General features: G+C 36.5%; 1 protein-coding gene across 2 annotated transcripts; it reads left to right on the top strand.

Moving 5' to 3' along the window:
* The first annotated feature begins 31,472 nt into the window (after positions 1 to 31,472).
* Positions 31,473 to 63,722, top strand: lsr (lipolysis stimulated lipoprotein receptor). Of its 2 annotated transcripts, XM_030159196.1 has the most exons (11): positions 31,473 to 31,694; positions 33,617 to 33,946; positions 38,620 to 38,739; positions 40,072 to 40,128; positions 44,997 to 45,143; positions 46,488 to 46,691; positions 46,875 to 46,931; positions 48,464 to 48,580; positions 54,010 to 54,304; positions 56,737 to 57,202; positions 61,063 to 63,722. In XM_030159196.1, exons 1-11 carry the CDS (start codon positions 31,643 to 31,645, stop codon positions 61,096 to 61,098), a joined length of 1,881 nt encoding a protein of 626 aa, XP_030015056.1. In that variant the 5' UTR covers positions 31,473 to 31,642; the 3' UTR covers positions 61,099 to 63,722. The 2 variants fall into 2 exon arrangements, with proteins under 2 accessions (XP_030015056.1, XP_030015057.1); XM_030159197.1 differs by lacking the exon at positions 40,072 to 40,128 and having other exon boundaries at positions 31,474 to 31,694.
* The last annotated feature ends 6,190 nt before the right edge of the window (positions 63,723 to 69,912 follow it).

Here is a 69,912-nt window from a genome sequence, read left to right as displayed (position 1 = left end):
CCAATGCAAAACGCTGAATTAAGCCTCCCAGCATCCACGTGTCTATCAGACTTATGACTAATTAATGTGTTTTTATGATTTTTACTGATGTTTACATATTTTACAATTTCCCCCAGTTGTTGCAAATATTTATATATATATATATATATATATATATATATATATATATATATACACACACACACACATACAGGGTGGGGAAGCAAAATTTATAATGAACATTTAGTTGTTTTTTCTCAGCAGGCACTACGTCAGTTGTTTTGAAACCAAACATATATTGATGTCATAATCATACCTAACACTATTATCCATATCCATATATGAGTAATCAGGAAAGCAAACGTCAAAGAGTGTGTGATTTGCTGAATGCACTCGTCACACCAAAGGAGATTTCAAAAATAGTTGGAGTGTCCATAAAGACTGTTTATAATGTAAAGAAGAGAATGACTATGAGCAAAACTATTACGAGAATGTCTGGAAGATACTATTAAAGAAGAATGGGAGAAGTTGTCACCCGAATATTTGAGGAACACTTGCGCAAGTGTCAGGAAGCGTGTGAAGGTAGTTATTGAGAAAGAAGGAGGACACATAGAATAAAAACATTTTCTATTATGTAAATTTTCGTGTGGCAAATAAATTCTCATGACTTTCAATAAACTAACTGGTCATACACTGTCTTTCAATCCCTGCCTCAAAATACTGTAAATTTTGCTTCCCCACCCTGTATATATATATATATATATATATATATATATATATATATATATATATATATATATATTTACACACAAGCCAAGATCCTGTGGGACTTACAAGATGGTGATGGCCAATCAGCCTGACATAGTGGTGGTGGATAAACATCGAAAGACAGTGGTAGTGATAGATGTAGCAATCCCAAGTGATAGCAACATCATAAAGAAAGAGCACGAGAAGCTTGAGAAATACCAAGGGCATAAAGAGGAGACAGAGAGAATGTGGGGTGTGAAGGAAACAGTGGTACCAGTAGTGATCGGGGCATCAGGGGCAGTGACCCCCAAGCTAAGAGAATGGCTCCAGCAGATACCAGGAACAACATCAGAGATCTCTGTCCAAAAGAGCACAGTCCTAGGAACAGCTAAGATCCTGTGCAGAACCCTCAGGCTCCCAGGCCTCTGGTAGAGGACCTGAGTCTGAAGGAAACACCACCCAGGTGGGCGAGAAGAAGATTTATATTATTTATTTTTATATATATGGTTACCCATTAAATGTGGTTAGATAATGAGGGATGTGTGTATAATCCTCAATGAAAGTGCAGGTATTAGACTGGTCCAGGAGAACGGAGGACCTACTGCAAATGAGGACAGAACGACAAAGGTCACTGTAACTCATTAATGTAACTGATTAACACTAAGAATGTGAAATATTTTACCCGTTCATAAGATTACATTCAGTAGGTCTTTTATTCTACAAATATTGTACTCAGGATAAACACAGTTTTGAGGCACATATACTTTATTTGCACATTTCCATTTAATCTCATTTATAGTGCTACACTGAAAAAGTGTGGTTCCTAGTGATTTTTCTTTGTATTTTTTAATTTTGATTTCTTTGGTTGGTTTGTTGCCTTTGATATGATGGAGTGTTCTGTTTGGATTTGTGGTTTCTCTTTGCCTTTTGTTCACCTTTGCAAGTTATCCCTGTTTATGTTCGAAATAGAGTTACCATTATTATTTAAAAGAAATATCTAATGCTATTTAAAGATTGAAATTGTGACAAAAAATCTGCTTTTGTGTGGTAATCACATGCTGTTTGAAAAATTATTAGATTTACAGAATATTTTTGTGTATTTGTTTGTTTTTTCAATGTATGAAAAAAAATCTGAATTCTTTCAATGAAAAGAGAATTTTAAAAAAATGATTTACAGAATATTTCACACAAAAAAAAAACACTTTGATGTCGTTGGTTGAAGTAACACTTTTTTCATTGAATCAAGATGCTTCCACTAGCTAATTACTGCAATGATTAGTACGTTTCACTTCTTTAACCCCTAATTGAGGAATGAGTAGCTTCTCATTTCTTGAACAACCATCAGTTTGATAGAAAGCATGTAGATTGGGCTGTGTTTCCATGGAAAAAGTTTATGTGGTTTGATGAGTTCAGACTGACCCGTTCAAGAGTGATGAAGGGAGGTGGATGAAATGATTACCCATCATTCCTTGTGCCTCCAGTACCAGCCAGAGGGGGCTGTGCTACTTCTGCCACCCTGGACAGACTAAATGACTCATGGGACATTTTCCAGTGCAGGACATTTTAAAGTTGTAGTTGTAGATGTTTTTCATGGTGATATTTAAACTAAACATTTAATGACATAATGACCAACTGGAAACACTTATCTTTGTAATTTGGTTTGGTGTAATGACCATCACTCACTACTGTAAAATGAAACATAATGTCTCAGTGCGGATCTCAGATTGTCTCTCTGACATATCTGCATGGATGAAAGCCCATCACCTTCAGCTGAACCTGTCCAAAACTGAACTGCTGGTCTTCCCAGCTAAGCCAACCATACAGCTGGACATCTCCATCACTATTGACTCCATACCTCTGGCTCCTACCAGTGTAGTACGTAACTTGGGAGTCATGATTGATAATCAGTTGACCTTCACGGATCACGTTGCCTCTGTCACCCGATCATGCCGTTTCACTCTGTTCAACCTAATAAAGATCAGGCCATACCTAACCGAACAGGCCACCCAGCTCCTGGTGCAGACTATGGTTATCTCCCGTCTTGACTACTGCAATGCTCTTCTAACGGGCCTCCCAGCTTGTGTTGTCAAACCACTACAGATGGTCCAGAATGCAGCAGCGCGTCTGGTCTTCAATCAGCCTAAAAGGGCACATGTCACCCCCTTACTCATTGAGTTACACTGGCTACCCATAGCTGCCCGCATCAAATTCAAATCTTTAATCCTAGCCTACAAAATTCTCCGTGGGTCTGCTCCTGTCTACTTAGGTGCACTAATAAAAGCTTATGTCGCCCCACGACCACTCCGCTCGTCTGGGGAACGTAGTGTGGTGGTCCCCAGACCTTGTACAAGACAATCCAGGCTCTTTACATGGGTCGTTCCACGTTGGTGGAACGCTCTACCAAGTGCTACAAGAACAGAGTCATCCCTGCCTATCTTCAAGAAGCTCCTGAAGACCCAGCTCTTCCGAGAGCACCTCCTGTCCTAGCACTTTCAAACATTCCATTTTAAATATTCTAATAAGGTTTTTCCCAGGACAACCACAGATTCTTTCACGATTATCTCTGGACCTGCTGCGGTGGTCCGGCCTCTTCCCTGCCCTCATCATCACCACTCACTTATCCTCAACCGCCTCCATGTGTCTCCCCCTACTCCCCCCTTCTCCCCCTCTCCCCCAGTCCCTATCTCTATCGCTCTCTCTTTTTCCCCTTCTCTACTCTCTCTCTTTAACCCCAACTGGTCAAGGCAGACGGCCATCCTCCAGGAGTCTGGGTCTGCTCGAGGTTTCTGCCTGTTAAAGGGAAGTTTTTCCTCGCCACTGTCACCAGTCACAAGTGTTTGCTCCTGGAGGATTCTGTTGGGTGTCTGTAGAATTGACTTAGAGTCTGGTTTTGACCAACTCTATATATAAAATGTCAAGAGATAACTTTCTTGTGATCTGGCGCTATATAAATAAAATTTGATTGATTGAGTGATTTAATTGGTTTTCCCCTGTAAGTCGCTTTGGAAAAAAGCGTCTGCCAAATGCGTAAACATAAACATAAACATAATGTGCTGCACACTTTTAATCCCCCTCAGCCAAATGTAGTGTAAGATTCTGTTGGAAGTTCATGCCCTGTAATTTAGATTAGATTGTCTTTGTGTAAAACTTATTACATACATATTTATATTTGAAAGTACTCAGATATTATAACTGCACAAGGACATTTGACCTTGAAAAAGTAGTTCAAGGTCACATATTTTCAATAGTCTTCTGCTTCATGCCAAGATGCATCCACAGTATAAATCTGATTCAGATATGTCAATGCATTCTTCAGATAATACAATTAAGTTGTTGAATGGACAGACAGACGGATGACAAAATGATTATTACAATAGCCCTCGGCCAAGGAGTAAAAACCTGGTTCTGTTTAATTTCATCTAGAGGACGACATATAAAGCATACGAGAGGATTAATGTGTGTTTGTATTTGCTGTCACTTCTAGTCATACAGTATATTACAGTTCTACTGTAACGCCCTAAAGCAGTGTTTTTCAACCTTGGGGTCAGGACTCCATGTGGGGTCGCCTGGAATTCAAATGGGGTCGCCTGAAATTTCTAGTAATTGATAAAAATAAAATAAAAAAACTATTTAATAAAAAATATAATGTGAGTTGAGAGAGACAATCACAATATATAAAAGACATGACAAACTGTGAAGCTGAAACTGAAGCACTGTGGTTCTGTTTATCTGTCAAATGTTCATTGTGGTCAGTTTCAGATGCTGCAGCTCTTTCATAATTCATAGTTTGAGTTATTGTTTGTTCAGTATTAATTGTCAGCCTTGTAAATAGAAGCTGGACTGACTGTACATATCCTGACCAAGGAAAATCAAATTCTCATTTTGTGCAGTAATCTACACCTGGCTTTTCTGCCTCTGTCCATAATAATATACATTATACAGACTAAATGTCATCTAAAATTAACATTTATTTGCAACATAGTATAGCAAACTATTACATGATCAAAAACAAATTAATTTTAGCAAAAAAAAAAAAGAAAAAGTCTCTGTTTTGAATGTCTGGGGTCACCAGAAATTTGTAATGTTAAAATGGGGTCAGGAGCCAAAAAAGGTTGGGAACCACTGCCCTAAAGGTTTTTAGGCAAAGCTCCTTTAAATTCCCCTGTATTTAATACATTGAATGTTTGCCATCTTTTTATATACTTCAGTCAAATCTGTATCATACTGATGTTTTACAAAAGTCAGGGTAAATTGGGTTTATATCTCCAGGACTTAGACTTAGACTTTATTTGTCCCTGAAGGGATATGTGTTTCCACATGACTGTACGTAGGATTTGTCACAAAAACACACACATCGACATCAGATAGAAAAGAAAAACACACAAGAAAGACCGACATATCACAAAAACACTTAGTTGTGGCGGACATGGCAACAGATATGGGAGGAGGAGAATGTCAGTGGGGTCTGTTTAAACTTCTAACTATGTATGTTTCTCAAATTGAAAGCGGGATCCTTAAAGGGTTCATTAACATGAAACTGCATCATGAAAATCTACTAGAAGAAAGCTCCATGGACTATACCTCCCTGAAGAAGAATTCAAAGATGGTTTTGCAGATCCTCTTTCTTTTCTATCCTCTTTTGTTTGCTGACGACACGTTTGGTTGTATCGCATGAAAATTTCAATACACTGATTAGAGAAGCAAATGAAGAACTATCGTTTATTTCGAGATAGTTTCAGATGAATATACTCTCTCTCAATACCCAAAAATCTAATTTTATCATATTTTGTAACAAAAATGAGAAGTATAACAAAGAAAACATCAAAATATCCATAGACAACTTTGAAATAACCCAGGTTTCTTACATTAAAATTTTTTAGGTGTTATTGTAGATGAAAAATTGAGTTGGAAATCCCATATCGATTTTGTCTGTAAAAAAAATCATGAAGTCAGTTGGCATTTTGAGCAGAGTCCGTTCATTGATAAATCATTCCTGTTTCTTGACTTTTTATTATTGCTTAATTTATCCTTACATTATTTATTTCAATACTGTTTGGGCAGCAACCTGTCCCAGTTATCTCAATAAGATTCTCCTAATTCAATAGAAATTTTTAAGAATGATCAGCTTTTCTAAGAGACTCGACTCATCTGCTCCTCTTTTCCAAAAATTCAAACTTCTCTCAGTTTTTGATGTGAACGTTTACCAGACCTGTGTCTTCATGTACAAATATGTTCACTTAACTCATTCTTCCCAAAGTTTTTCAGAATGTTTTATGTTGTCTTCTGTTATTCATAATTATCCTGCACGATATTCAAGCAAATTTTATGTTCCGTACTGCCGAACTTCTGTCTGTCAGTATTCTCTGAAATATTGTGGACCAAATCTGTGGAGTAATCTACAACCTGAACTTCGATCAACATCTACTTTATCATTGTTTAAAAAGCATCTGAAAAGGACTTTACTTCATGAAAAAATGTAAGGCTGTATATCATTTGGTTGGTATTTGATGATTTGTAATGTGGATTACATTTTTATTCTTTTTACTTTAGTTTATTAATACAGTTATATTGTATTTTTAATTCTTTTTTTTTGTGTGTTGTTCATTTCGGGGGAGGTATTCATATAACCCTTTTTTTTTGGCTTCTAACCTCTCCTGCTCAATCTTGTTACTTGCTTGAACGTTTTTTGTTTTTCTTTTGCTGTTTTTATTATGTGCAAATAAATAAATCAAATAAACCTATCACAATGAGCGGAAATACAGCTAAATGAAACAGGGCTGTCAATGCTGCATTCAGGTAAACATGAGTTACCACTCCAGTCAAGGTTAAGTTCTAGTTTGGATCCATTATTCACTACAGAACTGTTACTGTATTGCACTACCACTGCCATCGTAAATAGACTGATGTATACATTTTATATATAATGTCTTCTTTATACCTCTTATTTATTCTTGTCGTACTTTTTTTTTTACCTCTTTTTTTTTATAAAGTGAGAGAGAAACGACATCTCAACTCTCTGTATGTCCTGTGCATCTAGTGAATTGACAATAAAATATCTTAGAATCTTATTACCTCCGCCAAGGAGGTTATGTTTTTGCCAGGGTTTGTTTGTTTGTCTGTCCGTTAGTGTGCAACATAACTCAAAAAGTTATGGACAGATTTTGATGAAATTTTCAGGGTTTGTTGGAAATGGGATAAGGAAGAAATGATTAACTTTTGGGGGTGATCCGGAAGAAATCCTGGATTCTGGATCACTTTGAAATTTTCGTTAACATTGTGGTAAATGGGGCCAAAATTTTCGTTTCCCAATATCTCGCTTAATTATTGACCAAAACTCATGAAATTTAACTCAGGAATTGACAATGGGGTCCTCTATCACATTTCAAAGGCTGATCCGGATCTGATCCAGAAGGCGGATTTTATCTCAATTTATATAAAAAATGGGGGTGCCCTTACTTTTTGGCCCACTATGCCTTTAATATTAAAGGTAGAAATTTCTGACAAGCGCCATCGTGTAGCTCAGTCAGTTCCGCATCTGGAGTATGCCACCGGATTTCATGTAGCTTTAATACTTAAGGAGCTAGATCCAGAAGAAAACCGCCATTACGAGAAATGTGATTTTCATGAATAACTACTGAACTAATAAGGATATAATTATGAATCCAGTTGCTAATGGTATGTTTTCATGGTCAAGGAATCTTAAAATATAGGTAAAATAAATATGGGACTAATATTTATGGTGGAAATCACAATATGGGGGAATTGTGCAAATCTCATGCAATTTAACTCAGGGATTTACAATGGGGTGTTCTATCAAATGGCAAAGACTGATCCGGATCTTTCAAAAAGTTATGGACAGATTTGGATGAAAATTTCAGGAAATATTGATACTGGCAGAAGGAACAAATTATTAAATTTTCGTGGTGATCGGGGGGGGGGGGGGGGGGGGGGCACTGATCTGCCTTGGCGGAGGTCTGCGCTCTCAGAGTGCTTTTCTAGTCTTATTTATAGTATAGAGCTCATTTTGTACACAAACACAATTTAATGTACTTATACTTAAATAAATGGAACATCCACAGGGAAAAAAAAACAAGGAAAGAAAAGGAGAGACTACTTAAAATCCGAATAAAAGAGAATAATATGGTTAAAGAGTTATTAAAAATATTAAAGGGTATAGTACAAGAAATGAGTCATATAATGCAAAAAGAATGACGTTTAAGACACATAGCAAGAGAGGTATGTTCAACTGAATTTATTTGGGCTAAATCTAAGATAAGTTTATTCATAATTCTGTGCAATAATCAGTGCAATAAACCATATCCTATCCAACCTGTGGCATGATCAGCATGTGCACAGCTGTAAATTATAAATAGCCTTTTTAATTTTTGATTTGTCTTTATTTTTGATTTTGCACTTGTTTTGTTCTTGTGTGCTTTTGTACTTTGCTGCTGTAAAACCTGGAATTTCCCCTTGTGAGACTAATACAGGCATTTCTTATCTTATCTTATCTTATCTGATCTTATTCTTATTCTTATTTCTTATTCTTGGCTGTTAGTTGATATCTAAATACTACAGTCATCCTGATATATGAGCCTTAGTCAGTGAGATACGCTGTCTGAATGTGTATACCTCTTTGTTGTCACCACCTTCATTCACATTTTCACTACAATCTGTGTCAAGTACATGTTTTACTAAACCACTGAACTGGGGATGGGGTCTTTTCAGGGAGACAACCAGCTCCATTCATGGAAGGACTCATCAGTGCCAGTGAGTCTTACTATGCATACGTAGGACCCAAGTCAGAAATAAGTGACTAGAAGATCATTTTTTAAGAATTACTTCATATATGATGAGGAAGTAAGTTGGTTACATCTACAGGAAGTTGTTCTGGGGGGCACAGGTGGAAAACAAGCAATCCACAAACTCATTTACATAGACTAAATGGGGTGAATGTGCAGAGGAAGGGGAAGTTCAGGTTTTGTCGAGTATCACAAGGTTCTCACATGGTTAACTCACATATAATTTCAAACACCATACACTGTAAGACTGGATAAGTTGATATTACTTTTAAAAAAAATGAGGAAACTGGTTGCCTTAAAAAATGGAAGTAATGAGTAATGAAAACTTGAGTGTATTAAACTTAAATGCTCGATTTGAATGGAATTGCTGCTTTAAGTATAACACACTAAATGAAAAGTCAATTTAACTTAGAATTTGTTACAATGTCAATGGCTTTGTGTAATCATTAGACTTAATATCATCAGTTCATTGTACAAAACTCCAAGGAGATTTAAATTAAAATCTTTTGCAATATAAATTGCTTTGTATAATTATTAAACTTAATATACTGAGTTTATGACACTTAATTCCAAGTTCATTTAATTGAAAATCATAAGCAGTATTAATTTCAGTAAATAAAAAACAACTACCAAAATGACCTTCTTTTTCTTTTTTCTTTTGTTGTAGCGGTCTTAACTTCAAACTACAACATGGAAGTCATGGAACATAATGTCTTGGCTCTATAACCAGATGTTTTCAACCTTTCTCTCTCTGAGATAGCATTTTTCTGTCTAGTGAATGAATGCTGAGCCCTACTCAAAACTCAGGTTGGAAGATCCATGCTTTAACAAACAATCTTATTTCACTAGCTCCTGAGAACATATTTCACATAAAACATGAAAAGTTCTTGCACCAACATTTTCTCAGCTCTTTCACAATAGCACTTCTGCCGCTTAAACAACAGAATTACAACAAATGACATCAAAATATCAACGATATGGATTAATATGCTGGTTATTCCTTTGTTTTAATTAAACTGACCTGGTTGACAAAATAACATATTTTGAACAATAAAATGACAGCAACTGGATCAACAACCCATGATATCAGTACCAATGTCATAAGAAATGAAGGGCAAACAGTGCACAAACAGCAACATGCTTTTTGAAAAGTGCAACATGAAAAACTAATCACCTGATACCTGGAGCAGTAGAATAAACATCTGAAATCCCATTTTAGACTTAATGCTGGTTTTTCACCTGGTTCAATTAATGATCAGCTCATCATCAACCTCTACAGAAGCCTGATAACGATGGATTGGCTTCCAGGTGTGATGGAAGAGGGAAATATCTAAAACATGCAGGATACCGGCTTTTAAGGACCGGAGTTGGACACCCCTGCGTTAGAAGTACACTCTCAAAAATAGAGGTACCAGCTTGTACTTAAAAGGGTACAAATGCTTGTCGCTGGGGGTGTACTTTTTTGAGAGACATTTCTGTACCCTTTCGAAATGGTCCATTTTTGTACCTTAAGTACTTTACATAGAAAGAAAACTCTCGTATAGTTGATAATGCCATAATGTTTAAAGTTTGAACTGGTGGCCTAATTGAGAAAAAAAAAAAAAAAAATGGCATAGGCAAGCTACGACATCAAGACAGGGAGGTGTGAATGAAAACTTGATAAAACAGAGATTATGGCAATAATCAGAGGTTCTAATAAGATAAATAAATTATTAGGCTATCATCATTGAGCTAATTGGGCTATTAAATTAAAACACAAATTATTATTAAATATAATATAGAGTAATTACAGTATGATATATAATAAATAATGCGCTAAGTCTAATGTTTTAACTATAATTAGGCCTACTGTTCAGTTGTCCTAGCCTATAGCCTATTCTCATGGTCTACACACATTTTTTTAATGCTGCAGGGTACCTTATAGTACAAATTTGTACTTTACATAACTTTGCACCCTTTTTCATAGTCTAAAGGTGCAATTCTGACCTCCTGAAGACCAATATTGTGCTTTTGAGAGAATATTCTTAAAAAATGTACTTATAAGTACATAAATGTTCTTATCTCATACCTCTGTTTTTGAGAGTATAGCCCCTCCTCCCCCACTAAAACATAAAATCAACCATTGAAATGGTAAATTGTAAAATGCGCAAAATCAACTTTCCCACAAACAGCTAGATCTACAAAGTCCCAGACACATCAAGCCGACTTCAGACATTAAATCTCAACTGCAGCTCAGTTTGTGATTTGGAGCAGAAGATGCAACTGCTCATATGTACAAGCTAAAATGGTGGCCCTTCACAACTTAATGGAGACAAAAAGGTTTGGTCATGACTAAATTTAAATCCATTCAACTTAAACTTTTTCATTCTTTCAACTATGTCTACAAATTAGTAGAATATACTTAACATTTTATAGTAATGTAATAAAACTTAAATCATTTAAGTACATTGTAATTAAAGCATTTTAGTAAATACAAAGTCCGGGCTTACAGTGTATATTTCTTTCACTTTCCTTTTGTGTGTTGCTTATTATACATGTTTGCCCACAGCTCTGCTATAAGTAGGTCAAGAACAGTGTGGTGTGAGCTTTATAAAATATCAGTAATCTGTAACATTCGAGCCCATCTGGGTGGAGTCATTGAGTGGTGACAGTGTTCAGATTCTTCCAGCAGGTGGGGGAGTGGTGAGTTTATTTAATCTGGAATGTCCTTTCAGTGCAGCTGTACTTCCTTGTTTAATCATTTGGTGTTAAACCATCTACCAAGCAGCATCTTAACTCCTCCTCTCTTTGGACAACCTAATGGATGTACTGGAAAGTGAGTAAACATGTCTGAATTCCACCATTTAAGACAAACAGCATAAAAGTAACATTCTATCCTTCTTTAATTGTTTAGCACTTGTTTCATTCATTCGTGGTCTATAAACCGGATCCGAAATTTTCTGCCTCTGGGCTAATTTTCGATACAACTAATAAAACTTAGAGAACTGATATTAATTTTGACAATGAAATAAGTCGTTTTGTTCTGATTTTTGAAGCAAAAACAAGAGGCAGCATCTTCAGAAGTCTGAACTGTACCAGTGTCATTATTTCATGTCATTGTCTGAGCACATGGATTAACCTCCTGAGACCCTGGAAATGTCAGCAAAGTACAAGCTTTTTTTTTTTTTTTTTTTTTTTTTTTTTTTTTATTAAATAAGTGCCTATATTGGAAACATCATGATGCAACAGTTTTTTCAGATGCAGTTTTTCAATTTCTTATGGCATGTCCTTTGTAGTAGACGGTTTTCTTTACTTTTTTTTTTGTATAAAGTTGTGAAACTCTTCTCCTCAAATGTGGGCAGAAAACCCATAGCTGGGTGTTAGGAGGTTAACACTGTTAACACCATATTATTACATAACCACATGTAATTTTATTGTGAAGGTCCTTTAAAGGGTGAACACTTAAATGTTGAATTTTTAATACTGTAGAGATTTTCAAAAGAGGTTAATAAAGGCCTGCATTTTTTTTTTCTTTCAAGTCACTGAATCTAATTGACTCTCAGTAATTTGGTTGTATCATATTTTACAGTTGAAGGACTCCAAGGCCTGCATAGTCAAGAGAGTGGGTATGTTTTTTTCTCTTTTTTCCATATTAACCCATAAAGACCCAGTCCTACTTTTCTGGCAGTTCCTAAATGCATATTTCTTTGTCTTTAACATTTTGTTAAGTGATTTAGCACCATTTATTTTGATATTATTATGTGTATTTTGTATTTTTCACTGTAAATCATGTATTTTCCTATATTTACTTTCCTATATTTAAGTTAGATAGATAGATACTTTGTTGAAAGAAGAAGCAGAACAAATATACAAGGTACAGAAATAAATTAACAGACATAATAAGAACTAGCAAAAAGCTATATTATAACAGATTATTATAAGAACAATATAAAAGGAACGTGGAATATACTGACCAACTTAATTAAACAAGGATCTTCTAAGGCAACATATCATGACCACTTCATTGACAAGAATGGTGTAAATCATAATATGAATAATATAGTTAACAGTTTTAATGTTTTTTTCGTAAATATTGGCCCCAAATTGGCCACAGGATTTCCAGACCAAGGTACTGATCAATATGATAAAACTATTAAAAGAAATCAATACTCAATTTTCCTCTCTGCGACAAGTGAGCAAGAGGTGATAAACACTGTTCTGAAGTGTAAAAGTAAGTTATCCACTGACTGTCATGACATTGACATGATGATCGTTAAAAAAGTCATAAATAGCATTGCCACACCTCTAACCCATATTTGTAATTTATCATTCCAATCTGGTTGTTTCCCAAATAAAATGAAAATACCAAAGGTCATTCCATTACACAAAAATGAGAGTAAACACAGCTACACAAATTACTGACCAACATCCCTACTACCACAATTTTCCAAAATCTTAGAAAAACTATTTAATTCTTGGCTAGAAAAGTTTCTTGACAAACATCTAATGATAAATCTGGGTCAATATGGTTTTAGAACAAAAACTACCACCGCAATGGCAATAACTGATGCAATAGAAGAAATCACTACCGCACTGGACAAAAAAAACAAAACAAAACATACAATTGGAATTTTTATCGATCTCAAAAAAGCATTTGACACAATCAATCATTCAATCCTACCCCATAAACTTCAACTATATGGTATCAGGGGGGTTGCTGGGAAGTGTCTTAGAGGCTACCTAACAAGAAAGGGTGCAGTATGTAAAAATGGGACAATACTCATCAGGATATCTTGGCATTTCTTGTGGTGTCCCCCAAGGGTCTGTTCTGGGACCCAAACTATCCAATGTTTATATTAATGACATATTTAATGTATCTGAATTGCTTAAACTCATAGTCTTTGCAGATGATACTAACATATTCTTCAGTGGTGATAATCATAATGAACTTGTAACCACAGAAAATGAGGAATTAAGTAAACTGAAAAAGTGGATGGATAATAATAAATTGTCATTAAATTTAAATAAGACTAAGGCAATGATGTTTGGAAACTCTAAAACCAGCTCAGAACTACAGATAATGATTGACGGAATTCAAATTGAAAATGTAAACAAAAACAAATTTCTAGGAGTTATAATAGACAGTAAATTATCACGGAAAGCCACGTCAGACCCATAAAAACAAAAATCTCCAAAAGCCTTTCAATCATAAATAAAGTGAAAACATACCTTGATGAAAATGCACTCTGTACTTTATACTGCTCCTTGTTCCTCCCATACTTCACATATTGTATTAAAGTGTGGGGAAACGGTTACCAATGCACCATTAATCCATTAGTCATATTACAGAAACGAGCAGTACGGATCATACATAAGGTTGAATTTCTAGAACACACTCATAATCTCTTTATTCAGTCAAAACTATTAAAAATCCATGATCTTGTAAAATATTATACAGCAATAATCTTATTTAAACTATTCAACAAATTACTACCAATTAATATACAAAAAAACTTCACAATTTGGGAGAGTACTCATAATTTGAGAGGCTTTAGAGATTTTGCATTACCCAAATTTCGAACCACTCGTAAATGTTTTTGTGTGTCTGTATATGGAGTGAAACTTTGGAACAGTCTGGACATCCATACGGTGGCCCAGAGGTGCAACAGGCCAAAAAATTATCCACTAGACGAAAAAAATGATCTACTACAAGAAAAAAAAAGAGAACAGCCTAAAAAAATTATCCACTAGATGAAAAAAATTATCTACTACAAGAAAATAAAGAGAACAGCCCAAAAAAATTATCCAGTATAAGAAAAAAAGAGAACAGCCTAAAAAAATTATCCACTAGATGAAAAAAATTATCTACTACAAGAAAAAAAAAAGAGAACAGCCTAAAAAAATTATCCACTAGATGAAAAAAATTATCTACTACAAGAAAAAAAAGAGAACAGCCCAAAAAAATTATCCACTATAAGAAAAAAAAAGAGAACAGCCTAAAAAAATTATCCACTAGATGAAAAAAATTATCTACTACAAGAAAAAAAAAAAGAGAACAGCCTAAAAAAATTATCCACTAGATGAAAAAAATTATCTACTTCAAGAAAAAAAGAGAACAGCCTAAAAAAATTATCGACTATAAGAAAAAAAGAGAACAGCCTAAAAAAATTATCCACTACATGAAAAAAATTATCTACTACAAGAAAAAAAAGAGAACAGCCTAAAAAAATTATCCACTAGATGAAAAAAATTATCTACTACAAGAAAATAAAGAGAACAGCCCAAAAAAATTATCCAGTATAAGAAAAAAAAAGAGAACAGCCTAAAAAAATTATCCACTAGATGAAAAAAATTATCTACTACAAGAAAAAAAAAAGAGAACAGCCTAAAAAAATTATCCACTAGATGAAAAAAATTATCTACTACAAGAAAAAAAGAGAACAGCCCAAAAAAATTATCCACTATAAGAAAAAAAAGAGAACAGCCTAAAAAATTATCCACTAGACGAAAAAATTATCTACTACAAGAAAAAAAAAAGAGAACAGCCTAAAAAAATTATCCACTAGATGAAAAAAATTATCTACTTCAAGAAAAAAAAGAGAACAGCCTAAAAAAATTATCGACTATAAGAAAAAAACAGAGAACAGCCTAAAAAAAATTATCCACTACATGAAAAAAATTATCTACTACAAGAAAAAAAAGAGAACAGCCTAAAAAAATTATCCACTAGATGAAAAAAATTATCTACTACAAGAAAAAAAAGAGAACAGCCCAAAAAAAATTATCCACTGTAAGAAAAAAAAGAGAACAGCCTAAAATAAATTATCCACTAGATGAAAAAAAAAAATCCCCTATAAGAAAAAAAAGAGACCAGCCAAAAAAATTATCCACTAAAAGAAAAAAAAAGAGAACAGGCAAAAAAAATTATCTACTAGCCCAAAAAATTATTCACTATAAGAAAAAAAAAAGAACAGGTGAAAAAATTTATCTACTATGAGAAAAAAAAGAGAGCAGCCCAAAAAAATATCCACTATAAGAAAAAAAAAACCATCATCCACCTTTTCAATTACGGGGGCGCTGTTTACCCGAAAGGTGTCTTGCTTTAAAATTAAGACCACCACAAAAATAAAAGGATAGGCTGAAAAATTTAAGGCTTTCGGCTAATGTGGCTAATGCTAAGGAAGTACCCCACCGGAAGTGGAGGTCGTGCGCTAAAAAATAAAGTTATTTTAAAATATAGATATTTCCATTAATATAGTTTGCAAAGCAGTTAAATGATTAAATAAGGTTCCAGTGTCTGCTCAAGGTTAGGCATGGGCGTTAAATGGTTAAGGTTAGGGTTAGGGTATGGTTGGGGTTAGTTTTCAGTGGTAAATGGCCCTTGTGTGCACTGTGTGAAGGTTCGTTGCTAAGCTAATGCTAACGCGAAAAGTTGACGGCAACTTTGTGTTATTTTATTTTGAGAGGAGAAGAGGAGCTTCCTGTGGAGCTCCACTATCACGGCATTGCCCATTTGTTTGCAGGTAGACCTCTCCTCCTCAACTCAAACGGAGTGTCTTCACTAACACTAGATCAAGAAGGACATTTTGTGGAGATAAAGATGTGTGCCGTGGTACCGCAGTGCCTCGGCACCTGGCAACGAGCTGAGCTGTGGTACCGAGCCATGGTACGCGGTGCCGTGCTGGGGTACCTGGCACCGAGCCGTGGTACCGCGGTACGTCGCAGCACCAGCCGAGGTGCCACGGCACCTCGCGGCATCAACCGTGGTGCCGCACCAGCCGAGGTGCCACGGCACCAGGTGTCGGTGCCGCAATATGCACTTGCTGTCTCTCAACAAATGGGCGATGCCATGATAGTGGAGCTCCACAGGAAGCTCCTCTTCTCCTCCTCTCAAAATAAAATAATTTTAGAACTTCTTGTAGCGAATATTCATCAAAAATGATATTGAATGTCAGGCAGTTGAACAATTCAACACCGTAATCACACAATTGTTTACTCGCACTGGTAGTTCACAAAGTTGCCGTCAACTTTTCGCGTTAGCATTAGCTTAGCAACGAACCTTCACACAGTGCACACAAGGGCCATTTACCACTGAAAACTAACCCCAACCATACCCTAACCCTAACCTTAACCATTTAACGCCCATGCCTAACCTTGAGCAGACACTGGAACCGTATTTAATCATTTAACTGCTTTGCAAACTATATTAATGGAAATATCTATATTTTAAAATAACTTTATTTTTTAGCGCACGACCTCCACTTCCGGTGGGGTACTTCCTTAGCATTAGCCACATTAGCCGAAAGCCTTAAAATTTTTCAGCCTATCCTTTTATTTTTTGTGGTGGCCTTAATTTTAAAGCAAGGCACCTTTCGGGTAAACAGCGCCCCCGTAATTGAAAAGGTGGATGATGTTTTTTTTTCTTATAGTGGATATTTTTTTGGGCTGCTCTCTTTTTTTTCTCATAGTAGATAATTTTTTTCACCTGTTCTTTTTTTTTTTTTTTTCTTATAGTGAATAATTTTTTGGGCTAGTAGATAATTTTTTTTTGCCTGTTCTCTTTTTTTTTCTTTTAGTGGATATTTTTTTTGGCTGGTCTCTTTTCTTTCTTATAGGGGATTTTTTTTTTTTTTTTCATCTAGTGGATAATTTTTTTTGGGCTGTTCTCTTTTTTTTCTTATACTGTAGTGGATAATTTTTTTAGGCTGTTCTCTTTTTTTCTTGCAGTAGATAATTTTTTGTCTAGTGGATAATTTTTTTAGGCTGTTCTCTTTTTTTTTTCCTTATAGTGGATAATTTTTTTGGGCTGTTTTTCTCCCCTTTTTTTTTTTTCTTGTAGTAGATAATTTTTTTCATCTCGTGGATAATTTTTTTAGGCTGTTCTCTTTTTTTTTTTTCTTGTAGTAGATAATTTTTTTCGTCTAGTGGATAATTTTTTGGCCTGTTGCACCTCTGGGCCACCGTACATCCAACACAAGCAATGCCAAAATATCCACCGATTTCAACTGCTATACAAAAATATGGTCTGGTCCCAGTATAAAGATGGAGGGTCTTAATACTGATGTTACATCAATATTCTGTCTTATATGTTAATGTGTGCTTGTTGTTCCCCATCTAGTTGGTCTGTGTTGTCCATTACCATCTGGTATTATTCTTACCACTGCTGGTATGTGCTGCCCTTTACCATTAGTGCTATTGTAGTTTTTTGTTCTTACCATTGTTGGTACGTAATTATTATCATGTAAGTTGACGGTTAATTTTTACCTGTGGTAACACCACCAGGAATGTACTTTGTTTCTTTTTTTTTTTTTTTTTTTTTTTTTTTTAACACATATTTTGGTTATGCAACGTAAATACTATGGGGCCATTATTGCAGCCATCTTTCCTTGCCCAGGAGAATCTTCTTCTTTTTCTTCTTCTTCGATTTTTAGTGGCAGTTGGTGAACCTTGCAAGCACAACTCACGTAAACTCACGTCAGGTACAAGAGCGAGCAAAGCCGAACGCAGCCGGAAATGAGGGAGCCCGTGGCAGCTGAGCCCCGGGCAGGCTGAGCCCGGGGCAGGCTGAGCCCCGGGGCAGGCTGAGCCCCGGGGCAGGCTGAGCCCCGGGGCAGGCTGAGCCCCGGGGCAGGCTGAGCCCCGGGGCAGGCTGAGCCCCGGGGCAGGCTGAGCCCCGGGGCAGGCTGAGCCCTGGTTTTACAGACAAATCCCGCTACGCGTTGTGGATCTGTCACGGCAGAAGTGTTGCAAATTTCACGTGTGTAAAGAGAGCCAGTCGAGAAGCCGCTTGACTTGTAACCAATGATTTGTATGTATTTCTGGGTCTTGTAGTGAAAATACTTTGACTTTTTCAAATCTGATTACACACACACAAGTTGTTTTACACATTTGCAGATTGTTGTACAGACACTCAAACCTCATCACGCATTTACAGATTCATTTACACATTTGCAAATCCGACTGCGCACAGATTGAAATACGGACACTCAACTCTCCACACGCATTTGCAAATAATATTGCTACAATAATGGCCCCATACCAAGGTTATAATAGTTTTGGATTTTTAATTATAGTTTAGTTTTAATTAGTTTTGACTTTTTTTTTTTGTCTTATTCAGTTAGTTTTAATTAGTTTTTAGAGCAGGTTTGTTAGTTTTTATTAGTTATCGTTTTTTTCTGAATGCTTAGTTTTAGTTTAGTTTAGTTTAGTTTAGTTTTAGTATTAGTTTTAGTTATTTCATATATTTTATCTTCCTCATCATCCTATTCAAAGAAATTAGTGAGGCGTGGATATGGGTTACCCTGGACACTTTATTTGGGGGTCGGGTTAGGGCGGCTCATGGACTGAGCAGAGACACAATGTACCGTACAATGTCTAAATTCCCGTAGCAGGTTGAGGTGGGGTGCAATCCATACACAACGTCACTTACGTGAAACAATGCGAAGATGTGCAAAGCATGAGAGGAGATGCACAAAGCAGCCAGCAGTTAAAGCAGATAGAAACATATATAAACCAGCTAACCAGCAGTTAAAGCAGATAGGAACATATATAAACCAGCTAACCAGCAGTTAAAGCAGACAGAAACATATATAAACCAGCTAACCAGGAGTTAAAGCAGATAGGAACATATTATAAACCAGCTAACCAGCAGTTAAAGCAGACAGAACATATATAAACAGCTAACCAGCAGTTAAAGCAGATAGAAACATATATAAACCAGCTAACCAGCAGTTAAACCAGATAGGAACCTATTATAAACCAGCTAACCAGCAGTTAAAGCAGACAGAAACATATACAAACCACTTATAAACATATATAACCCAGTTCCTCATCAGTCAACCACACCTTAGCAGATTTCTCATCTCTTAATCATCTGCAGTTCCATTATTAGCCAACTTTGCTTCAGTTCAGTTCAGCTAGCTGTTGCTAGTAACATCAAACGTTTTTGAACATTCTAACAGGTTCCATACCTCTGTAATTGGATTAGTTTTCCTCCTCCTCTTCTCTCCTCTTCTAAACTGTGCAGTTCAGGGCTTGGAAGGCCTTTTCATGGTGATAAACTCTCCAGTTTTAACCTGGATGCTAGTTCAACACTGACTGTCCTTTAGCTCAGCTCTGTCTGTCACTCACGCGCGCACACACGGTACGCCAAAAAAAAAAAAAAAAAAAAAAAAAAAAAAAAAAAAACCCGACCCATGTATCACTAAAGTAAACCCCAGACAGGACTGTGCTGCTGTGTCCCAGCTTTAGTCTGTATGTTCCAGGTAGAGTGGGGACCAGAAGACGACTGGAAACCACAAATGACCAGACATGACAGACTGTGAAGTGTCGTATGGAGTCACCAGCTCAAACTGCTGAAGTGAAATAAATTAATTTCATATCAATCCGACATTGACAGAGACGAAAACGAAGGGAATTGTATCCATAATTTTTATACGTTTTAGTTAGTTTTGTAAGCTCACAATACAGTTTCAGTTAGTTATCGTTTTTTTCTTTTAATTAGAGTTTTTATTTATTTCAGTTAACGAAAATGTTTTTTCAATTTTAGTTTTCGTCATTTCGTTCGTTTTCGTTAACGATAATAACCTTGCCCCATACCAGAACGCCAAGACAGCACGGACCCAGGTAAGTGATTGAAACTGTTGTAGATATGTATGCGATTACCTGAAAAATGCTGCCGAGTGTGCACCCTCGGTTGCGCTATAGTTTGGACGGGAGGAGAGTGTGAGTGGCGAACTGATGAATGATTGCAAACACGGACGGGGAGAAACTGTCTGGTGTGAGTGTGTGTGTGCGCGTGCCGGGTCGCATGTGCTTCGCACGTAGCAGGAGACAGCGGAGACAGTGACGGGGTCCCTCAGTTACACAAACAAACGAACACACAAAGCAAAGCGATCACATTACCTCCTGGCGGAGGTAATATAACAAAACACCTATAGTACGCACAGCATACAATAATTTATCGTATAGCAATATTAAAAAGTTTAACAGCTGCCGGCAGGAAGGACCTCCTACTCCGTTCAGTCCTGGGGTTCGGTCAGGGTTCTTACAGCAGTAAGCTCAAAACACTAACAGTGATGGATTAGTCAGCAGTGTGATGGCGGTCTGGCTGGTACACCCAAAGCCACAACACACTGAGTTGCCTATCATGCAAGCTGTTGACTGTCATAAACTTGTCTTCTGATTCTGTTGTGGCTTTGGCTCTGCCAGACCTCTTCCTGTCAGTATTTCCCCCAGTTTCTGTGTGTCTTTTGATGGTTGATGGTGAAGGAAACTGTACTTACTGACACCTTGACTTTCTTGGCAATTTCTCTGTAGGAAAGACCTACATTTTTAAGTGTAGTGATGGTCTGTCTGTCTTCTATCGTTAATTGCCTTTTCCTCACTATTTGTATAGTAACACACTACTTTCTGCAGTACAATACTGTTCAAATAATGCTCACAATGGTATGGTACCAAAGTGTGTTCCAACACTACTTATATGCAGACAGAGGGGGTTGGAAGTAACTCAGAAACATTGGGACACCTGTAGGAACTGGTAACATCAACTTTCGAGGCTTGATCAACCTCCATTGCTGCAGAACTGCTTTAAGTTGTTAACCAATTTCTTGTTCGCCTTTTGTATAATTTTGAAATGTACATTATTTTTCAGTTTTGTTTAACCATATCTTTTTTTTTGTTTGTTTGTTTGTTTGTTTTTTTTACCTCTGGCAGTTCACCGCTTTCCTTTGTACCATTTCAAGCTGTTCATTGGACTTGAACTGCTTGAATTTCAATACAAAACTGGAAAAATTTGGGTGTTCTAAAACTTTTGACCAGTAGCAAGTATGCATGTATGTATGTATATATGTATGCATGTATATATATGTGTGTGTGTGTGTGTGTGTGTGTGTGTGTGTATGTATATATATATATATATATATATATATATATATATATATATATATATATATATATATATATATATATACTGTATATGAACCCCTGCTAGGTTATCTTAGGTCTAATCAAATAACATAATCTATTTTTTTTTTTTACCTTTATTTATTCAGAAAAGACTCATTAAGATTAAAATCTTGCATATTATATAAGAGCGTCCTAAACAAGATAATCAGTAACAAAATTTACTAAGTTACACACAGGGTAGTTAATGTGATTGAGGTTTTGCTTTCTGCAAATCGTAAAAAAATAAGCTTATATCATAAAATTTAAGATTATTCCTCAGGAGAACTTTATGGCTCAACAAAAACTCCAAATGCAATCTTGTAATAATAATATTTTAATTGTGCTTCTTGTGAAATATGTTGTGTAATATACAAACATATTTTGTGTAATATACACAAACTAGAAAAGCACTCGGAGAGCGCAGACCTCCACCAAGGCAGATCGGTCCCCCCGATCACCACGAAAATTTAATCATTTCTTCCTTGTGCCAGTATCAACATTTCCTGAAATTTTCATGAAAATCCATCCATGACTTTTTGAGTTATCTTGCTAACAAACAAACAAGCAAACACACAAAGCAAAGCAGTCACATTACCTCCTGGCGGAGGTACTAAAACAGAACACCTATAGTATGCACAGCATACAATAATTTATCGCACAGCAATATTAAAACGTTTAATAGCTGCCGGCAGGAAGGACCTCCTACTCTGTTCAGTCCTGGACCGAGGGGGAATCAGTCTGTGGCTGAAGGTGCTCTTCCTGAACACCTTAAGGTGGTGAAGTGGGTGAGATGCATTAGTCCAGCTAGAGTCCAGCTTCTAGAGCATTCTCACCCCAGCCACCTGCTGAACTGTGTCCAGTCCCATTCCAATGATGGAGCTCGCTTTCTTAATGAGCTTGTTCAGTCTGTTTCTGTCTGAAATGCGAGCTCCCTCCCCCCAACATGCCACACCAAGAAACAGGACACCAGCCACCACAGTTTGGTAGAAGCTGCACAGAAGAAGCTTGGAGATGTTGAAGGACCTTAATCTCCATAGGAAATAAAGTCTACTTTGCCCCTTCTAGTGCAGAGTCTCCATATGACAGGACCAGTCCAACTTATTGTCCAGCTGGACTCCCAGATATCTGTAACTGGAGACAACTTCTACCCCTGTGTTGTGGATGGTGACTGGCACCAGTTTGGACCTCTTCCTCCTAAAATCCAAAACCATTTCCTTGGTCTTTGAAATATTGAGTTGAAGGTGGTTGAGGTCACACCAGTCCACAAAGTCCTTGACCAGCCCCCTGTACTCCCCCTCCTCCTCTCCTCCAATACAACTGGCAACCGCTGAGTCACCAGAAAATTTCTGAAGAAAGCAGCCGTCTGAGTTGTACTGGAAGTCTGATGTAAACAGTGTGAAGAAGAAAGGGGACAGAACAGTTCCTTGTGGTGCTGCAGTGCTGCACAGGACCTTTCCTGAGACACAGTTCTGCAGTCGCACATACTGGGGTCTGCAGATCAGGTAGTCCATGACCCAGGAGACCATCCTTGACTCAACCTGCATCTCTCTAATCTTCACACTAAGCAGCCCCGGGTGGATCATGTTGAAGGCACTTGAAAAGTCAAAAAACATGATCCTCACAGCTGCATCAGAGGTGTCCAGGTGTACATGGGCCCTCTGTAACATGTGGATGAGAGCATCATCCACACCGATGTTAGGCTGGTAGGCAAACTGTAGAGCAGGGGTCAGCAACCCTGGTCCAAGAGAGCCACTATTCTGCATGTTTCCCTCTTCCAGCATACCTGATGGTCATTATCAGGCTTCTGCAGAGCTTGACGATGGGCTTATCATTTGAATCAGGTGTGTTGGAAGAGGGATACATCTAAAACATACAGGATAGTCGCTCTCTAGGACCAGGGTTGCTGACCCCTGCTGTAGAGGATCCATGTACGAGGGCCGTTCAATAAGTTCATGGCCTCACCCAGAACAGAGCAACACAGACTGATAATTTATATTTTATTTTTCAACATAATCTCCATTTACAGCAATGCACTTGGTCCATCGATGTTCAAGCATCACTATCCCATCACGAAAGAATGTAACATCCTGTTTTATAACAACCAGTATTTCTGGGTGAGGCCATGAACTTATTGAATGGCCCTCATACATCCTCACACTGGGTCTTAAACGGGAGAGGACCAGCCTTTCAAGTGTCTTCATTATGTGTGAGGTGAGGGCTACAGGCCTGTAGTCATTAAAGTCAGCTTTAAGTTAGTAGTTAAGTTAGTAAGTTAGATGTTCATGAAAACTCACAGTAAACTCAAAGGTTCTATCAAAACTGAAGAAAACTGGGAAAAAATGTGACTTTTTCAGCAAAAATATCATTAACTGAACATAAACCAAGTGTCTCCAGCCACTGTCATTGATCAAACTCCATAGGTTTTACTGGTAAATCATTGTTGTAGAAGATGTGTTTCCGGAGTAACTACGGAGCCTCTGTTGGTCCAAATGGGTCATATAATCTTGAAAAGATGAAAAACCGTATTTTACTAAAATTATTTACATGTATTGATAGTATTAGTGGATCAACAGGTATTAAACATTTTACATCAGTAGATTATTTTGGTAACCAGTGGACGTTTGGGTCTTTATGGGTCAGAAAAATAACAATTTATGGATGAAGTGAATCTGAACACTGTGATAAGCAGTTAAACACATGCGAAATCTTGTCATATTTCTTGAAAAATGCCAGTTTTTTTTTTATTGTTTTCAGAGCCTTTTCATGTCTTTTTTTCCTATTACAGTGATGCTGGCCTCTCCTCCAACATGAGGCATCAGTTCAGTGATCTCTACACTGGATGTTCTCCGCCTGTGGAGGACAGAGGCAGCTCTGTGATGCCTATTCCTAAGGAGGAGTTAAACATCTTCGAGGGTCCTGCTATGAATGGAATAAGACCTGCTGACCTGTGGGCAGATTTATCATCTTTGAGACGCTTGGAGTCCTTCTGTGGTGGACAGAGGGTCCTCAAACCAGCCACTCCCACGCTTCCACAGCGAGGCGCCAAGACCTCGGTCAACCCAGAAGAAGAAGTGGTCTCGGAGGCTTTATCCAGAAGAGAAGTCATTACAGATGACCAGGATGATGCAAAGGAGTTAGAGGAGGACAGCGGCATCATGGGAACTGACATGGACGGCGAGGGAAAACAGCAAACCAGCAGAGTGGAGATACGAGAAGGCCATCTTTGAGGTCATGAAGAAATGTAAATAACTTATTCTAATTTGCATTTTCTGTATTGTGACAGAAATAATGGTTGATCATTGTGTATTTAAAACAAAATATTTGAATAAAAAATAATATTATTTGTCTTACAAATATTATACAATTAATACACTCTGACTCTTATTCATCCATGATATTTGCTGTTAATGTCATCTCAGAGTTAAACCTTCTGCTAATATAACAGTAATACAACAATGACTACATGGATTATCTGATTAATTCATAATTTAGTCTTTGGTACATGATCAGATTAGAATTGCAGTTATAATATGAATGCTGTTCAACTAAACGCACCCACATGGACTTGAAATCCACAAAACTGATGGATGACATCCACTACACTGAGCTGTATATATTCAGCTGAGATGACATGTTTTCTTCAATAGTATACTGCAGGGGTGTCAAACTCACATCAGTTCAGGGGTTACATAAAGCCCAGTATGACCTGCAGTGGGCCGGATCATTAAAATAATAACAAAATAATACATTAATAATATTAATTCCAAAATTTGTATGTCTAATTTCTATGTTTTAGAGTGAAAAAAGTAAGATTATATTTTCAAAATTTCTACATCTACAAACTATTTTTTTTTTTTAAATATGGAAAAACATGAACCATGACCAAAATGAAATTTAATAAGAAAAAAAGTGCAATTTTAACAATTTATGCCATTATTTGGCCTCAGCTTCTCATTTTTACATGTTCATTACAACGTACAGATCACAGTGGATCTACAAATACACAAAATATTTAATAACAGACAGAATATTGGTAAAATTACTCTTAAATCTCTTAAGACATTTCAGGTTGTTCATATTTGTTCAGGTTTTTCACATTTTTTGTAAAAGGCTAATCTGTGAATGTTAACATTTTTGTGTAATTTTACTTTTTTTTTTTTTTTTTTACACTAAAACAAAGAGCAAAATATGTGGTTTTGGTCATTTATACTTTATTATGATTGTATTTTACTGGTCTGGCCTACTTTTGATGGAATTGGACTAAATTTATTTTGACATCCTTGATTGTTAATATCTTCAGTGTAATTTTTGTATTTCACTAATTCATCCCGCGGGCTGGATTGGACCCTTTGGCGGGCCAGTTTTGGCCCCTTGGCCGTATGTTTGACACCCCTGGTATACTGCCTTCAAGAAAAGAACTACTTGGATTAACTCCTAAGCAAAAAAAATGGAAGGCCGTGGTAAAAATACTGAAGTCACAAACAAAAGTGTTAAAAATATTTATAGGGTAACCCATTCAGAAGCGACATCAAGGCAGCAGGGACACTTGTTGGAGACTTTGTGGGTCTGATGGAGCCAACCACTTCCATATTTTTTGGGACAGTCAGGTTATAAGACCTTACTGGGAAGAGATCCACAAACACATACAAAATGTATTTAATGTAAACACTCTGTTTAAATGTGAAACCACATATTTGGGCAATCTACTGTTTGAGTCATGGAACATTAAAGACAAAAAATTACTGGCTATACTGTTGGCAGCCAGTAAGAAATGTGTTAAGAGGAAATGGTTAAAAGTAGAACCACCCACCATTGATGAATGGATTGGAATTGTCTATGAGATTTATGTTATGGAGAAGATATCCTTTTCCCTCAGAGTTGAAAAGGAAAAATTTAATAATATCTGGTCCAAATGGACTGAGTATGTAAAACCAATTAGATCTGATTTCATTTGATTGTATTTGTGCTTTGTGTGAACCTATCTGCTTTTATGTGAGGTTGTGATTGCATGAGGTGGTGCGCTCCCCTGTTCTGTTTTGTTGTATTATTGTTTCAGCTGAAATTAATGGTCTGTAAAAGGAAATTCTAGAAAAGCAACATGGATATAATCATCAAAGATTTCTATATCCACCCTGTTTTGTTTTCTTGAATGATTGAGGCTGTAATTAATGTGTATGATGGACACTTGCCTTCCCAATAAAAAGAGAATTTAAAAAAATTAAAAAAAAAAAAAAAAATAAATAAATAAATATTTATAGGGTGGACTTTGCTAAACAAATTCAACATGTTTATATCCTCAACTTCAACTGTTCAAAAATGTGACTTCAGGACTTTTAGCACCAGGATCTTCAATTAGATCAAATATTTTTATCATATTTTGTGACATTACTCTTTGTTTTATGACTGGAGGTTATTGAGATTATTAGTAGGTTTACTACATGTTGGAAATATCTGTGTAAGTTCTCATTTGGCCCGGTCATCGTTGTTCTTGGTAAGAAAAATGCATGTTGGAAAGTTTTAGAGGGAAAAAGACAATTACATTGATGTCTTTTTTTAAATTAAGTCTAGACTATCTGTTCCGGAGTTATTTTTGTTTGCCATTTCTTACAACTTAGTCTCAGAGCAGATCTACATGTATTCATAAATATCCTGCTATTAACTGAGTTGTATGTCTGGATGTATCTGTTGTCTACAGCTATAGAATAGAATAGAATAGAATAGAATAGAATAGAATAGAATAGAATAGAATAGAATAGAATAGTGTGTGTAATGACATTAGGAGTGCTACTCCAGTCAGTGCAACAATATGAATAAAATACCAAAACTTCAGAAAATAAGAATAGAGTGAATAAAAATTGACAAAAACTAAAAAAAAATAAATTAAAAAAATAGAATATACATTGTATAACAGTATGTGTTACCTATAAAAACAGTATGTATATTAGAGAACTGTGAGAACATTTCAAGTAACCTGCCAAAAACAAAAATCTAATCATTTCCAACTTGTTTACAAAGACAAATGTCACATGTTGTTGTATTTAATTGTCTCATAGTTTGTCTGTATTTATCGTCGTTATTGGCACCACTCGTATCTGAGTTTGGTTCAATGAAATAAAGGGTGATTCCACAAATTATGATGGAAATATGACATTACTTTTTATTGCTGGTAAAGTATGCACTAAAAAGAGTATTTAGTTTTAACGTGCATGTCTTACATTTTGCAATTATATCCATGTTATACATTAAAAAAAAAAATCAAACACTACATTACAAAAGGGAACATGTACCATGTCACTGAGGCTACGTTCAGACTGCAGGCAAATGTGGCCCAAATCTGATTTTTTTTGCCCATATGTGACCTGTGTCTGATCTGTTAAAGACAGTTTGAACAGCACAAATCTGATGTTTTCAAATCCGACCCAGGCCACTTTCATGTGTGGTCCTAAACCCAATATGTAACTGATATTTCTCAATGCGACTTCAGTCTGAACAGCCAGGTTGCATTTAACCGACTTTTACATCACTGAAATGCGACAAATGTCATGATTCTGCGTTCCATGCCTGCGTGGTCATGTATTACGTCAGGACCTCTTTTGTGCATGTGGGTCACTTCAGGGTCACATTCAGTTTACACTCAAAACTAATAGAAGTCGCATTTAATGTGTAATATGAACGAGCACACACAAAAAAACGGATATCACCCAAAAATCCGAATTGTGCATTAAGACCTGCTGTGTGAACGTAGCCAGATTGTGGTTGTTACTGTGAAAAGAAGTGGACACTTGTTTATTGTTTCTTTTTTGTTTTCTTTTTATAGGACTGAGAGTAACAACCATGAAGACACGGCATGAGTTCTTCAGATTCATATTCACTGAAATAAGCTGCTTACATTAAACAATAGCTTTGTTTTTACCTAATCTGCTTTAATTAGCAACTTTATCAGAAATTGACAAGTTTTTGAAAAATAAAAAGCATAAGGAACCTATGTTGTTGTTAACCTAATAAAAATGGCTTTTGTAAATTACATTATGTTCAGTTATTCTTTACAACACTCAACTAAATACTCACACTTTGTCAAAAAGTACTCAGATATTTCAGTAATCTTTCAGATATTATTTGACTGCCTATCTGGATTTATAATATAAATGAACATTTAATTACAGTACTAGCAAAGTACCAACAATTACTAGTACAAGCACTACAGGTATTTTAATTGTTTTTTTTTTGTACCTATCCAGTGGAAAGGTACATACCTTAAAGATGAAGTGGACTGGAACTATGCTGGCCAGCATAATTCTACTCCATCTAAGGTGATGAAGAGGAGTGGAACTGTTCAACTCCACTTCATCTCTAAGCAAATATTGTGCCTTTGTTCCAATATTTACACTTGTCTGACAGCTTCTATTCATGTGCAATTATAAATCCATTTGAATTTGCTGGAAGTGCATTGTCACAAAGCTGAAAACAGGCCTTTTTTCTGCATTCATGAAAAAATGACTTTGCAGAAATACATTGGTCTCAAAAAACAGTAATTTTACAACATATGATGATCTTGTAGAATGTGCAATGTAGATTCAAAAACCAACAGTTTAGAAATACACAACTTTCAAAAATAAAATACATTGTGTAAATGAATAAATATCAGATACAATAGTAAAACACTGACAGGATCTATTTTAATGCTGGCTAGATGCTTTCACCATTCATTCTTTAAATCAGAGGTGTCAAACATGCCAAAACTGGCCTGCCAAAGGGTTGAATTCAGCCTGTGGGATGAATTTCTGAAATGCAAAAATGACACTGAAGATAGTCATTTTAATTCAGGAGCCACATACAGAACAATATGACCTCAAGTAAAACATTATAAATAAATATATATATATATATATATATATATATATATATATATATATATATATATATATATATATATATATATATATATATAATATCATGAAAACCTACAAATAATGACTCCAAATTTTTGTCTTTTAGTGTCAAAAAGCAAAATTACATGAAAATCTTTACATTTACAAACTATTCTTTGCAAAAAAATAACAATAACCTGAATAACCATGGACAACCTGAAATTTCTTAAGAAAAATAAGTGCAATTTTATCAATATTCTGCCTGTTACTAAATGTTTTGCATATTTGTAGATCCATTGTGATTTGTAAGTTGTAATGCACATGTGTAAATGATAAACTGAGGAATAATATTTTAAAAATTGCACTTATTTTTCTAACAGAAATTTTGGGTTATTCATGTTATTCACATTTAAAAGAAAAAAAAAAAGAGATAGTTTGTAAACGTAAACATTTTCATAATGCAATTTTACTTTGTTTCTCTCTAAAACAGAGGAAAACTTTGGAGTCAACTTTATTTATACATTATTATGCTTTAATTTTACTGGCCTGGCCCAAGGTTATTATTGTTAACGAAAACTAACAAAATGACGAAAACTAGAATTGAAAAAACATTTTTGTTAACTGTAATAAATGAAAACTAAAATTAAAAGAAAAAACGATAACTAACTGAAACTGTATTTTGTGCTTATGAAACTAACTAAAACGGATAAAAATTATGGATAAAATTCCCTTCATTTTTGTCTTTGTCAATGTTGGATTGATATGAAATCGATTTATTTCACTTGAGCAATTTTTGCTGCTGGCACCATATGATATTTAGCGGTTCGTCAGTTGTCGTCACTCGTGGTTTACAGTTGTCTTCTGGTCCTCACTCTACCTGGAAACATGGAGACTAAAGTTGGGAGAAAGCAGCAGAGTCCCGTCTGGGATTTATTTGAATACGACGGAGAAGAAGAGAAAAGATATTTAAAAAAAAACAAAAAAAAAACAAAAACTAAAACTAAACTAAAACTAAGCATTTAGAAGAAAACGAAAACTAATAAAAACTAGCAAACCTGTTCTAAAAATGAATTAAAACTAACTGAATTAGAGAAAAAAAAGTCAAAATTAAATAAAACTAAACTACAGGGTGTCCCATAAGTCTCCATACATAGGAGACATAATACATATGGTTCTAACATGTATTTCTTTATATTTCTTCTTTATAGTTCTTCACCAGTGGAGGACACGCATTGAAATGTGTTCCCGACAAAATGGCAGTCATATAGAGCATATTATATAAATAAAAATGGTTTATGTCAAGAAACGTTTATTTTTCCTATGTATGGAGACTTATGGGACACCCTGTATAATGAAAAATCCAAAACTATTAGAATCTTGGTCTGGCCCACTTTAGATCACTTTGGGCTGTATGTGGAAACCTGGATTAAAATGAATTTGACTCCCCTGCTTTAAATAGTCTTCCATGCTTTTACAAAATTAAGGTTTTGACTGCGCAGCTTTTAGACTTAGAGTATTTTAGAGTGTAATATCAGAAGGCTGCTGTAACTGAATATTTCTGCCACCATAGTTTATTTACAGGTGTAGTAGTAGTAACACAATAAATAAAAAAGCAGCAACATTTGTCTCAGAGCTGCAGTGACCAAGAACTACTGGTTAAAAAATCCCCTACACTCACCAAGACACTACAGGACAGTAAAAGTAAGTTGAACTGTTGCTTTGTGTTGGGGATAATAATAGACAAACCGGTAAATCTCTCCTCTTTAGTGACTACCTACAGTTCTCTTCATAGCACACAGCCTCCACATAATCACTAACACAGTGCAGCCTGAGCACATAAACAGGTTGAACATTAACAATGCTGCTTTGATAGTGCCTTATCAGTATCCGGACCGTACCAACTAGTAGAAGAGTGGGTAAACTGTTTATATTTAGGTCAAATATCTGTTTTTATACAACGACAATAAAAACATGTCAAAGAGATTTCCTATTTCACAACACAGAGTTCTCATGAATATAGCTGTGTAGGCCGGTAAAAAAAAATCGTCAACACAAACTAAAAATAACTTTTAGTAGTTTACGCACCCCTGTGTTTCGCAACCCATGTCGGAGCGCTCACCTGTTGGCTGCGCGGGTGACGTGAGGCGTTCAGGTACACTCCTGTCTAGTTTCGAGTTTCGCCTACAACTTCCAAAGACACAAAATGGAGTTGATGATACCTGGCTGAGGAAAACTAAACCTGTGTTCTCTATAATGCATATCCCAGCGGTTTGTTTATAAATTTAATAGTTTAATCATAGAAAAGTCGTTATCTCGCGAGGAAATATGGGATTAAAAATGTTGTGGACGTTAATCATCGCTGCTTTAATGGCGGCAGGTAAGTGTATGTTTTTTCCAAACAGGGTGGGCCCTCTTCCGCAAGACGCAGATCAGAATTACTTCTATGGTTTTTACCTGTTATTTCTCTTTTACTACTTTATATTCAACAAATTCTTTTCGGGTTATGTACATTGTTCCATATTTGTATTCATAAGTTATTGTTATTTACGTTAATTTAAGTACTCTTATTACTAACCATTGTTTTACAACACGTTTGGCATACAACGACACGGACCAAAATGGAGCACCTCCCTTCTTAAACTAAGCTGTAAACAAAACCTAATGGAGTGATAATGATCAAATTAAAGCAGCTGTGCACACTTAACAGTTAGCTAAATCATTGCAGTTTAATCAGAATAGGCGCCATTGTTCCGTTCTGTAAATACACAGATACAAAGTGGCGTTAAAGGGTCATGTTTCTGTTAGTTTTACCAGGAAAAGTGAATGTCGAGTACAGTTTATCACCGTAAAACCACACCTGTGGCAGTGCTGTGAAGTGTGGTACTTAAATGAACAGTTCTTTTCCCCGTTTGTGTTTTGTTTTTTTGTTTTTTTTTTTTTTTGAGAGGAAGTATGAGTCATGCAACCTGAAACTGGCACTGTAATGGGTCTTATTATAGAGAAGCACCTGTCTGTAATTAATAAATAAATAAAGTGTAATGAATTTCATATAAACGCATTTATTTCAGAGGTTGCGTTTGTGGCACATCTGGTCAATAAGCTGACATATTTAAGTGATCAAAGAGGAAATAATAACATGTTACAGCATAAAGGATGTGTTGTATTTTGTGTCCTTTGTGTAATTTTAGAAGACAGTACAATTTGCTGTAATACTTGCAAACCTAATGGGTAACTTCAGGGTGATGTGATTATTAAAAGATAGAATATTTAGACTTGTCACCTTACTTGTCATTTAAAAATGTTAAAATGTGGCTTCAAGTTGGAGTAATTATTCAATGTCTTGTGGACCCTAAGTGGTTTTACATTTAAGATTGAGCAATTGGAGGGGGTGGCGGATGTGTGAGGAAATTCAGCTGAGTTAGAACAGATAGTGTTACTACAGTGAACAGGCAGACTTTTACTGGCTTTAGTCCCATCAATATTCAACACTAAACATATATATGGGCTAGTCCTGAATAGTCTTTAATGTGGAAAGTAGAGTTTGCTGAACCTCAAATAAGCAGTAGTAACTATGAGATGTTTATCTAGGCTACCTGTAATGCTCTGGCTGCAAATGCTCGGCTTATCTGAAGTGATTCATTACTCCCACTCCCAGTGATACTAGCAGTTTAGAAATATTGTGTCTCAGACACCACGCCCCAAGAGAACCTGAGAATAATTAGTAATCAGTTTTAAACCTGACTCAAAGATACTAAATGTCAGCAACAGTAACAATCACTGAGCCTGTTTACATGACCATTAAAATCAGATAATTGCAATAATCACATCTGACACATTTACATGCACTTAAGAAATGCGATAATCATAAACACTGGTTTAGGCACTCCAGACCTTTATCGGATTTCTTTTGAAGTACATACATAGTGGTGGTAGACTCAAACTTCCTGTTATTATCTTCCATTCACATTTGACAATGAAACTTCAATTTTCTACGATTTTTAACTGTGTGTACACATACACAGACGTAAAAGAACAAAATAAATTAGATTAACTTGTATACATGCAGGAAGATATTGGAGTATTGGGGAGAAATCCATGTGCGTTAATCCAATTTTTCTTAATCAGATTACAGTCAGTATCAAAGTATATCAGATTTTGCTGTTTACATGATGACTAATAATCTGATGACTCCAGAAATCAGGTAATGCTCAGAGTATTGGTGTGCATGTAAACAGACTCACTAATTTATTACTTTTTTCTTCCTCTAATGTGTTGTATTTTTTCTTTCTTTGTCCTCAGATTACACTCTGGCTATCTCTGTCCAGACCCCAACCAAAAGGTATATTGTCATCCTCTTCCAGCCCGTCACCCTCACCTGTAATTACCAGACATCAGCAACTCTGCCTCCCACAGTGCTATGGAAGTACAAGTCATACTGCCGGGACCCCATCCAGGCTGCACTGAATCCCAGCAGTGCTGAAAATGTCCTGGCTCAGAGCAACCCCAACTACGACCCCAACATCGAGTGTTCTGATTCCGCGAGGACGGTGCGAAATGTTGCCTCGAAGAGCGGCAGTTCTGTCACCCTCGGCCCAGATTACCAGGGCCGCAAGATCAGCATCATAAACAGTGAGTTTAAAAAAGTGCACTCTGGAAGAAGAGATTTTTTTAAATTCAACCAGGAAAAAGTTTAATCAAGAAAAAGAAGTTGCAGACAATAGAGATTTCATCCATACATCCACACTGAAAACATACATAAAACACTGAACTAATAACGTACTTATACAACACCATCAAAGAATCAAAAGGTACTAAAAGAATAACAACAATGTTCCTTAAAAGCATCTCAAAATCAGTCAATTGTAAAAACATCTACATCCATATTTATCCTTTTGCCATTCATTTAGAAGGACTTTGACTGTATTTACAGAGACCACTTCCTTCAGTTTGATCTCCATCTGTAGGTTGTTCCAGGCAGTGGAACCAGAACATTTAAAAGCTTTCTTTCCCAGTTCTGTTCTGACTTTTGGAACATGTACATATAATAGATCCTAGGATCAGAGACTGTAATTATTAAAGTCTTTCTAGCAGATGTATGGTGATAAGATGTATACTAATAGAGCTAATGTGATTTATGCCCCTTTTCCACTGCATGGTACCAGCTGGGTTCGGGTCGACTCAACTTGTACAGTGCAGTGAAATTTCAGTGCCGACTCAGCCCAGATAGAACCTCACCAGAGGTGGTACGAAAAAAAAGTAGTTACCAATACAACCCCCAGTGGAAAAGGGCTAAAACCTTGTAGAGTCGAGTCGAGTCATGCTGGAAAGGTACAGTGGAAAAGGGGCATTAGTAACAACAAGATATTATTTCATGTGGTAATCTAGGGTTTTCCCCACCTATATGTTTTCTTTCAATTTTGGTATCACCTAAGAAAAAAATAATTGTTGGCCCCACCTTTTGTTTTTAAACTTTCTGGATCTTTTGAATTTTTTTTCTAACTGCTTGAGTTTGTTTGTTTGTTTGTTTATTTATTTATTTAGTTAGTTAGTTAGACAGACAGTGTGGTAATGGTAATTATGGTCCAAGCTTATGTGAAATTATGGATTTTATTTCCACATAGGTTTTCCACAACTGAACTGAAGTATTACACCTGCTGAAGTTAAAGAAACAAAATAAAAGAATGAACAGTTTTCCATTTGATCAAAACTGTGTGTTTGAGGTGGTAGTCCATCCAGACTGTGGCTTGCTTTACCTCATTTTCTTAAAAATTGTTGGTTGAGTCATCTTTTTCTACAGTAGTTGATCTGGAAATCGTATATATGTTATTTTACCTTAAATTACATATTAGTCTGCTTTTTGTATCAATGAATATTAATTTAACTTGCCTATGGATAGAAGGAATTGAGTTCAAGATGTACATTCATAAAGTATATTCAAACCGTTAATAGTAAATAATAAAAAGACTAATTTAAAGTATACAGTGACAGTTACTATGTTGGGCAGTTTTCAAAGGAGGTTATAAAAACCAAAGAATAAAAACATGTTTTAAGATAGGATTTTACAACCAGCAGTGTGAAAACCACCCCAGTGTGTAGAGGTATGAGCATAGTCCCCTCTGTACTTCAACCAGGGTGGAAAAAGAAGGTGGAAATATGTATGAGTCAGACTCTCAGAGAAATAATCTTGAAACCACAAAGTCTTTGTGAAAGGTCCTTAGTCACTTTTCCCCTGCTGTGGTGACACTAACCAGACATTAACCAGTCTCACAGTACATGGAACCTGCTGAAAATACATAACTGTCTTTATCATTTGTACACATTTTACAGACTACTATTTTACTATTTAAAATTTCTGATCATGTCAGTGACATGATATGTTAGAATAAGATTAGAAAGTTGGGAATAATATCTTGACATAGAGCTGTAACAGTGAGTAGATTTATACATTTGACAATCAAATGAATTATCAGCTATTTTGTAATAATATTTATTATTTATTTATTTATTGCAGAATTCTGCATCTTTGAGTAAACATAAGGCTATTTGACCACGTAAACCCAACTGGAAAAAGTGGTTTAAAATATGTCGGCAAAGAAAATAAATAAATAATAATTAAAAAAAAAAAGAAAAATGACATAGTGGCATAAACAGCTCTGCTGCAGGATGGACCAGAGCAAACTCATTGTGAGTTTAAAGCTGAAAAAATGACCTGGATGTAAAATTCATGTGATAATGTATTTATTGTTAAAAACCTGAAACCTGCCTTTATTGTGTGACTCATAAAATGCACGGCCGCTCTGCGTCAGCAGATGTCGGTGGCGGAACAGTCCTCAGACCAACTTTGGCTAATGTTACACTGATGTGATGTTTCACAGAAGGAAGAATTTTAATATGGAATTTCTGTTGTCTTCATTCTTTCTCCTTCATCTCAGCATCATCTAACACACACAGCTGTGTAGTGGTTTTCTGCAACTTTTGGACAGTCCAGCCAAGCTATTAGTTATATCCTCGATTATAATTCATTTCCTCCTTTTTAGCTCACCGGCTGATTGGCCATGAGCTATTATGAAGGTGCCGAGTCTCTGATGAAACTACTTGCCTGATTCATTTCAAATTTTATATGTAGTTTTCCTGTGACAATGTCTACAAAGTGTGTTCAGTTTGAAGATATTTAGATTATAGAATTTTTGACAAATTTTTTAATTATTAAAAATATTAAAATTGCCTTTACTTATAATGGACCATATTTTAATGGCATATAACATAGAAATGCTTTGAGATATCAATATAGTTACTATTGAACACTGATAGGAAGTCATTTATGGACTTTTGGACCTTTGACCTTGAGTGACCTTGAAGGGTCAAATTCAAGGTCACCAACGTCTACATTTCAACAATCTTCTTAGAAACTACTGGTCAGATTCATTTCAAATGTTATATGTAACCTCTTTGGGACAACGTCTGGAAATTTTGTTCACAGTTTTGAGAAATTTAGAGTTTTTCATTTTTGATTAATTCTATAATTAGCAAATATTTGCCTTTACTTATAATGGACCATATTTTAATGGCATATAACATAGAAATGCTTTGAGATATCAATATAGTTACTATTGAACACTGATAGGAAGTCATTTATGGACTTTGATTTAATTAGTTGAGTTCTTCTCCAGTGAAAGTACCACCAACTTCTATTGGTCAGATTGATCTCCTGCATCCAGACCACAGGACTCTAACATACAGACAGAACCTGACATTCTCACAAATTCAACTTGTAATTGATTCTTGACAGAACATGCTGGTGAGATACAGGGACATTGGTCCTATTTTTACTTCAATAAAAACCAAATCTTTCTTGAACAAAGAGACTTCTAAACATTCATGACTGTTACCACAAAACTCTTATTTATGTATTGTTGTTCATTAACACATTAAAGTGTCTCTATCAGAAACCAATGCCATATCTTATAACAGGAGGATGTCTACATATAGGCAGTCGATCACTGTAATAATAGGTGCTAATTGTAGACACAGAAATGTGGTTTTAGGTTTGAATAGATTGTGCTTCTGTTGTCATACCTCACTGCGTTTGGTTCACTGCCTTTCCACAAACGCATCAGTCCTGAGTCAAAGTAAACTGTGGAGGTGCTTCAAAGTGACCGACCTTCAGTGCTGAGCATCTTTGTAGCTTTCTGCTCTTGTCGTCAGCTTAATTAATACATTCAAGCGGCACGCTCCTTTTGAAGTATGAGCTCATTTGTGTTCATTAGTTTGAGTGCGAGTTTTTATTCCTTTACATTATCTCCACACCTCCCAATACACAAAGATGACATCTTCATAACACCTTTGTTTTGTTTTTTTTAAGTCAACCTATAATTGCTTTTCAATAGACAGAGGTTCTGATGTAGAGCTAAGATGTTTTTTGAATTGTCTTGTCATATGCCAATGATTGAAGTCCAAAACCTACCCCTAAAATTTTTATAGTTAATTAATTTTAATTTCCCTCTTTTATTTTGATTTTATCCACTCTTTGCTCTGGTTTAATTACCTTTTTTTTGTAATCGTAGCTTAAATTGTTCAAGCATTTTCTGTTTTCATCTGTTTTGCGTATGTAAAGCACATTGAATTGATTTTATGAAATGCATTAGAAACAGGGTAATAAAAAAGGTATCCATTAGGGCGGGTGTTGTTTTACCAAAGTTGTAAAGACCGTACATATGCATTTCTCTGTATTTGTAACAAGATGCAAGTATGAATATGCAAAATGTTTGTGAACAGCATTAAATGCAATTAAGAACAAAAAGAAGAAAAGGATCATCTGGAGAGAGAAAAACAAAAAAGACAAGCCAAGTCTAAAGAAGTAGACGTTAGTGTTATATACCATAAGGTTACTGAGAACAATTGAAAACAGTTGAACCAAGAGAGTTTAACGTGTATTAAGTGTAAATAGAATTCACACTTAATACTGACTTTTGCCTGTAGATGCCATTCACCTGTGCTTTTTTGTGTTTTTAATACTAAGCATAAACATTGCTCCTTGTATTATGTTGCATCTTCATAAAGAAACAAAGAAATAGATATTAGGCTTTTCCTTACAATATAAGACTTAGGTAAAGCAAATAAAATTTTTACCTTGACAGAAAAACTCTGAGATTTCTGTACAACATTGAACAAATGGAGTAAGATTTTAAAATAACTTCACAAGGGGAATTAAGCTTTTACAATTATACGAATAGAAGTGTGGTCATTAGTAGTTTGTCCCTTTTTAATTAAACCCAAACCTGAGTATGTGTTGTTTCTTCCAGATGCCGACCTGAACATAGCGCAGACTGCATGGGGAGACAGCGGCGTCTACTTCTGCCTTGTAAGCTCGTCCCAAGACCTCTCAGGAAACGGTGAAGCCTACACAGAGCTGATAGTACTGGGTAAGCTACATCTGTGGGACTACATGCACTCGTATTAAGGCCCATTCATGCTCACTTTACGTACGGAAATAAGTACGTTAGTTTCAAACAGTGTCAGGGGTCACTGCCTTCATACTTAGATGCGTCCATTACGTCGGAATGAGCATTTGTCAATCAATCCACCAGAGGGCACCACTCTGAATTAACATACTGGCCGAATACCACGAAGAAGAGTGAAGTTTTTTGAGATGAAGAAAGTCAATAATAACAAACATGGCAACGACAGAGGAAGTATTACTAATGTGGATACTAATGTTGGGACTGAGATGGGTAGTTATACCCCCCAGCCCCAGAGGGCAGGAATATATGGATTTATCAGGAATTCTGTCTGTCCATTGTCCGAGATTTTTGTCCATCCCATTTCTCGGAGACTATTCACCCGTTTCTGTAAAATTTTACATGCATGTTCTTTACCACTAGGAGCTGAAGTGCACAGTTTGATCATTGAATTAAAATTTTTGGCAAAATGGCAAAATCCTTGCCACCACACCAAAAAAAAAAAAAAAAAAATTATCACCATTGCTTTAGACTTATTATACATATGTATAATATAAAAGAGGCCAGGACAAACATCCTACCCCCTCAAATGAAAGTTTGCGAAGATTCAGGAGCTAGGGAAAAGGTGAGCTTCACAGCAGTGGGAGACGTATAGTAATTAGTAAAAGTTTCACTTTCACTTCCACACCACCCCATATAAACCTCCCCCTTATTATAAGTATTATAAATAGAACAGAAACCGGCAGATGACCCCCCCTTATTATAAGTATTACCATTAGTACAATTAGTACGGAAACCAACTGGGGATACTGCTTACTTTTTCACTTCTTATCATAAACATGTTGGTAGTTTTTCACTAACTCACACAGACGCTCTTTGAAAAGTTCTACCATTTCTTGAACTTATTCTCTTCAAATCTCAACGCTGCTTCCACGGTTCCTGGTGGTACTGGTCCGTATTCTCTTTGGGGTTCCCATCCGCAAACTACCAGAGGACGGACAGAACCCCATGTTCGCATACATATGTCTTTAATGTAGAGCATGAATGGGCCTTTACATAACCTCTGTAGTTTTTTTCACCCCCCACTCCACCATATATCAGAGTTTCAAGTAATTAAGAGCAAACAAACATGACTTGTAGTTAATAATCTGTTGTGTGTTGAAGTCAACAGAGCAGCTCTTGCCACCATATCTGGATAAATGATTTGTAGAGTATTTAGTTTTGGTCAGTAAGGTTAGTCAGATACAAGGGGGCTGAAGTAATTAAAGTAATTGTGGCTTTATCTTTCTTTCACAGAGAGAAAGTCAAATACTACTGACCTCCTGCCTGGCATTGACTTACTGGTTATGGAAGGTAGTACAAGCCCCAGAATGTAGCAGAGTCATGGTTCAGTCCCAGAGTAGAGGACAGGTGTACATGGGTTAGGGGTAAAGAAGGTGGCATTAGCAAACATAACACTGCACTGATTAAAGCTCCAGTAGGCAACATCTCCTGGACGTCATTGGAGAAAATATTCTAACTATAGTATATTGTAAGTGATCTGAGAGGACACACAACCTGAGGACCTCCTCTCAGCTCCCAGCTCTGTTTTTGTTAGACGTAAAAGCTAAATATAGGGTTGTGATGATTAATCCACACCAATGCATGGTGTTCAATAAGATAATTATGTGCTTGTAGTATTGGTGTCCTGAGAGAACCACGTATCATCTAAGTCAGCTTATATGGTATGTGAGAAATTAAGAAAAAAAACCACGTAAATCTTCAGCAAACAGTATTTTAATGTTCCTGTCTGTCTTCTTTAAATCTATTAAATGTGCATTTTGAATTTTTTGCATTGGAAAATTGGAAAATGTTTATGTCTCTTGTGGTGGCTTTTGTCATTAAAGAATAGATAAATAGATGTACTTTATTGATCCCAAACTGGGACATTGTAGTGCAGTAGCAGCATGACACACAATAAAATTAGAATATGAGAATTAAAAAAATAGAATACAAGAACAAATGCACTATATGTAATACATTACAAGTATAAGAAGAGAACTGCTAAAAAAAAATCTGGACAGTCAACAGTAAAGTGCAACAAACTGTAGTCTCCAAAGTAAAACAATTTTTGCATAAATAACCTTAAAAAATGAGTAATGCACACAGGGGAAATAGGAACCTTTTCGAGTCAAATCAGATGTAAGCATTGAACTCATATGATCAGCTGTTTGTAGTGTCCTCCCGGATATTCTGATATAGTTTTAAAAAATGTCTGGTTCAACAAGGCTGAGGAAGAAACTGAAGGATTCCTACCTCATCAATCACATCCAAGAAGAAAACATCACAACCATTTTAGATGGAGAACAACAATACTGTTTATCAGAGTCATGGATAATGTAGCCGAGTGTCACCCTCTGACAGCGTCTCTGATCCAAAACCAATTTATGGAAATAGGTGAAATTGACATTTGTATTTTTATGACTTTTCTGAAGTTTGCTTCAGATTCATGTGACATGTTGTGGTAACACAGATGTTGACTGACAGAAACATGATTTGTTTGACTTCATTTGACCATACTGACATCAAACAATGAGCCCGTTTACATGCACACTAATACTCCAATCATTATCCAATTTCTGGAGTTATCAGATTATTCAAGTGATCATGTAAACAGGATAATCTGATCATGATAAATCAGATTAACACACCTGGATTTCTCCTCAGTACTCCGATGTCTTCCTATACAGATTAATCGGATTTATTTAGTTATTTTACATCTGTACATGTGTAAAAACAATTTAGTTCAATTTTTAAATAAATAGAAGGAAGAGGAAAGGCAGTTTAATCCAGGATGGAAATGTCAGTGTTTAAAATAAATTTTGCTGTATTGTTTTCTGCAGTTCTGTTCTTTAGTTAAACACAATCATTTGAGTTGTGTGTAACTGGAAGGGCATAGGAATATGTAAGTTTATGCATCTGCTTACTCCTTTTCTCAAACACGGCAAGAAAAGCAAATGCAAATGTTCCATGTAAGAATTGTGAATGTTTAACATGTTTGAAAAAAAAAACAACAAATCAACCAAATAAATCAGCCAATCAGTTAAAATTGTACAAAATAGAAGGTATGATAAGATAAGATATACTTTATTGATCCCCCAAGGGTGAAATTCAGATGTATGTCAGCAAATGGCAATATGCATCAAATGCAATAGAAAAATAAAAAGATAAGAAATTTGTTATAGTAACTAAAAATGTAAAAGAAAAAAAATTGTAATAATAATAAAATAGTAAGTGTGCAGTAGGTGACTTTGATAAGTGTGCAAAAGTCTGATCAGAGCAGGATGTAATTCAAGTCAATAACAGGAAGTTTAAGTCTCCAATCACTATGTACTGTACATACTCAGATAATGGACTGGAGCATGTAAACCAGGGTTTTCAAATATCTAATTTCTTAAAAGTGCATGTAAACATGTCAGATCTGATTATTACAATTATCTGATTATTCCAAGTTATCAGATTTATATGGTCTTGTAAACAGGCACAGTGACCTCATCCATCTTTATTTACATCTATATTTATTTATGCCTAGGACAGAGACTTGTGCCTACTTGAGCTTTAAGATCATTAAAGCAGTCTGGTTGAAATGATTCTGATGTGTTTTTGAACACATAGAAACACATTTATTAAATGTAGATAAGACTCAGTTCTTTCTGGGGAAACACTCAAAATGTTTATCACACGGCTTTGTTTAAAAACTCAGTGAAAGTGTCCAAATTCATTTCCACTGGTCTGAATATAAATCCTGTACATCATTTTTCAATCAAACCATTTTTAAAGCAGTATTTGTTGTCAAATTCTTTACTTTATGTCAGTAAGCAGCCGTGTAATAAGCAAGATCATGTTCTGTGAGCTGGTCATTGTTGTGAAATAAACTTCTTCATCGCCCTGTTTGTTTTATTTGACAATAATTTCTAATTTGCTAAACCTCATCTCCTGACCCTTTAACCCCTGAGACATTATTCCAGGTGAAAGTGCTGCTGTGAATTAGCATCTGTTTCAAGTTCATAAAAGTTGTGTATGTATGTGCTTGTGTTCCTTTTTGTTCAGTGGTTTTGCTTTACTGTGTATTTTAGGTCAAAATAGGGTGGAATCAACAGGGTATACATCAATAAAAGATTTAGGATGTTCAACATGAACTATGAACTGGAACACACTGAGCAACATTTACTGCTCTGTGTTTTGCTCCCATTCCACAGGTGGTGGTGGTGGTGGTGGTGGTGGTGGTGGGTGGGTGGGGTGAACTGAGCATGCTCAGATGTCTATTCCATCAGCACATTTTGACATTTTTTCTATTGAGCATACAATTGAACTTTTAGGAATGTTTGAAATAAATCATACATACAGAACGCTCACCACAGACACGTCAGGGGTTAAAGGGTGAATTAGCTTCAAAGTGGACTTATCTCATGGCCTCAGGCTCACATTTAAACTTCAACATCCTGGTCATTGGGTAAAATACAATATTATGAACCATGCTGATCAGCCTCTGTCCTCCTATGCTGTGGCTTTCTTTTGTGAATGCAGACACTACATAGGTGGCTGCTTGCAACAAAAGGACACTGAGCTCACATTTCCTTATCGGTGTAATCTGTGCTAACCCAGTTTTCATTTTAGTCATTTGATTTAGACATACAGTACTTTTTGCTGTTTGGGTTTTGCTTTTTAACTGGCGTTCCCTACGTGAACTGACATGCAGGGTGAACTCATGCTCTGTGTAATTAAAGGAACCGGTTTTACTGGTTCAGCAGATTCTTTACAAAAATTACCACTGTAGTCGGTTTGTTTTGTTGATCTGGACACAAAATAAAAGGTACTAGTGGCTTTAACAATAGATTTCTTACTTGGGGCTGAAAGCAGTTGAGGTTTGTGAATGCACTGCTGTGATCAGAGTGGAATGTAGACTGACTTTGTTAAAACCTCGACCGTCTGCCACTTTGTGTTTTACTTTAGTCTCAAGATCGAGTTACTTGTCACTTCCTCACAAACACGCAGCCCGTGGGCCTAAACCAGCCCACCAAAGGTTCCAACTCGGCCCACAGAATTAATTTGCACAGCCCAAAAATTACATTGACGATATTAACCATCAAGGGTGTCAAACTCATTTTAGTTCAGGTTTCACATACAGATCAATATGATCTCAAGTAAAATAATAACATAATAACTGATAAATAATGACTGCACATTTTCTTCTTGATTTAATGCAAACAATATAATATAAATTATGCCTATAAATAATAACAACTACAAATTTTTCTCTTTGTTTTAGTGCAAAAAGCTCCAAACAAACATTTAATGACAAAAACATTTACATGACAATAAAATGTGAATAACCTGAACAAAAAAATAAGTGCAGTTTTAACAATATTCTGCCTGCTACTAAATGGTTTTGCCTTTGTAGATCCAATCCATGATACACATATATAAATGATAAGCTGAGGCATAATATTGTTAAAATCGCACCTTTTTTTCTTAAGAAATTTTCCTTTTTTTTTTTTTTAGATTATTCACATCTTTTTTGTTTGGGTAGTTTGTAAATGCAAACATAATTTAATGTTATTTTTTTGCACTAAAACAAACAGTAAAATTTTAGCTGTCATTATTTTTGGTTATTCTTTTATTACTAGTGTGTTGACTCATGGGGAACCATGGGTCATATTAATACTGTGAACTAGGGACTGAAGTTAGTAAATGTGTCGTTCCTGTTTTTAACTTCATTTCCCATCATGCAGCATGGTACTGTGCTTCTCGTCAACTGTCATAGGCATAGCAATATGATTGTAAGGCTGTTTTATTCCAAAATTGCTAATATCTCCCAAAATATTGGTCCTATCGACTTGCTGAGATATTTAATGTGGAGATGGGACTATTCCTCAACTGTAGGTACCAAATTGGCCAGTTAAACACATCTCAATTTCTCACAACTGTTCAGATATACAAACACACACGCGCGCGCTCTGAGACCTTCTAGTATTATGATATATTTTTTACTGGTCCAGCTCACTAGAGATTATTTTGGGCTCAGTATGGTCCCTGAAAGGAAATGAGTTTGACACCCCTGTCCTAGACAATTAAAAAAAACAAGACACATTATTTGCAAGCAGACAACTATAACTGTAATTATTACAAGACTACAAACATAAACGGTCCACCTTTAATATTCCTGTATCTACTTCACACAGACTGGCTTCTGGTCGTCCTGGTGGTTTTGGGGTTCGTGTTACTGTTGATCCTGATTGGGATCTGCTGGTGCCAGTGCTGCCCACACACCTGCTGCTGCTACATCAGCTGCCCCTGTTGTCCAGACCGCTGCTGTTGTCCACGAGCACGTAAGTATCAGAGGAAAAACTAACGCACACAACTTTATATTCTCTGGATTAAGCAACCAAATTTCAGAATTTTTACTTCATGGATAAACTATCAAGTATTAAAAAATGACGTTGAATTAGAAGTCAAATTAGATAAGGTAAGATAAGATAAGACTTTATTGATCCCACTGTGGGGAAATTTCAAAGTTAGCAGGAGCAACAATTCAACAAGCAAGTGCAGAGAAAAAGACAGGTAGAAAAACAAATAATAACATAATAATAACATATTTATATAAAATTAAGTATTAAAAATAAATAAATAAATAAATAAATTCAGAATTAAATATTGTTTTAATTTTGACATTGTGGTTGCACTTGCACAAAGTGTGAAGTGGAGGGGGTTACTGGGAACTGTTATGTAGTCTTTTCTTTACTTAATTTCACATTTTAATCCACTTTTAATGTAGTTTTTAAACACTTTCACAAATTTGTATTAATTTATTATTTTTTTTTATACGTAGTATTTTTTATAGCGTTGCTTGCAGCTAGGTAGCATGAATTGTGTTAAATACTTTATTTGTCTTTGAAGAAAAATCTGTGAAAAGACTTTGTGGAAACCTTGTATTCTTAAGTTAGAGGCGGTGTTTTGAGGTGAAACTGGCAGGTCAGACACACACATTCCTTTGGACTAAAAGCCAGTCTCTCATTCATTCAGACAGTTTCACATTTTTACCCAATACTGTATCTGGAAAACTTCAGCCAACCAGTCATATCCCTGTAGCCATATTTGGTACAGTTTCACTCCTTTTAGTTTTGCACTGGTTCCTTGCAGATCAGTATATAAGACTGATTCCACCCAGATGAACCACTGAACCACACAGGAAATCATTCCTGCCTGTGGACATCAGACTGTTTAATTCCTCATTATAACCACATCATTTTAATAACAATATTTTTGCACACTTACTTGTATATTTCTTTAATTATCACACTGATAGTATATTGTCTAGTACGTATTGTACAAATTGCTGTTCTAATTGTGTCTTAATAGAGTGTGTTAATATGTCTTTTCAGTGTGTATACACATACACACATGTATACACACACACACGTGAATTTTTTTTCTATTTTTTCTTTTTTGCTGTATTAATAATTTCTTTTATTATACTTGAATGGAACAGCTCTATCACACAATCATTTCCCAGTGGGATTAATAAAGTATTCTGATTCTGATTGATAAGCACACAGGTATATGTTTCAGAACCACTCCTTAAAAGTTAACCCTGAAAGTTGAATATAAGTGTTTGCTAATTCCCTACTGATGTATGTGGTGTGTAACTGTTCTGCATCATTTGTGTTTTTCAGTGTACGAAGCAGGGAAAGCAGTAAAGAAGGGTGTTCCCAGTCACTACGCGCCCACCCTGTATGCTCCCAGTATGTATGCACAGCCAGCGTACAGCGGTGCTTTACTCAACCAGCCGGGTATGCCTCTGCTTCCTCTGCCCAACGGAGTCGGACAGCAGCCTCCCCAGAACGGTTACGGACGGGATTATGATGGTGCAAGTTCAGGTGGGAGTTCCAAACATTTCTGCCACAGTATAATGATGCAGCCCATGTTGACTCATATCTGGAGCAGGTCTGAGCATGTACCATTGAGAAGGCAGCTCATCAAAGTCGGTGAACTGAACAGAACATCAACATGTGCTCTGCGTAGTTGAATTAACAGTTTTTGTTTTTTTCTGTGTCTTGCAGTGGGACAAGGCTCCCAGGTGCCTCTTCTTCATGACCAAGATACTGGAGGGGACCACAGTAAGTAAACAACAAAAGAAAGAAGTAAAACAAGGAAGCACACATAGTTATGTTGCCTTCATGTGCTATGGGAATTATGGTAAATACTACTTATGAACTCAAAAATTGCACATGAACCATGTCATATTTTCCACTGGAGAACTGCGAAAAAATGTTAATACATGACTTACCGGGATGAAAATAACCTTTGAACTTTTCAACATGAGGGAGAGCAACGAGGGATTAATCACGAATGATAAACACTGGTTTTATTAATGTTCTGCTGCTGTTGGCTAACACATTTATAGTATACACAATTAGCACAAAAAACAAAAAGTGGAGTTTGCATGTTCTCCCCGTGTGTGTGGGTTGTCTCTGGGTACTCCACCTTCCAAAGAGATGCATTAATAGCTTAACTGGTTTAAACCAAATTGCCCATAGGTGTGAATGTGAGAGTGATTTGGTTGTTCGTTCCTATATATGTCAGTGTATAAATGTCTCTGTGACCCTCTGAGGATAAAGTTCAGTAGATGAATGACTGAAAAAAAATGCTGAAGCAGATGAATTAACACATCCAAAACTGTTTTACCCAAGTAGCAGATCACGATAAATTGTGTGTCAGCCATTTCTCATTTCACTATGAGAACAAAAGCATTTGAACGCAAGACACTGGTAATTTCAAGTTCACCAGTGGAAAGGTTTATCTTCCCGATAGCACGTGAAGGCAACATTACTGTAAGGTTTTTATGTGGGCGGGGTTTCCTAGTTCTGTTTTGAATATCCTTCTACATGTTTGGCATTAGAGCTCTACAATAAGGCAATCTCAAAAGGGGGTCATGATAATCTTTTAGTGATGATGATACATTCTGGACATTTTCATTCTATTCAGTAGCATATTGTAAAGAAAATATAAATATGACGCCTGCAAACTGAAACACATGCATAGATTTTCTGCTGGGGAATCAGCAGAAATGATAATCAGAGTGTCTGATTTGTTTTTTTTCCTTTGGGGGGTTTGTGTTAATTAACCCTTTAAGTGCTAAAGTTACAATATTGCTACAAACAACATAACTGAATGAAACGGACAGATTTTAGAAATCTTGGGATCAAAATTTAAGTTACAAAAAATGCCTAAAGGGTTAATAGTCACACCACTTCTGTTCTACTCATGTCTGTGTAGGGGTTTTGACACAAAGACAGGGAAGGAGTGGATTCACTGCACCTGAAAAACTCAAACATGTCTCCGAGGGCCACAAACATGGCAAAACTTGGAACAAAGTTTTCTAAATGCAGCCAGTTAGCTGGTTTAAGTGAAGCTTAAAATGGTTTGTGCGCTGTATGTAAGCCTAATAATGGAACAGGAAGCCATTTTGCACCATAAATCCCTCATTTGTCTCCTGTGATGTTTAAGCAGTCAAAATGATGCCAGTAAAATTAAACGGTGCTGTGAGTGATCCAAGTGTGCAGGTTCGCTTGTGTTGCGGTTATATGAAAAGCTGCCTTATTTTTGACTGAGGCTGAAGGCGTTGAAATCCTTCTGTTGTTCTGACCAGCTCGCAGTGGGTATCGGATCCAAGTGGACCCTTCAGGAAATGCCACACGTGCCATTTACTACATGGAGAGGGAGCTGGCCAACCTGGATCCATCCAGACCTGCCAACTACAACCGCAGTGAGTGACACCTCAACAATCACCTCATTGTTCAACGCATCATACACTTGTGAAACATTTTGGAATTGGACCGCAATGCAGTTTATAGCAGGATATTGTTTGTTCATACATTCTACAGTGTTTCATGCATATACCTGTGTCGGCCGAGCTCAATACAATGCAGTTTCTTAGTATTTATCAGATTTTTCCCTTTAATAGTTTAGTGGATATATGCACACTCGCTTAAATGTACTTGTACTTATTTGTGTTCATTTACACTGACAAAACTACCATATTATTCATTCATTCATTCATTCATTCATCTTCTGACCCACTTTGTCCTCACTAGGGTTGTGTGTGTGTGTGGGGGGGGGGGTCTACCATATTATACAATATCAAAATTTACAGTATCATTCAGGGTTCCCACGCATCCTGGAAAACCTGGAAAATGACTGACCAGTTTCCAGTCTTGGAAAACATGGAAAAGGAGAAAAAAGGTCAAATGTCCTGGAAATGGTTGTTATCCTGGAAAATTATTTATCCTCCCCCTGCCTTGTGACCTTGTGTGCCTAAAATGAGATGAAACAAAGGAAATAGTTTTTCAGTGATTTATTGAAAATATACAAATATTTTTAGTGAAAGTGCAGGAGAGAAAGTAGAAGAGAAGAGAAAGTTGAGTTGGAAATTGCCCAGATGAACGTTGCAACTCCAGTTTGTCATGCTGATGAAGTGCTATGCTGTAATCTGTGTGTATGTTTGCATTATTCTATGATACATTTGTCATTATTTTTCATAGATAATTATAGCCCTCGTGACCCTAGTGAGGATAAAGCGGGTTTAGAAAATGAATGAATGAATGAATGAAGATAATTATAGCCATAGACTGCACATTAAATGTCTGAGTAATAAACATAGAAACAGTCTGAGTAAATGCAAGTTACAACTGTAGAAAAGAATAGTGATGGGACTTTTGGCTCTTTGAAGGGAGCCGTTCAATCAGGAGCCGTTCAAAAGACTGGCTCCTTTATGTTTTTTGCATTATTTTGAAACACCAATGTTTTAATTACTAAATAGGCTACATGTGATGATTAACATTACATTTTAAAGGTGTTTAATTGGCGCGGCAATAAATATTATCTTACTGTAAAAAAAGAATAGTTAGTTAAAATGTGTGGGCTAAATACATGACATGAGAGGTGACATGAGACAAATGCTGGAATTTGACAAAAAACATCACAATACATTATGTGGACTAGTCTGTAGCCTAAAAATGAAGAAGAAAATGAAAATAACATTTTACTCTCCTCAAAACAAGAACAATAAATGTGTGTAAACATATGGAAGAAATTGCATAAAACACAACAGTGATTAATCACTGCAATTATTTAAATACCTGAACTATAGTGCAATTCTCAGAACAGTATGTTGGTAAACATACGGAAAAAATGCACAAAACACAAAAGCGATTTATCATTGCAATTACTTAAGTACCTTAACAACTGTAGTGCATTTTCCCTCAGAACAAGAACAATAAATGTGTGTAAACATATGAAAAAAACTGCACAAAACACAACAGTGTTTAATCACTGTTATTAATCAAAAAAAAAAAAAAAAAGAACGGCTCTTTACAAAGACTCGGTTCCCATCGTTCATTTCAAAGAGCCGTTCAAAAGATTCGATTCGTTCGTGAACGACACATCACTAGAAAAGAAGACTTCCAAATAATGAGGGGGAATGTATTAGTGTATGACGTGATAACTTGTCTCTGTAGTGGCTGAAAATGCCCTGGAAAAGTCCTGAAAAATAATTTCAGGGAAAGAGTGGGAACCCTGATCAATACTTTGTTTTTTCTTCTGGTGAACGAGCAAAGGAAGTAATGAGACTTCATGGTTTTACTGGGACACAACCATAATGTTTTTTATGTTATTATGAGAGATGTGATATAGTTCTGGTTCATTATGAAACTGAAATTTAGCTAAATAATGGGAAATGAAATGGTCATTTAATGTTCATCAAATAGCCAGAATTATTAGCCACATAGATGTATTCTTCAGACATGTCAACATGTTGTATCGAATAACAAAGAGATTTTCAGTCTGTGATAATCGGCAGGTGCATAACAGGATCAAAGTTCAGTGCTCGGTTCTAAAGTTTCCTGAAGAAGAAATAGAATTGCTTAAATATCTCTTAGGCTACGTTCAGACTGTAGGTAAATGCGGCCCAAATCCAATTTTTTGCCCCCTATGTGACTCAGGCCAGATTCTTTCATGACAGTGTGAACAGCACAAGTCACATGGAATCTGATCTTTTCAAATCAGATTTGGCCCACTTTCAAATGTGGTACTGTATTGGATACATATTGGATTTTTTAAAATGTGACTCACTCTGAACAGCCAGGTCACACTGAATGCGACTTTGACGTCATTAGGGGTCATGACACACATTACACAGACGGAGGACTTCATGATGCCAAACAAGTTGGCCAAGGTGCAGTAACCTGCCCCTGTTGCTAACCAAGATAGCCCCACTCCTGCTTGCTTTTTCAAGGAGATGGGTCTCCCGAACGACGTGTTTTGCCTTGAAAGTCTCAAGGTGAGGCGCTGACAAGTGTGGTGAAAGGTATTCCTTGACATTCTGAAGTACTGGAAGAACTCCTGCTCTGTGAAACCAGTCACATTCTGATCCCACCACTGCTGGCTCCGACACCGCATCCACATAGTCCTCTGTACGTATGTTACAGCTATTGCTCCACATAGTCATCATTCATTTTATTTCTCCTCTTCCTCCTATTTAAGATCACTCCTTCACAAATTTGCCAGCTGCCGCCACACATTGTTTTTTACATTAGACTATAAAGTACACTGGTTGCCGCCGTGTTGACTTCCGTAAACACCATTGTGTGCGGGATGCCATTAATGATCAACTGCGCAGGTGGGTCACTTCAGGAGCGTGAATTGTTCACACAGCAATTCGTAGACAGGCCACATTTAAAAATATAATGTGAACAGCCAAACAAAAAATCGGAATTGAATAATAAATCAGAATTGGGCATTAAGTCCTGCAGTGTGAACATAGACTTAGACCTCTGCACTTCCACAGCTTCATGGCACAAAAAGAAGAAAAAAAAACATGCACGTGACTGTAAAGAAGTAGGTATTATTACCTCCGCCAGGAGGTCTTGTGATCGCTTTGCTTTGTGTGCGTGTGTGTTTGTTTTTTAGCAAGATAACTCAAAAAGTTATGGATGGATTTTCATGAAATTTTCATGAAATGTTGATACTGGCACAAGGAAGAAATGATTAAATTTTTGTGGTGATCGGGGGTGAGGGTTTGGGGGGCCCCACTGATCGGCCTTGGCGAAGGTCTGCGCTCTCAGAGTGCTCTTGTTTGTTGTGGGATAAAAGCTGAACCTTAAATTAAACTTTTAAATTAAGGTATTTAAGGTGTAACTTTACCCCCTTTTTGAGTGTTACAACTCCCAACTCAGTAGTGGTAAGAAGGAGCACATAAAACACAATGGAATTAGTTGGAATGCAACAAAAAAATCAGTCAATTACAAAAAGCCAAGTGATGCAGGCCAACAGCATGGCAATGGAACGGCCAAAATTGCTTCTCAAATTAATAAATAATATAACAAAAATAAGGCTTATAACTCAGAGCAGTAAAACAGCTTCCTCTGTGTTCTACAAATAACTAGAAAAGCACTCGGAGAGCGCGCAGACCACCACCAAGGGAGATCAGCCCCACCTCCCCCCAATCACCACCAAAATGTAATCATTTGTTCCTTGTGCCAGTATCAACATTTCCTGAAAATTTCATCCAAATCCGTCCATAACTTTTTGAGTTATCTTGCTAACAGACAAACAAACAAACAGATAGACAGAGAAACCCAATGAAAACATAACCTCTGCCATTCCTTGGCGGAGGTAATAACAAAATATCTTCTCTAACTTACCTGCTCTACTTACACCCACCCAAATCAAAGTACATCCAGGGGTAACGGCTGCACCTGCGTAAACTATCAAAAATAACAACATGAATGTGCAGTGTAGTGTTGTGTGGTGCAAACTGCCTGGCCCAGTTTCTAAGAGTTTCCAATGCTGGATGTCTCAGTAACAGTAGGAGAGCTACAAAACTACCAGCAAACACATTTCTATCACACGTTTCAAATGCAGGTTTGAGACACAGATGCTCCCACTCCCACTAAATCACAGCTGGTCTGACTGATGCTCCAGCTGTGATTTTAAAGTGGAAGGAGGAGATGACAGTCGTGTGATTTGTTGTGATGGACGGTTAGAACCAGGCTGGAAGTGAGTGCAGGTGCTGGCTTTGTCTGATTTGTGTATTCCAAACAATCACAGAAGGGTTTGAATCTGGGTGTGAATGTGTAAGAACATGTTAGGGTCTGAAAGCATACCTAAAACCACCTAAAAAGACCCACATAGAAGAATATCACTCTTAAGTTTATGTTGTATAACCTATATTTGGACACTTTTCACTCTTTCACCCAAGGAAGTGAAACCATCCGACTTACCTGACGGTAATGAATGTTCTCTACCTGCATGCCTGCACATGTTACTTATTACTATTTTAAGAAAGTAATATATAAAGTAGATCCAATTGAACAAACTATCTGCTTAAGGCGGTTGTAAAAGATGACTATAATTGCAAGTGTGTTTTCAAACTGAAAAATCTGATGCTTCGACTACAGTGATTTCAGGGTGTCATAATAACCCTGGACAGCTATAAATGTAACTGGAAATTGTCCCACAGTAGAGTAAATATGCATAAGATTCAGTTAAATAATAATATAATATAATATAATATAATATATATTGCATAAACCATAATTATTAATTATTTATATTGTGTTGTATTGTTTCATGTATCGTATCCTAATTGTTGCAGGTACTTTGCAGGTAGTTTTCTTATTCTTGAATGGGATTCCCGCAGGGTCTTAAAAAGTCTTAAATCTACAAATCTGCATTCAATACCTTAAAAACATCTTTAAAATGTATTACATTTAATATGATCGGTCTTCAGTTATGTTACCATAAACTTGTTTGATGTGTTGTGTTTGAATGTGGCCAGGTCATTGTTGGAAATGAGAATCTGTTCTCAACTAACTTACCTGGATAAATAAAGGTTAAATAAATAAATGTGTCTGTTATATGTCCAAGCTGTAAAGAAACTAAGCTTAGTCTACTCAGTTCCACCCGTCCCCTCCCAACAATTTATACTGATATTAGGAACCAATTATCGCTTTTAAAATCCTAGGAGTCATGAAGTTTTTGCTAGTATGGTTGTGAAATGGGCGTTAAATTGTGTTCTAAGTAGTCTTAAAAAGGTCTTCAAAAGTCTTACATTGAACTTGTAGGAAACCTGTTAAACCCTTCATGATTGTGTCCTCTGTCCTATTTGTGTCTCTTCTTCTTTTCCTGCTCCTTCAGTGGATAATATGAGCGAAGTGACTTCCCTTCACGACAGCATGGACGCTCGAGGGCGAGGAGGTCGCTCCCAGCCTCCCCCTCTGGCCACTGTCTACGACCAGGATGAAGCCATGAGCACCATCAGCAGCGTTTCCCAGCATGTTCACCGCCGTGACGACTACAACCGGCGGGGAGGAGGGATGGGCGACCGTGTACGGGCACGCTCCATGGACAACCTGGATGATATCGGACGTCGTTACGGCCGCGATGACTATGCGGGACGGCGTCATCTTGATGAGCCCCGAGGCAGGAGAGGGTATGTTGATGAAACTGAAGAAAATAGTCCTGTTACTTTTATCAGTAGTAGTTTGGATTGATGAGGTTCAACGGGTAGGGCAGGAATGGTTTTAACACAACAGCCTGAAGGCGCTGGACATTGTCGTCTTCGTTAACAATTTCTTCAGACATCTTCTCTGATTAAACTACTGTTCAGATCCATTTCAATTTTTTATGTATCTTCCTTTGGACAATGTCTACAAAGCACAGTTTTGAGAAATTTTTATTTTATTTATTTATTAATTTTTTGACGAATTTTTCAATATTAAAAATGTTTTCTTTTACTTACAAAGGATCATATTTTGATGGTTTATATCATGAAAATGGGTACAGATATTAATATAGTTACTATTGAGCACTGATAGGAAGTCATATATGGACTTTGATTTCATTAGTTGAGTTCTCCTCCAGTGAAAGTACCGTCCACGTCTGTTGGGAGATTGATCTCCTGCATCCAGACCACAGGACTCTAACATAGTAGCAGAACCTGACAACCTCACACATTCAAGTTCTTATTGTTGATACATTTGATTTATGTCACTAAATTTATCAGATAAATTCTTCAATTCAGTTTTTTTTTTTCTTAGCACAGAGGGATTTGTTGTAATTATTCTGGAGCTTGCTTAAAACTTGGAAATTTAATTAAAGAACCATGTGCCATTTATTATAAATGAAAACTAAGACTTAAATTAAAATTATTACACGAAAATCTCAAATGAACATCAACAGATTTCTAATGAATGAGTACAATGAAAAGTGAAACAGGAACTGAAATGTAGTTTTGTCAGTCATACAGTGGTCGGTGTGAATCAGAACTATTTCTCCATTTCTAAAATTAATGTGAACTCAGAAACCAAACTCAAGGCTGACTATAATAAGTCCTTTTTGATTCAAACTCATGATAAGCCTTATCTGTAAATTTTGAGAAGTGATTTGATTGTAAGAAGTTTTGGATAAATGAATATTCCCAAATTATTTTTGTCATTTTAGTGTCACTTCGTGATATTAGTTGGAACCAGACATTGCAAAGAGATGTACAACAGACACAGCTTTGTTTAATGCATGTCAGGGTAGGCCACATGCATGTTTAATAATATATTGAATAATTGAAACATCAAACCTATTAATTGCTTTTTGTGAGAGATAACTGGTTGTTTACATTTCCTCTCCTCAGTATAGTTTATACATTTTTAATACAATATTAATATAGGAGAGTTTGTAAAACCAACTATGAATGCAGCTGATTTATCCATCAGTGGTCATCAGCTGGTGTCCTGTGGTCCACATGTGGACCTCATAAAATTAATGAAGTCAAAAAGTGTGAAGAAAAGATTTTTTTTTCTCCTGTATTGAAGAAACAGCTGAAATGGAAATAATTTTTTCAGGAATTATTTATGCAAAGTACAAATGTGTAATGTAAGTGACTAACATCATCAAAGACATGTCCCATATGTCACCATCTGTTTGACCTGTTGTCCTCACAACAAGGACAAATAGATTCAGAGACAGTTTCTTCCCAAGAGCTGTCACCACACTGAACAGGAAATAGTAACAACTCTGGTGTTCTTTATGTACAGTCACTTCCCTCAGTGTATCCTCATGCAGTCACTTCCAATAATGTGCAATAGCCCTGTCAAAGTTGAATTGTGTGCAGTAAGTCATGCAATAATCCTCTGTTCTTACAATAACCATGCAGTATTTATTCAATATTCAAATACAAAGGCTCTATTTTTTAATAGACTTTGGTAGATATACATACTGTTAATGCTGTCAATATTATAAATATTGTGTCATATTTTATGTCTATTTTATTTTATTCTACTTTTAGTTCTATTCTTATTTTACTTCTGTTAAAATTTATATTCTATTTTCTTATTTTACTTTTTAGTTTTTTGGTAATTTATATTTACTCTGTTCTTATTTTCTGGCTTTTTTAAATTTTTTTATTTTTTTTTTTTTTACTCTCGGCCCTCGTTGCAGGGTATTGTCATCAGTTCATCATCTGTCCATCTGTCTGTCCATCTGTATGTGCAAAAACTTTGGTGTGGACTGAAGGCTGAGGGTTTTCAAGTGTGGGCACGTTAAGTGTTTCTAATATAATATTGTGGCACAGACTGGAGTAGCACTCTTAATTTCATTGGACACACAATGACAATAAAGTCTATTCTATTCTATTCTATTCTATTCTATTCTATTCTATTCTATTCTATTCTAATTCAGCTGCTGATTCTTACTGAGCAGCTAACACAACCTGACGTAGCAAATCCATTTGAAGTTGGGTAATAGTTTTGACCAATCAGGGCTCAAATGTCTTATCATTATGGATTTGCTATAAATATACTCATATATATTGAAGGCGGAGCCTCATTTTGTATGTTTCTCCTTTAAATGTATGGCTCTTTCTCGTTTTAGCTCTGATGATGAGTGGAGCAGCAGTGCTCGCAGTGGCTACGATCGAGACTTTGATGACCGCCGACGCCGTGACTACTCTCCTGATGATCGCAGAGGAGGAGGAGGAGGGGCCTATGGCGGCATGGCGGGGAAGCGCAGCCGCAGTCGTGATGACCTGATGGACCTGGAGAGGGATCGGCGGTACGCTGGGGGCGCCAAAAGCGGCCGAAACGATTACGACGACAGCTTTCTGCGGGAGGCCATGGAGCGGAAGAGGATGGGCGAGCAGCAGAGGGCCCGCAGCCGCGAACACCTGGACAGCGAGAGCGAGCGCTCAGACCGGGGACGCGGACGTGGACCCCCACCCCTTCCTAACAGCCCGCCCTCCGGATACCCCGGCCGTCGCGATGACTACCCACCGCCTCCACCTCCACCATACAGTGAAGATGAAAGTGTGTCGTCGTCAAAGAAAAGCAACCTCCGTAAGGTGAGTCACAGACCCCAACCAGAGCCCCCGCCCACAACAGGTCAGCAAAATAAGTGGACACACTCCTGATTATACAGATCAGAACGTCCTGAAAGATCTAAGAAGGAACACAGATTGGGTTTTCTACAAGTATCTGTGGATCTTTGTTTGGTTGTGGTAGGGGTCACATAGAGCCTGTTTACTTTCACACTAATATTCCAATCAGTATCCGATTTCTGGAGTTATCAAATAATTTAAGTGACCAGTTAAACAGTGTCATCTGATATGTTTTATCAGATAACTTCTGAGAAATCAGATTAACACACCTGAATTTCTCCTTAATACCCCGATGTCTTCGTACCTGTCTACAGGTTAATCTGATTTATTTAGTTCTTTTACGTCTGCACATGTGTAGCAACAACTAAAATCATAGAAAACAGAAGTTAAGTAGTCAAACATAATTGAAAGACATAACAGGAAGTTTAAGTCTATCATCACTACGTTCGTAAGTAATCCAATAATGGACTGGAACATCTATATCAGGGTTTGCGATTATCGCATTTTTTAAGTGCATGTAAATATGTCAGATCTGATTACTACAATTATCTGATTACTCCCAGTTATCAGATTCTTGTAGTTTTGTAAACAGGCTCATTTTGATCAGGTTTAATCGTACTTGACTTAAAACTTCACATTCTCACACAATATTGACTATTATCATTAAAATAATTATAAAAAAGACACATTGTAGATTTTCACAGATTTAAATGTTTAACGTCAGTTGACAATAGAGGGCGACTTCGTTTATTTTGAATAATTAATTTTTTTCCATATGTGAAAATCAGAAAATGAATTTAAAATCAAATCAAAATGACAACATATTGAGGATTTATAAGACAAAAAAAAAAAAAAAACCTCATTAGACTTGAGGATTCTCATCTGACTGAGGGGTCAAACACATAATTTCAAACACTGGATTCGAAGCCTGAAGTTTTCATTCTGTCTGATTTGCGATTCTCAAAATAATCAATAGCAAAGTTGTAATGAATAAAAAAGTCTGTTTTCATATTCTATGTTAATCTCCTGAAACACAGGAAAGTAAAAGTTTTGGCTTTTTTTACCTTAAATAATTGTCTTGATTAGAAACAGCATAATGCAACATTTATTTCAGATACTTTATTTATTGATTGAATGTCCTTTGCAATGGACAGCATTTCTTTTCTTTTCTTTTCTTTTCTGTTCTTTTCTTTTTTTAAGTAAAGCTGTTAAACTGTTGTCCCCTACAGAGGACAAAAATGCATTCTGGGGTCTCAAGACCCTGTTAATGTCCAATTAAGAGAAAATGAAGTAGCAGATGGTGTGAGGAACATTTACTGACACTAGTTGCTTTTCCATTGACCCTCAAATTACGCGAACATAACTTGCGCATAAAAATTTTCCTAATGGTAAAAAGGACAATTTTGCCCAAACTCTCGTTTTTCGATGAAAAGTTTTTGCGTTGGCAAGAGGTGGCTTTTCGGGCGTAGTTTTGCATATATCATGCAAAACTGCAATGGGAAGACCTTTTTCCGCAACTAGAGTCACATGAATAAAAAAACCTGGATGTTGACAGATGTTACAACAAGCAAAGAAGACGAGTTTTAAAAGACACATATCGTGGTATGTGTGGACACACCAGTAAACTAGGGATGTAACGAAATGAAAATTTCATATCACGGTTATTGTGACCAAAATTATCATGGTTATCATTATTATTGCGGTATTGTTGAAATGTGTTCAAAATGTTCAAAAAGTACAAATACACACACTGAAATAGTATAACCAAGTTGTATTTTGAAAAAAAAAAAAAAAACTAATAAAGTAACATGCACAATGTACTTTCTGTTGCAGAAACATTCAAGTAATAACATGTAAACAACAAGCATACAAATGTGCATTAAAGCTGGCACCTTACGGACACAAGAAATATCCGCACCAGGGGTGGAACTGATAGGATTTGATCAGTATCAATGCCATTATCAGTTTTGCTTATCAATCTAATTCCTTATCAATTCTCCTATTGATTCCTGAGGTGTTTTTGAGTGTGAAAAAAAGTAGTTGGACAGGTCATAGTGGAGTTTGTTTGAACATTTTCCAGATCAAATCATTCACAGTGTCACACATATACACTATTGTACGCACACAAACAGAAAGTGAAACACAGTCATGTTTTCCTGAACTGTTTCATGAACAAATGTAAATATTCTGAAAAAATGAGGATTTTAAAACATGTTAGGCTGATCTGATCCAGACTGGTCAGTGGTTCACTCCTGGTCAGTGACAGATCAACCACAACAGTGTCATATGGTCCAGTTCCTCTGGAGGTCAGTCAGTGGATTTACTGTTGAATGTCCTTCAGTTCATTATGCCTCCTCTCCTTTGGTTTTTACACACATCATGTGTCTTTGTACAGTTGAAGTTCACTCATTTGGGCTCATTTGAACTGGAATGAGTTTGTCCTCAGTATCTATATTCAGACGGTTTCAATGTTGAGTGTGGACTGAATCATTGGGGGCCGGGGAGGGGTTCACACTAGCATGGACCGGGTCTGTGCCCTCACTTGCTAGAATGGACTGAGTCCATACGCGTGCTTGTTCGGACCGACCCACAGTTGGACGAACCAGGTCCGTGTGCGCGCGCTCCAACAGACCCGCAGTCAGATGGACTGGGTCCGTGCATGCGCTCCGACAGACCGTGTCCGTGCGGGAGCCCCTATCCCCGAATCTTTGGAGCTCTGTCCGTGCAGGTGCCTTCCACCATGTTTTCAGAGGCCGAACATTACAAACTGCGCACACACACCTGGAGTGCCGCTGCTTCTTAAGGAACTGAACAGTACCGTGAGTTTTCTAGGTGCGGTAATCGAACATGGTTATTATGATAATTGCAATCTAAACGGTAATACTAACCGTCGGAAATTTTACTGCGGTTTATCATTATACCGGTTATCATTACATCCCTATAGTAAACTGAACAATTTTTTAATTTAGTACGAGAGAGAGGGGTAATATATAATAATAATGAATATATCTGTAAATCAGCAGGATATCTGCCTTCGTCGGCATGTTTATGGCATGACTTCTCGTGTCATTTCGCAGTAATAAACAAATCATTGCATTTGTGATTTAATGGTATAAACCGACGTTCTGCACTTCTGCTTTTTCGACATTTAGTAAATATCGGTAAAGTTTTGTGCAGAAGTTCAATGGAAAAGGGACTGCCGTTGATTTTTATCTTTTTTGTGATATGGAATAGGGCTGAAAGATGTATCGTTATCGTATTGATATCTAGATATGAACATTCAAGATATTAATATCGAAAAAGCAACGATATAAACGATATAGATTTCCCCCGTGTTCGCCCTGCATGTACAGCTCTGGAAGTCACAACAAATTTCATTTATTCGTACTTTATGTTAACGTTGATGACTGGCAGTGAGTTCTTATAAATAAAACTGCACTTTCCACATTCTTTTGTATTATGATGTTTGTATTTTTCTGAAAAATGCTTGGTTTTCACCGAACCCGTAGTCATATCCTATTGTATCAATATCGAGATATCTGGCATAAATATTGAGATATGAAATTTTGTCCATATCGTTCAGCCCAAATATAGAAATCTATGAATCTGAGTGAAATTACTCTTTAAAAAAAAGAAAAAAAAAAGAGTCTCTAGTTGATGATAAGTGAGAGTAAACTGCCATCCTGTCTCTATCTCTGTCCTGTTGTGGAGTTTCTTTACATTTCTGTGTTGACTATAAATGGATCTCCTCATGTATAAGGTAATGAGATATTAGAAGAGATGTTTTCATCCTTCAGTAAAATGTCTATTTTGTTCTTTTACAGAATGGAGCGGTCAGTCGGGAGAGTCTGGTGGTGTAAAAGCCAAACCCAAGCTGAGGATCCTGTCCAATCGTGCAGCTGCGACTCACCAGAAAACCCCAAATAACCAGTTAATTTTCCAGACTGTACATAGTGGCCACACTGCTGATTTGCTGTGGAGTGCTTTTTATAACGCATGATTTTAACTGAATGTGTGTTGATACTTTATATGACATGAGGTGCATGGATTAAAGTTATGTACCTTTTCATGTCTAAAATTTTATGGCTGCCACAAGTGCCTTAGATTGTACAGAATGTGTTGAATAGTTTTGTAAAAAAAAGAAAAGAAGAAAAAACATTTACAGTAGTTTCTTGTTGCTAAAGTACAGGCTGTCCTTAAAGTCTCTTTACAATTTAACAAATTTAGTACGAAAGCAAATGAAAAGACAAATCTGTAGAAATTATCACAAAATGTAAAGTAGATATTGAGATGTTCTTTCCTCATTTAATCCACCTCTATATGGACACAATTAGTTCCATGAACCACATCCGGATGGTACTGGATTTGTTTCCATGTTGTCTGTATCACAGACTCATTAATGGTGTTAATGACATCAGTGATCTTTTACTTCAGGTCGCTGATGTCCCATATCTTTGTTTGATACAGTATATCTTTAACATAACCCCACAGACAGAAATCCAGGGCAGTGATATCTGGTGAACCAGGTGTCCAGGGAATTGGACCATCCCTTCCAATCCAGCAGTGTGCAAATGTTAGATTTCGGAACCCACCAACATGCAGTCCCCAGTGTGGTGGTGCACCATCTACTTGGAAAATGATGGTTGGTTGAAGGTCATCCAGTTGTGGTGACACATATTCAGTCAAAAGGTCAAAGGTCAACATTTGCAGGAATTAATTATCTCGTTGAAAAATGGACCAATGATTTGATTACACATAATCCCTCACATTCGTACAGGCTGCATATGCGATTTAGTTTTGATAAACCAGGATACACATAGTGCCTTTTCTTGAGGAGTCGCCGTGTTGGGGTTTATTTGGCAGAACCTGTACCTGAAATACACAGATGTAATGTGATTATAAACTTTGATAACCACTGAGAACACAGAAGAAATCTGATTAATATTTGTTTAAATTGTAAAGAGACTTTGTGGACACCCTGTATATTGATATAGTTTTATAGGGAGTTAGGTTTTTATTTTAGCTTCTTTGAAAAAACTGATTTTTTTTTAAATAAGAAAAGCAATGTAAAAGTTGATGAATTCCTTTACTGTATGCGTCCTGTGTTTTTGTAGTCCTAGTGTGTGCGTCCAGTGCGTTTAGCTGGTGAACAAAATAGTCTCAGTTTTTATTGGATCTTTTTCCATTTTAACACAGAGTTCAGTTATAAATTACAGTATATTGTACAGCCAAATAATACAGCCTTAATAAGCAATGTATGTAATGAAAGCTAATATTCCAATAAATGTCTCTATGGTCAAACATTCATTCAAGTTTTCACCACTAGGTCACACCATTTTAGTGGATAATTTGATTGTACACTGGATTGTAAGGGCCTGATTTACTAAAGGTTTGCGTGTGTGAAAACGTGTCGGAACTTGACTGTGTACGCAAAAACACTTTGAAACTTATCTAACAGGACACACTGAGGGTTGCATCTCTCAAATGGACAAAATTGGTCGTGCAGCCCATTTAGCGTGTTTAATGCATATGGGTGTTTCTGCAAGAACACGCAAAATTATTGGTAGGAGTAAATGCTAATAATTATTTAGTGCGAAATGTGACTTAAACCTGAAACTGAGTGCGTTGGCTGATTTTACATCTATATTTTGTACGTCTAAAAGGCAGGTTTGAACTGGCACAGCTTTGTGAAAAACTGGCTGCAGTTGTGGCGAGGAGGCGGCATAGGCACAACCAAAGACAGAACAAGTCTTTTCTACTCGCATCAACATTTTTGGAATGACGGAAGAAAGAAAAAATAAATGAGACGTATGGCCTCCCCAGCAATGAACGAGGGGATGATTTGGGCCCAGCCACAAGGAGGAGTCATGCAGTGCCTTCTATGACAAAACTCCTCCAACGTTACATTTCTGTGCGTCTGGATCATTCCAGTCACTGTTACCATTAGTGCTGGCACATTCCACAACAGTTTTTCCAGCGTATTGTCTCCATGACAACAACCAGTAGCACATGCAAAGTCCCCATTTAAATAGGGCGGTCTCAGGACTTTCCACCTGTTGTCATTTGTGCAGGCAGTCATAGTTGATCACCCATGACATGCAAATCAATAGCACATGCATTTTTTAGTGGGAGCAAGCAAATTTGTGTCCGTTATCTGCAGTGTTAGTAAATCAGGCCCTACGTATCCTCAGTGTCAAACCGATGTTTTCCTCTTCATCTTGTGACTTATTTTATTGTTTAGGGACATGTTAAAGTCCAAACCCATGGATATGCTTCTTTGTGTTTTCCTTTTATAAATTAAGTTTAGTAGGATCCAGATCCAAACCCAACATCAGAAACTGCACATTTTTAATCCCTAAAAACCACATTGGAGTACAATGTGCAAAACTGGGATCCAGCAGATCTAACACAACAGGTTTTAGTCAGTTTGTACAGTTTTTATTGAAATTTATGACACATTAAATTAAAGTATAGTGCAAATAAACACTTGGCGGGTTATTGTGGAATGGTTTTACTTTATTAAAGTTTAATCTATTTTGAACGAGTCAAACATTTAGTCGTCTGCCCTGCTGTGACTGCGTTCTGTCAGATGTGTGTTCTCTGTTTCTGATGTGGCTTCAGTCTGAAGTTCTTGTGTGATTTTCCAGGGAGGTAGTGCCAAAGCAAAACTCATCTCAAATCACTCAATTCATCTAAATAATAGTCAAAAGAGGAGTAAAACTGATGGAAAAACTAAGATTTATTTAATAATCGCACAGGTTTTAGATAAAGCCAAGGCTGATATTGAAGAAAAACTTAAGTAAATTAGTCAATTCAATTAAGTAACACTTAAAGCAGGGATAGAAGTGATGGAAAAACTGATGTAAACCTTGTCAGATTATTTAATAAAACTCAAAATATTGAAGATAAACTGAGTTACACTTGGAAGAACTGATTAGCATCCAGGGGTGTGACCAGGGGGACTGGTATGGTCTTCTACTGGCAGTTGCAAATACAGTGTGTGTGTGTGTATGTAGATGCACATGTCAAAGTCATTAAGGGTTATTGTAAAAATCATTTATTAAAATCAGCGCAAAGAGAAAATAAACTTGCATTTATTGACAATATAGGGCTCAAATAACGTGCAGGTACTAAAATTACAAGAGTTGTTATGATGAAACTGGGCCCAAGTACTTTCAAAGGAAGACGAGTAAACTGAGCATGAAAACTGCCCCACAGTGAACACCTGAGAGCTCGTACATTCAACTTCACTTTTGTAGACCGTGTCCTATTTTCAGGAGATACACACAAAGTGGTCCATTGAAAAAAAAAAAAAAACACTCTAAGTGACGTGCAAAAAACTCACCCGATTTCTTCCACCATACACTACCAGTCAAAAGTTTGGACTGACTTGGTTTTTCTTTATTTTCATGACTATTTACTTTGTAGATTCTCCCTAAAGGCATCAAAACTATGAATGAACGCATATGGAATTATGTCACACTTTTTTTTAACTACGCAACTCAAAACATGTTTTATATTTTATATTTTTTAAAATAGCCACATTTTGCTTTTATTACTGTTTTGCACATTGTTGACATTCTCTCCATGAGCTTCATGAGGTAGTCACCTGAAATGTTTTCCAACAGTCTTGAAGGAGTTCCCAGTGATGCTGAGCACTTGTTGTCCATCTGTGGTCCAGCTCATGCCATTTAAATGTGAAGGTGTGTCCAAACTTTGGACTGGTAGTGTCTATTCCCAGCAGTGGCACCTGGAGGAAACCAATGCAAGGTGGGCCTGTGTATGCCGAGAGTTCAAAACAGTACAAATACTACAAGTACATAATAACTTATCCTTCTGAAAATCTGCTGTTTCACAGATGGTCAATGAACCATGTAGTTATGAGACTCCATGTACAAGCAAGGAAAGTCAAATTCCCAAAAAAATATTCTAGATGTTTAAGTTTACAGATAATAATAATAATAATAATAATAACAATAATGGATTAGAATTATGTAGCGCTTTTCTATGAATGCATACTCAACGTGCACACAGTGGATCCATTATTCATTCACCCTCACATTCTCCCTCTGGTGGTGGTAAACTACATCTGTATCCACAGCTGCTCTGGGGCAGACTGATGGAAGCGTGGCTGCCAATCTGTGCCTACGGCCCCTCCCACCACCACCGAACATTCACATGCATTCATACACCAGTGTGAGTAGCAGCACTGGAGGCAAGGAGGGTAAAGTGTCTTGCCCAAGGACAAAACAGCACATGGACAGAGCGGGATGAGAACCGCCAACCCGCTCTACCATCTGAGCCATGGCCGCCCCAGCCTAGGGTATAATGTAGTACAGAAAGCCAATATGTGTGTGTGTGAAAGGAGATGGAGACGGGTGCAGAGACCATTAGAGACTACCCAGACCTTTATCTGATGCTGTTACTGCTCATTGTGATCGGTATCATTGACATGTTGAACGGTAACTGAGTATTGTGGAGATATTTGTGTTCTGGAAAATTCACCAAAGGATCCACAAGTCAGCAGAGTAGAAGCCCCCGTACCCAGGGGACCCAGGACAGACCACCAGCCGACCCAGCGATGCAGATCCTCTGAAGGAGGAGGCCTGTCTGTAGAGCTGTCCATCCATCAGAGGTCGTTTTCCAACAGAACCAGTAGATCCAGAGGTCGGTACAAATCCACTTCCTGTCTCCTCAGGACCCACATTTACAAAAACACATCATGAAATCACTGTCCTACATCGAACAGTGTGAAATGACTCTGTTTTGATGTTTGTAGATGTGGGTGTAGACGACACTGGAAGAGGCATCAACAATGGACCTGTGAGGGAGAGCAGGACCAGACCCCGGACCCCGGACCACACCCTCCGATAAAAAAGCCAAAATAACCCCTCTGGAACCTGAAACTGCATAAACTTCATCTTTTTCTCCTGTTTTTGTAGAAGAACTGATATGGAGGTTTGGTTGGTTTTCTAGAACATGTCATTTCATGAGTGGATTGTACCCACTGATCTAATGGTTCATAGTGGAAGGTAGTGTTTAACCCTTAGGGGTCTGTCCATACTCCTGATGTGACCTTTATAGAACACATAAAACATGTTAATCACACGCATGTTTGTTATACTTCTATCAGCTGTATTTCACTTATATGAGCTGATAATTCTTTTACACTTTTTCTTATTTTATTAACATATTGGACCCAAAAATACACAAAAATAATACAATTTGAAAAAAATGTACTATTTATTACAATGAAATCCACAATCGTGGTTATTGATCTGTTTTGGAAGTTGAAAGAGTAAAGCAGGTTTGTATATGAACATGTAAAGGGGTCTATTTGTCTATTAATCAGATCTCCAGGTTTACATGGTCCATGAATGTCAAACAAAACCTTTTTTTCTTTTCTAGTGCTGCAATCTCCCTCAAGGCGTCCACCACAAACCGTAGGTTTAGAAACTGTTCATTTAGTGTTTAAGTGTAAACTGGTGAGTAAGGAAGCTTTTAATGCTATTGTAATCGTTGGAAAACCTCTTCCAACATTTAACAACAATTGTGTCCTAACATGATACTGTTTGTAAAATGTTCTGTGGTAAAAGCCCTCACAGGTTGGAATACATCATTTAGATTCAGTTCATTTGGAGATGTGTTAGAGACAGGATGAAAAACTGTAGTCGAAAAGTCACTTTGAAAAGTATAATGTCTGACTAAAAAGTAGAGTAACAGAGTAACTATATAGTTACATACAATGAAAATACTCACATAACTCAAAAATATACGATAGTTATGTTACAGTTATGTTAGTTACGTATGACAGTTAAGTACTTTGTTCTGTTTCACTACTGATGCTTTTACAAAACAGAAAACTTGACTCATTTGTGTAAACAACCCAACTGAAAAGATGAACTGAGTTATTCCATGAGATGATTTGTTTTTAGTTTGAGGTAAAAGTTCAACAGAAGTTTCACTGAAATTCAAATATCTGTGAAAAATCAATCAATGACAAGTATTGTCAAGATGAGCAACTCAAAGATATATTTAAAATGATTAATAAATTTTAAAAGCATGCAGTAGATTTGTTCAACTGTAAAGTTTATGTTTATTTATTTTGCATTACGTTGAAGTCCTTTTAATTACTTTCTGTACCGTCTGGTCATTCACTCTGCAGCAGTGGATCATTTTCTATAAGGCCTCTGCATTTCACATACAAGTCAATATTTACAAACTCTTCCACAGAAAACTATTCTACTATTGGAATTAAAAATGAAGTCATTTATCATATTATTGTCATTTATACTATTTCATTCTGATGGTTTATGGCCCATTTTGGATTCTATACTATAAACTGTCAGCTATGATAAAGGAGACCAAATGTAGACATTTTGTAGTTTTTTTCCATAACCTATATTTTCTTGAATGTATAGATATTTTTGCCAGAGTCAGGTACCCATGTCCATAAAGTATTCCATATTTCCATACTTAACTCTTCGCAGTTATAAACATATCAGGTATTTCTTTCAATCCCTCTGTTGACAAGTGCATCTGGATGCAGCTCCTCAACATTACTGCTGCAGTAACACAGTAATATATTCTAGAACTCTGAAGTAAACATATATAGTAAAATATACTTTCAACTTTTTCATTTGTTTTTTTTTCCTTCTTTGTATTACAGGCTCATTAAATACTTGACACATTTTCAAAGCACAAAAAAAGGATCTGAAATTAGAAAAAAAGTCATACTCCAGACATCTGGTGAAAGCATAAAAGAGGACATGACACTTCAGGATGTGGAAGTGAGAACGGAAAAGAAAAGAAAAATGACTTATTTTTCTTTTCTTCTTCTTCCTCTTGTGGTGCTTTCTCCCTTTTTTTCCAAAACAGTAACTATTCACAAGTGGAATTTTATGAATCTTTTTTTTTTTTCAAACTCTCCTTTAAAGTGACCATATGTTGATTTCCAAAGACGCTCAGCTTCAGCTGGAGATACTTGAACAATCACACACTATGTAAATATTATTTATCATCACAAACCACTTTTCCGATGTGCCTGAGCAGGTGAAAAAGGGTTTGAAGGCTTTGAGTTGAACCGTGGTGGTTCTGTAGTCATCAACAGCTGCAGAATAATCAAAGGCCTGGTCCAGGCTGGTGGGTACCGCTGTATATGTGTGTATGGGTTTATTAAAGGAACTTCTGTGTTTTAACTCATAGGCCATGAGCTACTGTGAAGGCGCTGTGTCTGCTGCTGTCGTCTTTGTTGTCGTCATCTTCATTTGCAATTTCTTCAAACATCTTCTCCCATAAAACTGCTGTTTGGATTTATTTACTTATTTATTCTTTTTTATTGTATGTAGCTGTCATGGGACAATGTCTACAAAGTTTATTCATAGTTTTGAGAAATTTTGATTTTTTTATGAATTTTTGAAACAATAAAAATGTGCCTTTACTTATAATGGTCCATATTTTGATGGTTTATAACATGAAAATGGTTACAGGTATCAATATAGTTACTACTGAGCACTGACAGGAAGTCATATATGGACTTTGATTGCTTTAGTTGAGTTCTCCTCCAGTGGAAATACCACCCACTTCTGTTGGCAGAATGATCAGAATTCCATGTAATGACCACGGATCTTCAAATGAAAATCTGTGACTACATTATGGAATCGCTAAAAACTCCATGATGGGCCCACAGAAGTGACACCAATGTAAGTCAGTGACAGGCATCAGCTGTGGTCCACACACGGACCCCCAGATTCAAATATAAGCTCTGTATATAAGCCCTCCTGAGACTGACTGATAGTTGGCCAGGAAACTCCGTGCAGGTCCACAGATTTGCACGCATCCCCACCCTCCAGCCAGTAGTCTAAACAATATAGACTAATGCTGCGTTCCAGGCCGTTTTTTGAGCCCGCAAGTCACGACTTCAAATCACAACTCACGACTTTGTAATGTTCCAGGCAAGTCACAGTAAACTGCCTGTGTGCAAGGAAGTGTGATAGCTAGATGTAAACAAAGTAGCATATCGGACCGTACGTTATGTTCATTTACAATCATTTCTATTGCCAAAGGTGCTCGCTCCTTGGTTATTTGAGGGAAACAGAGGAGTAAAAACTAAAAAAAAAAATTATATATATATATATATATATATATATATATATATATAAGGCAAGAGAAGCTGTTTAACCCATAAAGACCCAACGCTACTTTGGTGTCAGTTCCCAAATAATTTTTTTTCTCTATTTAATGTTTCTTAAGTGATTTATCACCATTTATTATAATATTATCCTCTGTATTTAGTGTTTTTTCAGTGTAAATTAGGTATTTTCTTATATTTAATCCGCTGATCATGTTGATGTTCATTAAAGTTCAGAGTAAATTCGAAGGATATTAAATCAGAAACAGAGAAAACTGAAGAAAAAGTGATATTTTCAACAAATATATCAGTAACTGCACATATTCCAAGTGTGTCCATCCACTGTCATCGATCCATCTCCATGGGTTTCACTGCTGAATCAATGTTGTAGAAGATAATGGTTTCCACGTTCACTACGGAGCCTCTGAACGTCCAAATGGGTCATATCTGATGACCATGAAAAGATGACAAATTGTATTTTACCCCAATCATTTACATGTATTGATAGGATTAGTGGATCAACAGGTATTAAACAGTTTAGATC

Source organism: Sphaeramia orbicularis, chromosome 16, assembly GCF_902148855.1.
Source record: "Sphaeramia orbicularis chromosome 16, fSphaOr1.1, whole genome shotgun sequence".
Taxonomy (NCBI): domain Eukaryota; kingdom Metazoa; phylum Chordata; class Actinopteri; order Kurtiformes; family Apogonidae; genus Sphaeramia; species Sphaeramia orbicularis.
The sequence above is the reverse complement of the archived record's forward strand: the minus strand, read 5'-3'. Positions and strand labels throughout refer to the sequence as shown.

Coding starts and splice junctions, on each gene's coding strand:
- lsr (XM_030159196.1), top strand. CDS start 31,643: ATGGGATTAAAAATGTTGTGGACGTTAATCATCGCTGCTTTAATGGCG. Junction 46,692..46,874: donor TTATGATGGTGCAAGTTCAG/GTGGGAGTTCCA, acceptor TGTGTCTTGCAG/TGGGACAAGGCTCCCAGGTG. Junction 46,932..48,463: donor AGATACTGGAGGGGACCACA/GTAAGTAAACAA, acceptor TGTTCTGACCAG/CTCGCAGTGGGTATCGGATC.